At 37.5% G+C, this 70163-nt stretch overlaps 7 protein-coding genes across 10 annotated transcripts; 6 read left to right on the top strand and 1 right to left on the bottom strand.

Annotated features, from left to right (window-relative positions):
• Positions 1–13351: 13351 nt before the first annotated feature.
• Positions 13352–15739, top strand: LOC113769562 (G-type lectin S-receptor-like serine/threonine-protein kinase RKS1). The gene is made up of 5 exons (XM_027314043.1): positions 13352–14259; positions 14349–14559; positions 14663–14900; positions 15022–15172; positions 15257–15739. The coding sequence occupies exons 1-5, from the start codon at positions 13366–13368 to the stop codon at positions 15560–15562; spliced, it is 1800 nt and encodes a 599-aa protein (XP_027169844.1). The 5' UTR covers positions 13352–13365; the 3' UTR covers positions 15563–15739.
• Positions 15740–23646: 7907 nt separating this feature from the next.
• On the top strand, positions 23647–53855 carry LOC113769561 (G-type lectin S-receptor-like serine/threonine-protein kinase RKS1). Of its 2 annotated transcripts, none has more exons than XM_027314042.1 (5): positions 23647–24462; positions 24555–24765; positions 52764–53001; positions 53095–53245; positions 53325–53855. In XM_027314042.1, the coding sequence occupies exons 1-5, from the start codon at positions 23869–23871 to the stop codon at positions 53628–53630; spliced, it is 1500 nt and encodes a 499-aa protein (XP_027169843.1). In that variant the 5' UTR covers positions 23647–23868; the 3' UTR covers positions 53631–53855. The 2 variants fall into 2 exon arrangements, with proteins under 2 accessions (XP_027169843.1, XP_027169841.1); XM_027314040.1 differs by lacking the exons at positions 23647–24462; positions 24555–24765 and adding exons at positions 51196–52354; positions 52450–52660.
• LOC113769569 (receptor-like serine/threonine-protein kinase SD1-6) lies at positions 25103–25892 on the top strand. The gene is made up of 2 exons (XM_027314054.1): positions 25103–25377; positions 25462–25892. Exons 1-2 carry the CDS (start codon positions 25234–25236, stop codon positions 25765–25767), a joined length of 450 nt encoding a protein of 149 aa, XP_027169855.1. The 5' UTR covers positions 25103–25233; the 3' UTR covers positions 25768–25892.
• Positions 45715–49123, bottom strand: LOC113767814 (cysteine-rich receptor-like protein kinase 10). The gene is made up of 7 exons (XM_027312017.1): positions 48184–49123; positions 47521–47802; positions 47229–47386; positions 46781–46991; positions 46415–46652; positions 46157–46307; positions 45715–46026 (listed from the first exon to the last, which is right to left on the bottom strand). Exons 1-7 carry the CDS (start codon positions 49121–49123, stop codon positions 45715–45717), a joined length of 2292 nt encoding a protein of 763 aa, XP_027167818.1.
• A 5213-nt stretch (positions 53856–59068) lies between the features above and the next one.
• Positions 59069–61895, top strand: LOC113769558 (cysteine-rich receptor-like protein kinase 25). 2 transcript variants are annotated; one of them, XR_003468166.1, is made up of 6 exons: positions 59069–60235; positions 60320–60530; positions 60622–60859; positions 60968–61118; positions 61202–61603; positions 61687–61895. XR_003468166.1 is itself a non-coding variant. In XM_027314037.1 (5 exons), exons 1-5 carry the CDS (start codon positions 59201–59203, stop codon positions 61505–61507), a joined length of 1941 nt encoding a protein of 646 aa, XP_027169838.1. In that variant the 5' UTR covers positions 59069–59200; the 3' UTR covers positions 61508–61895. The 2 variants fall into 2 exon arrangements, 1 of the variants encoding a protein (XP_027169838.1); XM_027314037.1 differs by having other exon boundaries at positions 61202–61895.
• Positions 61896–66407: 4512 nt separating this feature from the next.
• On the top strand, positions 66408–68844 carry LOC113769563 (acidic endochitinase SE2-like). Of its 2 annotated transcripts, XM_027314044.1 has the most exons (4): positions 66408–67333; positions 67636–68030; positions 68122–68332; positions 68424–68844. In XM_027314044.1, the coding sequence occupies exons 1-4, from the start codon at positions 66460–66462 to the stop codon at positions 68660–68662; spliced, it is 1719 nt and encodes a 572-aa protein (XP_027169845.1). In that variant the 5' UTR covers positions 66408–66459; the 3' UTR covers positions 68663–68844. The 2 variants fall into 2 exon arrangements, with proteins under 2 accessions (XP_027169845.1, XP_027169846.1); XM_027314045.1 differs by lacking the exons at positions 68122–68332; positions 68424–68844 and having other exon boundaries at positions 67641–67710.
• On the top strand, positions 68795–69412 carry LOC113768953 (G-type lectin S-receptor-like serine/threonine-protein kinase At4g03230). The gene is made up of 2 exons (XM_027313451.1): positions 68795–68943; positions 69004–69412. The coding sequence occupies exons 1-2, from the start codon at positions 68795–68797 to the stop codon at positions 69410–69412; spliced, it is 558 nt and encodes a 185-aa protein (XP_027169252.1).
• Positions 69413–70163: the final 751 nt, after the last annotated feature.

Genomic DNA, 70163 nt, shown 5'->3' with positions numbered 1-70163 from the left:
GATGGAACAGGAAAACCCGGTCGATTAGATGCAGGAAGCTTCGTTTCTGAATCATTGTTAAGCATGGAACAACACCCGACATGGTTGGCCTGCCTACTGCATTTTCTTGCACACACAACAATCCAACTTGAACATCTCTTGTAATTTCCAGTTTGGAAACTGTTTCACCCAAACTACGATCTGCAACCTCTGTAACTCTTCCTTCTACCCAAAAATCCTACACCTGAAACAGAAGTAAGAAATGAAAAGCATGTGTTTTTGTACACGATCATTTCGGGAAATTGAACTAAAAATAGAAAATGATGTGTAATTTGAATAAGGTATCAGCTAGGGCTGTAATAATGTGAATACTTAAATATCCTTAAGTTCAAATGATCATCAGAGTCATAGAAAGAAGTATTCTTCTTTCCACTTATGATCTCCAGCATTCTCACCCCAAAGCTATAAACGTCAAGCTTGACAGAAAAGAATACCATTCATGGCATATTCGGAAGACATGTAACCACTGTTTTATCACCAAAATTTTTAGTCTTAGCAAAGTTAAAGAATTTGGAAATTTTCATATTCCTCATAAATTAAATAAACGAAATTGAATTCTTAGTTCTTACTATCTACCAATGACTTTATTTGTATTTGCGTGCAATTCAGTATCTCCAAAAATTCTAGCTGCTCCAAAATCAGAAAACTTGGTATTTAAATCGTTATCTAAAAATAAATTAATTGCTTGTCTTGAGATCTCTGTGGATAATTTTTAGCCTGGAACAACCCTTGAGCTATTCCATCAATAATTTTGTTTCTCAGTGTTAGTGTCAACCTAGCAAAGTATTTTTGCCGTTGGTGTTCAATCTTTACACATTTCACCACTCCATCACCAATTCCCCCTACCCCTACCATACTCCAGTTTGGTAGTTTCCACCGTGTGTTCAGGGTTGAGCCCTAGGATCTAACAGCATTATAGTAAGCATGAAGGGGCTAGATGAATTTTTTTTATATATACATATGTTTATAAAGCACTTACCTAAGTTTCAACTTATACCAATAGGATACACAAAAATGTCAATATAGTATTTATAATGGGATCCATAAATTTTCGACTTTTCCAATCTAATACTAATTCTTTTTCTCAAAATCTGACAATAACAAATTGTTAAGTAAATTAGCAATTGGAGTGCGCAAAACCATCTCAGTGAAAGAAGTTTACCACTCAGGCCTGAGCCTTTAGCTTCAATATGCATATCTCATGCCATGCCACATAGTATCATTCTTTGGCCTTTTTTATTTGGGGATAGAATGGAGGCCAGAGCCAAATTACAGATTTATATATCTGTGATGGGTATCATTGCAAAACGCAAAGTCCTAGTTTTGTTGTATTTTTTGTAATAAGTAATTTTCTTTCTCTAGTTTTTTTTTTTCTTTTTGTGGTCCATTGAACACAAACAGAATGACGCAATCCCCCATCATGTCCGTAGCTAAAGGAGATTTTACTGGATCAGTAGGATCAAGAAGTAACGTAATCTTGATTGCAAATTCAAGCTCATTTTTGTCAAAAAAAAAAAAAAAATCAACACAAAGTATTACTTTCTTGCCAATATCAACACAAAGTACAGTGCCAACTCCACTGAGAGTAGTTCCCTAATCGCCTATACCAAGTTGTAAAGGCTTCAAATCCTCACTCGTGAAAGTTTTCGGTCCCAAGTTGGTCAAGACACTTTTAAATAGATTCCACTAACTCAACACTCTAAAATTAAAAGAATTGTCACATAACGAAATTAGTGAATTTTACATGAAAGAATTTTTTACGTCCACAACTGGACTGCGAATGTCCACGACTAGAGGTGGCAATTTGAATTGAAATCCATTTATCTATCCATATAATCCATAATTAAATGGATTTGGATTATCCATTTATAGTATTGGTTTTAAATGATTGGCCAAAGTAAAACCATTAAATTAAATGAATTTATATGGATTATCCACAAAAATCATATATATCCATTTACTTAAAAACATGTTTCTATCTTGTACATTTAAGGAAATGCTTTCATAATGAAAGCTTCATCTGATGTTGAAAAACGAGAGGGACCACCCTTGCTGTTAGGCCAAGTGTTGTACTTAGTCTGACTGGCATGGCACTTGGCTTCCCTTAAGCAAGGTCTCGGATTCAAGTCTTGTGAATGGAGAGACAGGTGCTGGGAGAGCTTGCACCTCTTATGGGGTGCAACCTAGCTCAACTCCGGATTTGTCAGGGTCCAAAGTGGTTACTGCATACCGGGGGATCTGACCAAAAAAAAAAAAGTTACCAAAATATTTAAATGGATTATAAATGGATAATTGATTTTTATTTAATCCATTTATTAAATGAATCTAAATGAATTGAATAAATTTCATCCACCGTTCATTAAGTCAAAATCAATTATGAGTCATTTATCCATATTGCCACCTCTATCCACGACCAAGGATTTGAAGCCAGTTGTAAAGAGGACACAAGCCGTATGCCAACAAGCCCGGAGGTCCCCTGTCGAACTAGAAGGATGGTGTACTTTTCTTTCTGAACAAAAAATCATTTTTAATGGCCCAGTTTAGTAGCCAGCACATTGAACCAAGAAAGGCCTCCAATACAATCCAGGCATGTCAATTCTATTCCGGGCCACCGCTTCATCAAACTGATTTACTCGCCCACGCTTCTTAGGCAGTCCGCAATGGGCGACGGCTACAAAATTATATATTTTTTTAATTTGGAAGAAAATCAAAGATATTTTCTGTAAGTGCCTATCCTTTCAAGTTGTTTACTCAGCCAAAAAAAAAAAAAAAAAAATCGTCTGACTTATCCATTATTGCGGATGATCAATTTGAAGTTTGTCAGATTTCCCGATTGTTGCGGATGATCAATTTGACTGATGGGAGCTTTTTCCCCTTCCAGTAAACTTCGAAGACTTTGAAGTCAAAAAAGGGTATCCCTTTATCCACTTGAGATCCTTGGTGACATATTTTCTATGCCAATTCAATGCCACCACTAATATTGTACCAAGTGTCTTATTATTATTTGCACTTTAATTTTCTAATAATTCAAATTGATTTGGTTTAACACAAGTTTTCTCTACCCTTTAAACCTTTGAACAAAAATTAACCGATCGGTCTAATTCATATACCAATACTTTTGAGTTAACCACAGAAAATCCTAAACAAAATTGCCTCCAAACCCTAAACGAGATTCTACACTATATTAGAGTCAAGAACGGTTGCTAGAGCGAACATCAACAATTCTAGGTAATTTATCTGCACTATTTTGTGTTAATCACACCATTAATTTATGGGCCTCTGTTGCAACATCCCCAAGAGAGTTGCAGCATTCCACAAACAGAAAAGTACGTGGACCACAAACACAAGTACCAAGCAAATTGCTACAGAAAAAGTCCTATAAAACTTCTCATCATTTCCATCAAGGTTAGAAACTTCCGAGGGGCAAAGGGCGATGATGTATAATATCTTGGGCACTGGAATATAATCCAAAAGAGTCACTAAACGCTGACGTCTGCGAGTCCCCTCTGACATTTGCTTACCGCCACTCCATTTCCGAGAGAGAAGGGCAAAGGCCAAACGGAGGCCAAAGGGAAAGCAGTAAAAGCTTCTCCCTCTCTTTCTTCTTCATAGCGTCAGAAGAATTAGTGGAGGCCCACCAGTTTCAGATATTTCAGGTTCGATTATAACATTGAAGATTCAATTTTTATGTCAACTTGATAGAAACTTTGGATTGGCATTGGATTGTAAATTTATAACCTTTGGATCGCCGAAAGGGTCATCTGCAAGAAAATGGGCACATAAAAAAGTGGGGAAAATGGCAAAAAAGAATGAACAAGAACCTGGGAAGGAAATCAGCAATAGGAAAAGTTACAGAGGCCAGAGTTGGAACAAAGGAGAGCTCTGTAGACGGCGTTGTCGTGAGGAAGAACGTTTGGTGAATACTAGGACCAGTCCACAAGTAGAAGGGCAAAGCCAAAATTACATTGGAAAGGCAGAAATTAAGCCATTTTGCTATCGTAATCTTCTTCCTCCTTCTAGAACTCAGCCATGAAGTACATGAAATTGCCTCCAGTGGAGAGCTCGAAAGAGAAGGGCTTTGACGGTGAGACAATCGGCAGTGAAGATGATGCCACGTGGAATGGCGGAGCTGGTGGAGGAATCAAAAGGACGATGACGTGGCTCTGTTTGGATTGTAAATTATTTGAGATATTTTTACTGTAGCACTTTTTGTGATGTGATGTATGTGAGATAAAAAGGTAATTGAAAAAATAAAAAAGTGTGTTAAAAATTGTAATGATGATGTAAGCAAATAAATTTTGATAAATAATCCTCAATCCAAACAAACCCAATTGAAGTGTGGACCTCAGCGGAGTGGATTGGAGAGTTTGAAGGCAATCAATGATGAAAGTATTGGTATATGAATTAGACCGGTCGGTTAATTTTGATTCAAAGGTTTAAAGGGTAGAAAAAACTTGTGTTAAATCAAATCAATTTGAATTATTAGAAAATTAAAGTGCAAATAATAATAAGATACTTGACGCAATATTAGTGATGACATTGGATTGGCATAGAAAATATGTCACCGAGGATCCCAAGTGCCTTTTATGGTAGGAACGCATTGACTGTTCCTATTATAGGAGCACACGTGTGAAAAAACATTAATTATGGCCACCTGGGGAGAATAGTGGTAGTGAAAGTTGGACGCGCATGAATGAATGAGTAGGAGGAAACGGTTTGGACCAAAACATAAGAAGAATAAAAAGTTGAAAGTAGTGTGTAGATGGTAAAGGGATAAATACGAGGAAATCTATTATACTAGAAATTTATTAGTCCATATTTTCTAAAAGATTTCTAATAATATGACATGTATTCTTAAATTATTTTCCTCTTTCATCAATTCAGTTAATGCAATTTAATAGTTATTAGTTTGTTTAGTTCAAATGTTTAAATCACTATATTTTAGTTAGAAAAATATTTTGTTAAACTAACTTATCCAAAAACCTCTTTAAGTAAATATTTTATTTTAACATTTCCTTTAGACATAAAAATCCTAGTTAAACTAACTTATCAATAGCCTTTTCTAAGTAAAATTTATTATATTTACTACTTTCAACTTTTCCTTTAGTTGCAAATGACAAATAGCATATATATACTTTAATATGTGTCATTTCTCAAGGATTTTGAATTATTTTATCTTTTAATTAATTTCAATTAATGTCATCTAATGATTATAGTTTGTTTAATTTACATGTTTAAATCCCTATATTTTAGGTTGGAAATATTTTTGTTAAATTACCTTATAAAAAAACTTGTTTTTATTTTAATATTTCTTTTAGGCAGAAAAGGTTTGGTTTAACCAACTTATCAATAATTCTCTCCAAGTAAATTTTTTTACTTTAATGTTTTCCTTAGCTTCAAATGACAAATAGCATGTATTGTGATTTGTAAAATTTTTTGTATATTAGGATATTATAATTTTAAATAAATGGTTTGACAAACTGAAAAATATCAATGCATGACTGTTGTAAAAATGTAAAAACGTTACATTTTTCCCTCAATCCTGTTGTACAAATTAAGAATTTTACTTACTATCTTAACTTTATATATAGGTAATAGATGGAGGGTTTTTTTTATCAGTATCCTTCACACATCTCCAAAATCCCAATCTCTTTTTCCTAGAATTTTACATTTATTTTAATTCACACACATTGCCTCCACAATTTGGTACAATCAAACCATTTCAAATTCTTTTGTTTGTTACCGGTATGCAAATTAAATTTTCACGATTTCCAATTCCTCCCCATGTCTAGTTGACCCTTACTCAGAGTTGCAAATTTAAGTAAAACTTATCCAAATAACATTTGCAAAATTTTAGACTGATAACAAAAAATTTAATTACAATTCCCACGACTCTACAATAATTAACTAATAACACAAATTATTTACAATTTTAGTGTAGACCTCTTTAGAGAACTCCCAACTCCCCATCTTTTTTCTTATATATTTTTTAATTTATTTTTAATTAAATAAATAAATTTCAATCTTTGCATTACATACTTACCACGGATGCGGTCATAAGTTAGTTACATTTTCGAAATATTAACAACATTCAAAATACTAGCACAATTCGAAATTACATACTTCTCATATAGGCATTTATGAATGAGTAACATTTCTAAAAAAATTAACAAAACTTAACATATTAACACAATACCGGACGTATAAATGATTATTTGTAATAAGGAAATAATATTTGAAATCCTTCAAATTCGTAATAACAAAATGAAAACAACTTATCAAATATAAAAGATAAAGCAAACTATCAAATTCAAAAAAGAACTAACATTTGCTCTAGTCATTCTTTTAGGTAATTCCAACATAAACATGTATTATGACCTTTGGTAATTCTAACTTAAATATGTAACTAGTATTTAAACATTAAATTAAAATGTCCAATTTATAAACATACAATATTTATATTGTCTAAAGTTAAAAAATCATAAGAACAAATTTATGTATGAAAAGATAACACTTTAATTTTTTGGTTGGGCACTACCCAAAAACATACTATTAATTTGGCAAGAAAAAAATAAAAAATAACTTAGGAAATATCAAAATTAAAAAATAATATCAATTTCAAAAAAGAAATGAACAAATGATGGTAGTTTTTGCATTTCATGTTCTTTATTTATGATAGTTAAGGGTGGGGCAAAAATACCTGCAAACTTGAAAATCCGCCATATTCAATTTGATCCGATCTAAAAATTAGGATATCCGATTCATATTATCTGATCGAGTTAAAAGAGGATCGAGTACCAGCTTAGATATGGGGCGGGTTAGAATCACGTAATTAAAAACTCACGGATACCCGAGCCGCCCACATACATTTTTTATTATTTATATATATACTATAAAATAATAATTTTAGAGATAAATTTCATTCAACAAATTGCATTACAAATATGAAAGACTATAGTTTATTTACAAGATTCATTTGTAAAGGCCATGATCTTATAGTTTTTAGAAAAAATTTTAATTAATATGGAATATATATTTAAAAAAATGTGCTCCTTATTTCAAATTTTTATTGATTTTGAATTCTTTTAATTTTTTCCCTTTTTCTTGCATTCTCTTCACATATTTGTTTCTTGGTGGTAGACTTTTTTTGAGAAAAAATCTTTATTAAATCTTATATGAATATGTAAAATATAAAATTAAATTAGTATAAATTATTTTTAAAAAAAATTAAATGATAAGTGGGGTAGGACGAGTACCTGTTGATTTGATTCTATCTTAACGGGGTACCCGCTGATATGCAGGGTTGGTAAAGGTAAAAAAATAACTAACCCATAAGGTGCCAGTCAGGTAAGCCAAATTGTGCATAGGACAGGTACTCAACCCGTGCCCATCTCAAAGGCTAGTGTCTATCAATAATGTTAAAAAAAAGTTAATACAGGCATTGAAAATCTTCCTTTGGATTTTGCTGTGAACTATTTTGAAACAAGTATGTACTAGAATAAAGTAAAAAATACAACTACACAATGCTAAATATATATAATTTTTTATGGGTTTGGGCTCCCGTTAGAATATATTTCAGGTGTCATATTTTTAAAATATATATAATTAACTAGAAAAAGTAAATAAATACAAAGGATGATAGGTAAGATTAAATAAGAAAAATATATAAATATAAGGGAAAGTAATAATTGTTAATATGTGTATATATATGGTAGGTTAGCTGAATATTGAGTATATTAATGAGTGCTCATTGGACACCTATTAGAGAAACCCAATTTTTATTCTTTTCATGTACTATTTTAGATATTTCATAATTGAAATTCAGTGCTAATGATAAGGTTTTGTTTATAGTAAATAATTCAAATCAGTATTAAGTAGCTACTTTCATTAGTATTTATATTTTTTCCTTATTTTTCTCATTATTATTATATACAAGTACATATTGTTGCTTTGTTATTTTTGTTGACATAGTGTTGCTTTGTTATTTTTGCTTACTTGAGTCTTTCTTAAGGTTCATTTGGGATTACAGTGACTTCTCAAAAATACTTATATTAGTTGAGATTTTGAAAGGATATGTTGTGTGGTTGATAAAGAAAAGGGTATTGATGTGTGGGTATTTTGAGTATTTTGGTGTATCTTTGTTATGGATAGTGGTTGGATTTTTTTAAAATGTTTTACAAAGGGTTACTATATGTATGTGTCGCGCCCCATTTTTTCGCGATGGAAAAATAAATAAGAAGGTGTTTATAAAAGATATGATCTTATTTAAAAATAAGTGAAAAGGGACCTAGAATGGGACTTCAAAAAATGCGACAATTTGGGTCCAAAATTTAGTCTAAAAGGGTTTTTAAGAAAAAAATAGGAGTCGCCACTTGGTATTGAGTTTTGGTGTACCAAGTCACCCAAAAATATTTTTGACAAAAATAAAATAAAATAAAACCCCTTTTTGACAACTCCAGGTCTTTGAAAAAATAAAAGAAAATGGGTTCGGGAGTCACGGTTGAAGAAAGGGAAGATAAAGGTTCGATTAACTCAAACCTAAGGCACCCTTTCAACCTAGTCTAAGCTAGTTGCGAGATTTAGTCAAAATTTTCCTAATCTAACCTTTAATTTTATCATGTTTGGATGTTTCCTACATGGATGCTGATAGAGCAGTTATTTGGCACATTTTGCATTGTCATCTTGTCCTAATTTTGGCTATTCATGGTGCTAAGAAATGGAATTTCACTCATATTTGATATTTGTGTGAATTGTAGGTGATTAGCATTAAAAATGGTATCTTGAGGTAAATTTTCAGAAGACTTTTCATTTCAGGGCGTGGCCACGCCAGACAAGGCGGACGTTACCGAAAAGCCGGATCCCGGTCCACGTGAACCGCGAGGAGCACGGGATTAAAACTCCAAAAGGCTAGCTTTTGTTTCAGTCAATTGGGTCAGACGTGACTTGGCTCTTAGAGGCTTCAATTAAAAAAGAAAAGAAAGGGCCAGACGTCGGGGGAATGAGAATGAGGAAACTAGGTCCACATGGACCAGCTACACGGGATAAAAACTCCAATGAAGAGAAGAGCTCTGCTCCGTGTGGATTTCCCCTGCGGCACTATATAAGACAACAAAAAAGGGGACGCAGGGGGGAGGATAGATTAGCTTTGATTTTCTTTTCGAGAGGGGTCAGGCGATTGCAGACTTTTGTAGCTTTTCAGTTGCGACACTTTTACTCCTTGGCTTTTGTTTTGACTCTACGCAATTTACGTTAGCTTTTGTTCGTACACTTGCGGCTCCAAAGCAAAGACGAAGGCAGGGCCTTCTCTGTTGTTACTGCAATTAATTCCCCTTTCCCAATTCTTCGTCGAATAATTGAATGATTTCAATTAAATCACACGGGATTGACACGACGAGGAACGGCTAATTTTCTTCTCTACCCAAAGGTTGACGCGAGGGCGCGGTCCATAATATCTGTGAGATCTAATCGAATCTTAATTATTTCTTTCCAATTTATTGCTATTCGTGCGTTTCCTGAATTAATTGTTCATGGGTATTTTATTAATTGAATATCAACGCCCGGGTATTTGATTTAATTTAATAGCCTACTGCCACGTTAATTAAATAGAATCCGTAATTGTTCATTTAGTTAACACCTCGTGGCAACCACCATAATTGGCTTTATGATGGGGAAACGCAAGATCTAATTTAAATAAACCCTCTTAGCGTGTTTATTGGTTAGGGTTGGGTTCTTCTAGCTTTAATGCAATTGGGTAATTAAATTCCTACGGTCATACCTAGGGTTGTTATCTGGTTAGAGAAGCAGTCAATGGTCGTACCTTGACTGTCGAAAGAGTAAGGAAGAACTGGTTGTCAGAGCTTGTTGATAGCTATAACCAACCTAGTGATGAATGGATGGAATATCTTTGCATCGATGATCATTTAGTTGGACCGTGCCTGAGCAGTTGATCCTTTGGGTAGAATTTTGTTAATTGCTATTTTTAATAAATTGTACTTGTGGAGTTATCGTTTGAATTTTATTTATTTTATTTTATTTTAAGTTTCATCCTAATAATCATCCCCCATTTTATTGATTTGGAAAGAAATAATTTCCTACACGCTCCCTGTGGAATCGACCCTGCTTGCCATTGTACGCAAAATTAATATCTGTATAGACAAATCTGGTATATCGGATCAAGCAAACTCTTCGGGAACAGGGTGAATCAAGTAACCCATTGCACACCTAGGGTCCCTGCTCCAGTACTCGGATTTGTTCTATAATTAATTGTGGTGGTAATTAGGACTTTTTAGTATTTATTATTGCACAGGTTCGGCACCTGTCAGATGCAAATCTAAATTTATAAAAATATCGAAAGGGACAAAATATTCATTCAAGAGTTTAATTGAACCAATCGCATTAATTGCGAAGGCCAAAATAATTCCTTGAAAGTGTCACGAATATGCAAATGATGAAATTAAAAGAAAATAAAATAAAAGAAATTAAATTATATACATAGATATAAGTGATCCAAGAAAAAGGAAATGCAATATAAAGGGTACGGTAGGCAAAAACTCATGACATAATTTTCTTATACAGGGATTAATGGAATATTTAAACTAAAAAGTTATAATCTCCCATTTCTCATGTTTGAAAAATAATTCTCCTAATCATGCACAAGCAAATGAGCTAACTTATTATACGATGTCCTAAATAAAATGCAATTCTAAATGACATGATTAACATGTATAGAGGATAGGGGATAATATAATAGGAAATATCATGCAAATGGAAAAAATCCTAAAAATGAAAATATGCGTGAAAATGTAATGAACATCACACAAAAATGAGTCTAACGCAAGAATGATCCAAGAGTCTAGCATTGGACTAGCCCGTTTCTAAAAGTCCTTACTAGCGTTGGACTAGCAAGTAAACGGAGGGAGAAGCCACAACTAGCGTTGGACTAGTGTGGTGACGTCATGCATTTTTAATACATAATAAGACAAGTAGGCATAAATTAAAACAAATAAACACATAAGAGCACGTAGCGCGTAACATATAAGCATAATATCTAGATGCAAAAATCCTAAAGAAAGCGGGTAAGGCACGTAACACATAAGCCACATAATCACACAACCTATCTATTACATCGGGGGAGCGCCTAACTACAATCTAAAAGGGGAAATAAAATAAAACAAATCTAATTATCCTATCTATTACATTTTTGAGGTATTTAAATGCCTCTCAAATAATTATAAAATTAACTAAACAAACATAAGAAAATTTAAATGAACATTCAAATCAAATAAACAAAGCATATAAAAATATATAAACACATAGGAACACGTAGGAGCACATAAGAGCATGTAATTGATATTGAAATAATAATAATGGGGTACCTCCCTTTTGAAGTGGTGACTAAACGGAGTCAAATTACCCTATTTATACTCAATGTAGGTTCCTTGACCAAAATGTTTGATACAATTTCCACACCTTGAGCGAATCTCCCTGGCTCCCAAAGTTTCTTTCGTCTAGCCTTTTCTCTCCGTTGAGAACTTAAGGAAGGCCAAAATGGGGAGCTTTGTTCTTGTGTGTTTTCTAGTGTGAGTCAAAGAAAGGGCCGAGGGATGTATATTGAGAGGGAGGAAGAGTGGAGTGTTTTTGTGTGTGGTCTATTGAGAGAGAGCCGAGAGCCGAGAGTTGTCTGGGAGCTAGAGTGCCTTTTTTTTTTTTTTTCGTCTGAGAGACCAGAGAGTCAATATTGGGAGAGAAAAAAAAAAAGGAGCTTGTGTGTGTGTTTGGTCAAAATGATTATTTTTTACCAAATGACAAGAAAGTTGAGTGTAGGAATGGGTTAAGTGTATTTTGTGGGGAAAATGATGAAAATGTGTAAGTTTAGTAATAATTTGATTTTGACTTGATTTTTTTTTTTTGATTTTTTGATTTTCTTTTTGTTGTTGTTGTTTTTTTTTTTTTAAAACAAACCTGCAAAAATGAGAAAAATGCACATTAAAATGCTAGAAAATAAATAATTCATTAAATAGAAAATCTTGAGAAAATATTAAAAATTGACAGAAATTTGGTGTCTAGAGTATGTTTTGATCATTCAAAGACAACCTTAAGTTAATTAACCATCATATTGAATGAAACTCTAATTTGTGTAAAATGTAAATTATAATAATGGAACATGGGCAGTACAACTATGCAAAATCAGTCACTATTTGTTGCAATTCAATTAAATTTGATTTATTTTCAATATTCAAAATTTTATATTTTGGGTTTGACTTAAATATCTTTTAATTTGTATAAACAGCCATTCATTCCTATACATTTTTATTAATTCTTATTCTCTCTCCTTTGAAAATGGATGTAGTCCAAAGTAGTATGCATGTAATCATGGTGTTGTAAGTGCTCTCCAAATTTACTGATCTTAGCATTTAATACTTCGAATAGAAATTTAGTTCATCAAGTATTAGTTTGTTGCTTTTGAATTTCCTTTTAGTCATGAAACAATCACATATGTAATTGCACTTATTGTGTACAACACATCCTTCACTCATATGTTAACTTACCACTATTAATTAGACTAAATGTAATTCAACTACAGGATAATATTCAATTACAATTAAATATTAAGTTGTTATAAGTTAACCATTTTTAATGTGTTTAATTTGAATCCTTGTATTACAAATACTATAAAATTTTAAGTTGTCTTATTCACTTTTATACACTAGCATTTTAAGTTGTCTTATAAAATTTTCTGTTAAATAAAAAATAAAAAAATATGAAAAATACAAATCACCGTTGTAAATGAACCAAGAACGAAACTAGTACTGTTATAAAATCAAAATTGTTAGGGAGAATGAGTGTAAGTGAGACCTAGTGTAACATTTGAAAGATCACATTAGAATTTAGTAACATGGCAAGCCTTTCATAAAAGTGCTGCAAATACCAAAATGGGAGAAGTGAAGACAAAAGTTAATTAAATTCGAATGAAGAATTGCACGTACAGTTGCTGTAGTGTAGAATTTTTCTCAGGCCTGGCGAGTACTCCTTGCCAAGCGCGTGGTCTGTGCTTCTTAGTCCAAATGGTTTTGGACCACAATCAATTCAACCATGGCCAGTTCATGATGTGTCAATTTCTCGACTAGACACGGACAGCAGGCCTATGGTAGGAACGGTCAATGCGTAATTGGCTTGGTTTCTAACTACGGACAAACTCTGATTCGTTGTCAGCCTGTAGCAAATAGACTAGCATTGGAGCAAGGCGTTTCAACTCCTACTTAATGATTCGAATGTAGAGAAGGGAAAATCAAGAAGCATTAGTGATATGAGTGTTGCCCTATTGGAATGGCAAGAATGATCAGTACATCAAACAGCCATTTGGTAACATTTTCTTGTATTATTGCTTACTTTATTGCCATAACATGTACACTTTCTGGAGCTAAAGACACACTAGGAGTTAGTGAATCTCTAAAATTACAAAATGGAGAGATCTTGGAGTCCTCCAATCAGCGTTTTCGGTTCTTGAGTGACCATTCTTCTTCAATCTTGGTAATTCAGTTCGTGTATCTGAAGCATTCAGTCAATGTCTGGGCTGCCAATAGTTATCTGGCTGCACCATCCAGGCCTCGAATTTCAGCCATAACCATGAATGAAAGTGGAAGGCTAGAGGTTTATAGCCAGGGAAACCCACATGTTGCAGTATTCACTGTGAATGCTGAACAGAAAGTTATGATCAGCAAGACTAGAGCAACTCTGCTTGATAACGGGAACTTAGTCCTGAGATCAAGTTCTGGGCGTACCGTTTGGCAAAGCTTTGATTATCCTTCTCATCATACTCGGCTATCATCTGGAATGAAACTTGAGATTTCTCTGTTGAGCCAGAAAAGTACAGCAAGTATGCAGGCTGCTGCTTCTGGCCCTTCACTTCCTCTCGCTCCTGGTTCTCCTTCATTTCTTATTGGACCTCCCAGTGGAAGAAAGAAATCGAAGAGTTCAAGGGTAGTGTTATATGTTGTTAGTGCTTCTGTTGCCGCTTTTCTGACAGCTATACTATTTTGCAAACTGCGGTCGAGAATACTAAGATATCGTCGACAAAGCATGGGTTCAGAAACGCCAGAGCTTGATGACAAAGGGGATGATGAATCAATGTTCTTCAGTTTTACAAGCATAGATATTGCGACAGATCATTTCTCTGAGGAAAATAAACTCGGCCAAGGAGGATTTGGTCCTGTCTACAAGGTAACATAAATATGTCTCGAAACAATTTATTTTCAAGTCTAAAGACCCTATTTATTTGCTTAGTTTTAACGTAGATACATGGAATTCAGGGTAAGCTGGTTAATGGGCTAGCGATTGCTGTTAAAAGACTGAATAGAATGTCAGGACATGGAATTGAACAATTCAAGAATGAAGTCAAAGTGATCTCAAAGCTGCAGCATCGGAACCTTGTTAAACTTTTGGGCTATTGCATTGAAAAAGGAGAGCGTTTATTAGTATACGAGTACTTGCCCAATAACAGTCTAGGTTCAGTACTTTTTGGTAAGTTTCAGCACTCCATTTACCTTGATATGTTTTGGCTTATCTAATTTATGGTTACAACTATCAGAATACTCTAAAAATATTGGGTCTACTTTGTCTAAAGATGCAGCAAAGCGGGATACATTGGATTGGAAAAGACGGTTGAAAATTGTTGAAGGGGCAGCTCAAGGGCTTCTGTACCTCCACAAGTATTCCAGATTAAAAATCATCCATAGAGATCTGAAAACGAGCAATGTTTTATTGGACGCGGACCTGAATCCAAAAATTTCAGATTTCGGAACTGCCAGAATTTTTGGAGAGAATGAATTGCGCGGAAGTACAAAGAACATTGTAGGGACATAGTAAGTTGAAGGAATATCATCTTCTTTATCGTTTCAATGTATTGCTTCCTAGTAATATCCATTTTCTGATATCTTACCTAAGCTAATTGGGATAATTGATTTTTGCGAGGAAAAAAAAAAGTGGTTATATGCCTCCTGAATATGCCATGGACGGGATCTTCTCCGAGAAGTCTGATGTATTTAGCTTTGGAGTCATGATTCTTGAGATCATAAGCGGAAAGAAGAACACTTCTTTCTGTGATTCGGATCGTCACCTAAACTTAATCGGACACGTATGTAGCCTATACACTTCAGTTTCAGTTTGGTGCAGTTCCTTTACTCCAATCCTTTGAGAATGATCATTTGTCACATTTCAGGTGTGGGATTTATGGACAGAAGGAAGAATTTCAGAGATCATTGATTCTTGTTTGGATGAAAAGATTCCAAGGAGTGAAGCACTACAATATGTTCGTGTTGGCTTGTTATGTGTGCAAGAAAATGCAGCAGATAGACCAACAATGTTAGATGTGGCAGCTATGCTCCTCAATGGATCAATGGTACTTGACTCTCCTAAGCGACCAGCTTTTTCTGAAATTATAAGCCTCAACAAAGCCAAGTTACGTGAAAATCCAGAATTTTGTTCTGTGAACACCATCACAGTTTCAGATAAAGTGGGCCGATGATTCTTCCTTGACCAGGCGTATATTCTTGCTTTGTTACACAAGTTGGGAGTTGGGACAAATTTTATTCTTTGAGACAGAAGGTATAATTTTAGGAACCTCCCCAGAGGTTTTAATAATTATTGAAACCTTCCTTAAATCATATGATGATGTTTTTTTTTTTTAAATTATATGATGATGTAAGTATAAAAAATTTATTGAATATTCCATATTGCTTCCGTCTCATTTGTTACACAAATTATATAGTAAATATTTATAGGAAGAAAAGTACCTCTATTTAAGGGAGAAAAAATTGATGGAATTTGATGATTGGAAATAAAAATCAATTGTGAATATTCGAAGTTTAACACGAGGATTTAACAAGATTTAACAAGATGAGCATGTGATTGAGACTTGAAAGTTGCTTATTGTAAATAAAGATCACTAAATGAAGTGAGATTGTCAGGTGTTCAAGATTTTATAAAGGCTAATACAATTTTTTTTTGTAATATCAAAGGAGGTTAGTTTAATTTTTCAAATCTCAAGAGGTCTGGGTAAAAAGAAAATGATATTAGCATTTCTAAAAAAATCTCTAGCACTCCATCCTCCCTTTATAAAAGTATAAAGGGGGAATGGAGTGTTAGAAACTTTTTCAAGAGTGCCAATAACATCTCCAAAATAAAATTGTGAAAGATTGAGGAGAAGTTTTTGAAATTATCCCAAAATAGATTTAGAACAGGACAAAGGGAGGTACCTATATTTAATTTGTTACTAGACTCCTCTCTATTGCATTGGAGAGAATTTCTTTCCATTACATTTCAATAAAATTAATTTAAAAATTATTTTTAAAAATCAATACTATTCATAATATATTTAATTATTTGTGTTAGTTATACATAAAATCTCATATAAAATTGACCAAGTTTTGACATCTGATTAGTCATTGCAAATTTAGTCACAATTTTAACCTATTTTTCATTGCTTAAATATTCCATGTAAATTGAATATCAAAAATATATTTTTTCAAATATCATTTTTTAGTATGTTGATCAAGAGATCAAAAGAAAAGCAATGACACTATTTCATAAATGTATAATATTACTAGGGGGAAGTGCCTGCGCATCGCGCTGGTGTTTGATGCCTGTGGGGAAGGAGGTTTTTTTGTTGAACAAACAATAGTACATTGTGAGAAGAAATAAAATTGAGTATGAAAAGATAAACGATATAATCAATCAATTCATACAGCGTTATAATAAAACTGTGTCAAATTGAAGGTCGTTGATAATGCAGAAAGGCAGAGTAACACAGAAAGCTAACTTTATTCCAGAATCCCCACCGAGAGTTCTTTCTTGCTGTTGCTCCAAACCTATAAGATTATAACCAACCCAGACCAATTGGGGTTAGGCAACGCGAAAAATGCTATCTTGCAGCTAGGCAACGCGATAAGAGTCGCTAATTGTAGGTACTAAGAACACACCGACAAAATTAAGGGAGGAACTGAAAAATTGGGGAGGGCGGTGAAATCTATCCTCACGTTGAACCACCAGGAGTAGCTGGGACTGAAGAGCATTCTGAGCTGATTAGTATGAAGCCAGATAGAATTATCTCAATCCTAGAATGCGAACAGGGAGAAACTGATAATCAACCGTTTAGGCATTAAGATACCAACACGGTTCGGCAATTGAATTGGGTGTAATTAATGACGAAATAATAGGTAATTTCAAAGTTGAGCTCGGATGGAAGAGAAAACAATGAGGCAAATCGTTGTAGACAAAGGCAAAAAGGAAAAACTTAACTTCTGAAGCTGAAAAGGGATAAAATGACCAACATTTGTGGCTCATAAATGCAGATTATAAATGATAGAGAAATGGGTTCCTACCATTGATAGAGAAATCGTTCGCTCATTTCCTAAATCCGATTGCCATTCAAATGTTTCAGACAAATCAACATCTCAAACGATTATTTGCGGCTGAAAAACGGAATTATTGGTAGTTAAGGGATATTCCGGTAATTACACCAATACACAAGCATATATGGGTTGCACAAAATGCAAAAACGGTTGCACACTAATTACGCATTCCATCAATACCCAGATAGCTCATCAATGACAGCTTTAAATGTATTAAAATAGGGTCATTTCAGTAAACATACCCAAATACATGCTTCCTTAACTTGTACCTAAAGCTTTTAAACTAATACACAAAATTTCACATTCCCAGAAAGCCCCCACCTATGCGGTTGAAATCCAACCTATTCTTTGACCAAAACTCAATCTTATATAGTATAAGGATATAAATTTAAATGTAAATAAATGGAGAGACTAATGAAGAGGATTCAATGGAGATATACTTTACCCGTTAATTCGTATTGCGAGTGGTAAATGGCAATGCAGATAGAGAAAGGTCAGAAGCCGGCTGGCCTTTACCTTTCAGTTAGGGACCAGGGTAGCATCTGCGGATAATCATTCTCAATTCTTTTGCGTTGGATCTGAATTGGAATTATTGAAGTAAAAACCAAAATATCAAAGACCAAGACCTATTCTAACTACAGATTGTATTTCGAATACATCTGTTTGACAAAGGCAAAACATGTTACTACAAATATCCTGAGTGGGTCATTGCTTGTGTTTCCAATTCTTTACGCAACGAAGGACAACGAGTGGTAGGAAAAGGGATTAATGGTTAGCTGGAAGATGACAGTGTTCGGAAGACTTCGTCGAGACGAGAACTCACTAACACTTTTCACAATATTCGAATAAGAGGGTAACATCTTGACAAGAACTCACTCACACTTTTCCTACTCTAGCATAGACTAGAGTTGTTGTAGAGTAAATTAGTGACAACTAATAAAAGAAAATAACAGGGCAACATCGAGGTGCATCTTCATGTATCCGGATTCTATGCAGTCTAAAGTCTTTTTGTCAAGACAGGAACTCACTAACACTTGTCCACAATATTCGAATACCAGGACAACATCAAAGTGCTTCTTCACATATCTGGATTAGAACTTTTAACAGCCGAGATCGGCCCATTCGAGTTGGGACTTGTCGAACTCTTGGACAAATTTCGATCGTTTATAAAAGTTCTTTACGATTGAATCTATACCCACAGAGAATTCGAATCCCACATTCACATTGGAGAAGGGGTTGAGAAATTACATGATTACTTCGCTTGACAGTGTAAGGAGACAACTTTCTTGGTCGCAAATCGACTTCAGTACACACTTGACATGTAGTTTTGACTTGCAACCAGGGCAACTATTGGGAAAGAAAGGTTTCGACGTGAAAGTAGATAGGAAGAAATTGTTATATGAACGATTTTCAAAAGTAACCAAATAGCAATTCACGATCAACTATTAAAAGAAGATTCTTGAGAAAACTTAAGAGAATTTGGTAAAAATAAAAAATATATATATTTGATAATAATTGATAAAAGTTTCAATAACAATGCCCTTCTATGACCTGACACAATACAAGTCCTAAATCAATTAGAAAAAGAAACTACAACTAAAAATGGAAAACGAACTAAAAGCAATTATATGGCTGCCGTAAGAATCTGTGCACAGATCTAGCTGCATTGTCTGCAGATCCGAAAACATGGCCTTAGAAGTTTAGGATTTGGGAGTAGATCTGCGACGCAAATCCTGGAATGCAAACAGTATGATTATGCAAAATCATTCACTCTTAATTGCAATTGAATAAATTTAACCTTTTTCCAATATTCTAAACTTTATATTTTGAGTTTGAGTTGAATATCTAGATTTGTTTTTATATGTATTTTTATTGGATCAAATTATGTTATACACGATACTATCAAATGTTGACATCTAATACTTGAAATTGTCAGTAAACCTATCTTATGATCCCATAATACCTTCTTTACTTTGAGGGGTGGGAACATGCAAACTATAGTTGAAAATAAATGCAATATAGAAAATAATTAACACATTCTACTAAATTTTTTATATAGATCAATATGTTTTATAAATTTGGACAGAAAATAATATTTTCTTTAAAACATTTAGATTTTAATATTCATGTAGCAAAATAAAAATTTGTTATTGTTATGTGATTATAAGCCAGAATACTAGTTAGGTTGTAAAATGGAAGTTGGCGTACGGAGTGGAGTGTGTGGAGTTCCCATGCATAAAAACTTTGACGATTTTCATAACACGGTTGACAAAAGAATCAAATTGAGACAGACATGAAAGATTAGTGTACCGTTATGAAGTGTCTAAAATTAAAATTTAAGCTACAAGATGAAAATATATAGATAATTATAGGTGCTGTGGATATCTTGGCCTGTTCGGTCCTCCATTAGTCCGTTCACTCCCTATTAACAATAGACACCTCATCTCCGATGGGGATGGTATGCAATCTGACTAGGGGTGTTCACGAATCAGCTCGCGAGCAACTCGACTCGAGCTCGGTCAATATCGAGCTCGAACTAATTAAGTCGAACTCGAGCTCGAGCTTGAACTAAAAAACATTAAGCTCGTTGGCTCGCGAGCTCAATTATATATATATATATTTATTTTAATAGTAAAATTACACATATATCCCTAATATTTTATTATTTGTTAAAAAATTATTATTTTATTTATTTTTAAAATATAAATTTTTATTTTTTATTTTTTAAGCTCGAACTCGAGCTCGACATTTTGAGCTCATCGAGCTCAAGCTTCACAAAATTAACTAGAAGCTCGGGTCGATTAGGCCAAAACTCGGTTCGACTCGACTCGTTTGCACCCCTAAATCTGACTTGCATATTAAACTTCCAAATCATAACTAACTTAAGCATCAGAATAAGATTGGGCGACAAGGCCCCGGCTACTTAATTTTTGGCAAGTGAGTTTGTGCATTCCTGACTCAGATCATTTGACCGGAATTCACCTCGTCAGGTGCAAAACACAATCGTTCACTATATCCAGCAATAAGAAGGTGTTCAAGACAATAAGTATTAGCAATTCTCCTCCCTTGATTTTTCCTTTTTTTCGGAAATGTAACTGGGGACAAGTATGGTCTCTTCATGACAAGTTGTCGATGCATGTATAATAATAAAAATAAACCTAGTTGCCAATAAAAGTAGTTTCGGGTCAATTCTAGTACTGGAACAGGACTCTAGATGTACAATGGGTTACTAGATTCACCCTGATTTCGAAGAGTTTGCTAAATCTAATATACCATAATTTATTCATGAGAACTTGTTAATTTGTATATAGGGCAAGTAGGGTCGAATCCACAGGGACTTGGAGTAATTCGTTTCTACTAAAGTTTAAGTTAACAATGGGGGATTTTTTATAACAATGGCAATAAGTAAACGATTTGAATAAAAATAAAAATAAATAGCCAACAAAAGATTAAATGACAAATTACTAAAACCAAATTAACAATAGCTAAGCTCTAGTCAAGAAATAACTTCAGCAATGGTTCAACTAACTGATCATCGATGCAGAGATAATTCCAATTATTAACTAATAAATAAGTTATAATTGCCAAACAAGCGATGACAGTCAACTCCTCCTTACTGTTTCGATGACTGAGGTACGCCTGTCAGTCACTACTCTAATCAGGAAATAACCTTAGGTACGCCCGTAAGATTTAATTTTCCAATTGCCTTACGTATTAAAGGAGCCCTATTCTAACCAAATAATACACTACCAAGGTTATTTTATATTAGCCTACGTATTCTCCTGATACAAACCTAATCATGCCAGTTGTCACTATTTTAGAGTAATTAAACAATTACAGATTTAACGCTCTAATTGACATCGGGTTGGTAAATTAGTTCAACGTTTGGGTCCAAGATATTTAATTAATAAAACAACCATAAATATTACAAACAGAGAATATGCAAATGCCAGTAAATAAGAGCAATAAATAAAATTAATTCGATCTCATAATTTTTAGATAAATCAAAGTCTCCATTATTTCTTGACTAGAAAAAGAGATTTAGTTCATCTCTGCGAAGAAAATCCCATGCGAAATCGCAGAAGCAATTGTCGAAAACATTTGTTCTCTATACGATGAAGAAATCCGAACAATTAAGAATGAGAGGAAAAGTACAAAGTCAAAGGGAATGCTAATGTCTTTCTCCGTAGCCTCTGGCCAGTGCCTTACGGGAATAACAACAAAGTCAAGAACAACCTTCATCTGCTAAGTCTGTTGCATTTTTCTACCTTGCGGCCGGCCCTACTCCAAAAGCACTAGAATTAGAGTCCTAATCAAACTTTGACTTTTCTTTTCTATTGAGCCGCCACACAAAAATAAGCAAGTTTCTTTCTGTGCTAAAACTACTCCTGTTAATTCAAATCAAATAATCAACAAATGGAATAATTGTGGCTCCCACATTGCACTTTCAATTGCAATTGGCAGTTGGTGTCACATGTCTCTCTAGCACCTTCCGAACATGTTAAGTGCTGAGTTGACACGATCATGCCAAACAGCATTTATAGTGCAAAATTTGCACCTATTTATCCCATTTTACTCCAACTCTCTGCAATAAGCACAAATACCAATAATAAGTAGAATCTGACATTTAATCTATATTTGGTAAGATAATAGAGAAAGTTAATTATAAAATAACTAACAAAATTGTGACCTACCACTTCATCTCCTTTCCATGTGCACTAAATATAGCAAGTTTTGTGGTTCAGGGAAAGTTCCCTGCTGGGCAAGAGACTGCGGTGAAAAGCTTGAATATAATGTCATGGCATCGTATTGAACAATTTAAAACCGAAACTGATCTTTAAGATGCAACACTGAAACCTTGTTAAAACTTAAGGGGTATTGCATCCATGGCAAGGATCGGTTATTAGTCTACTTGTACCCGTCCAATGGTAGCTTGGATTCATTTCATATTTGGTGAGTTAACTACTATTTACGTGCTTTATCAAATATTCTTTTTTTTTTTTTTTTTGCTCTTTCAAACAAGATTAACACTGGAACTCCATTTACTTGACCTGACAGTCACAGATAAAATGTCTTATTACCTAAATTAGTTGTCTTCTTGCGAAGTGGTGTCAATGTTGGATCAGTCTTCTCTTAGTTCATGTTCACAACGAAATACCGGCCGGGGGAAGCGATAGACAGAAAATCCACACACATTAGTAACTTAGCCATGATATGTATAGCTCGCTTAATATGGCCATGAAACAGTGCCCACATGTCTCCTGAATATGCCATGAAGGGTATCATCTCTGTGAAGTCATGATCATTAAAGTGGAAAGAAGAACACTTCTTTCAGTGACACGGATGATCATTTAAACTTAGTAGGACACGTGAGTATATATCTTGACACGTTGCAGTTCTTGTTGATTGTATATTACAGTTTCTTAGAGCATATGAATTCCATTTATTTGCATTTTCTTGCTTCTTTTTACATTTCAGGTGTGGGATTTATGGAAAGACGGAAGGGTCTCGGACATTGCAGATCCCAGTTTAGGTGAGTCAATTCCCATGCATGCAATTTAAAGAAATGTTCAAGTCGGGCTGCTGTGATGAAATTTCAAGATATGTTCACGTGGGCTGCTGTGCTGAAATTTCAAGATATGTTCAAGTTGGGCTGCTGGGCGCGGGAGAAACTGCAGCGATATAACATTTTAAGTCATTGTATAGCAAGCATTGTAAATCATCAAATATGTATATAACAATATGTAAATCACCAACATAAGAGGAATTTTTATAGCAAGCATTGTAAATCATCAAATATGTACTATATAACAATGTAAATCACCAACATAAGAGGAATTTTTATATATTATTTCTATTATATATATATATATATCACGTATTCATGTCATCCAGTTCAATCACGATCAACCAAGTCAATATTCGGTTCAAATCTGAAAACATAACTCTAAAGTCAACAAATGAGCGCTTGGTTTCTAACTACCGACAAACTCTGACTCGTTTTCAGCCTATAGCAAATAGACTAGCATTGGAGGAAGGCTTTTCAACTCCTAGTTGATGAATCGAATGTAGAGAAGGGAAAATCAAGAAGCTTTAGCGATATGAGTGTTGCCCTCTTGGAATGGCAAGAATGATCAGTACATCAAACGGCCATTTGGCAACATTTTCTTGTTTTATTGCTTACTTTATTGCCATGATATGTACACTTTCTGGAGCTAAAGAAACACTAGGAGTTGGTGAATCTCTAAAATTACAAAATGGAGAGATCTTGGAGTCCTCCAATCAGCGTTTTCGGTTCCTGAGTGATCGTTCTTCTTCACTCTTGGTAATTCAGTTCGTGTATCTGAAGCATTCAGTCAATGTCTGGGCTGCCAATAGTTATCTGGCTGCACCATCCAGGCCTAGAATTTCAGCCATAACCATGAATGAAAGTGGAAGGCTAGAGGTTTATGGCCAGGGAAACCCACATGTTGCAGTATTCACTGTGAATGCTCAACAGAAAGTTATGATCAGCAAGACTAGTGCAACCCTGCTTGATAACGGGAACTTAGTCCTGAGATCAAGTTCTGGGCGTACCGTTTGGCAAAGCTTTGATTATCCTTCTCATCATACACGGCTATCATCTGGAATGAAACTTGAGATTTCTCTGTTGAGCCAGAAAAGTACAGCAAGTATGCAGGCTGCTGCTTCTGGCCCTTCACTTCCTCTCGCTCCTGGTTCTCCTTCACTTCTTGTTGGACCTCCCAGTGGAAGAAAGAAATCGAAGAGTTCAAGGGTAGTGTTATATGTTGTTAGTGCTTCTGTTGCCGCTTTTCTGACAGCTATAGTACTTTGCAAACTGCGGTCGAGAATACTAAGATATCGTCGAGAAAGCATGGGTTCAGAAACGCCAGAGCTTGATGACAAAGGGGATGATGAATCACTGTTCTTCAGTTTTACAAGCATAGATATTGCGACAGATCATTTCTCTGAGGAAAATAAACTCGGCCAAGGAGGATTTGGTCCTGTCTACAAGGTAACATAAATATATTGTCTCGAAACAATTTATTTTCAAGTCTAAAGACCCTATTTATTTGCTTAGTTTTAACGTAGATACATGGAATTCAGGGTAAGCTGGTTAATGGGCTAGCGATTGCAGTTAAAAGACTGAATAGAATGTCAGGACATGGAATTGAACAATTCAAGAATGAAGTCAAAGTGATCTCAAAGCTGCAGCATCGGAACCTTGTTAAACTTTTGGGCTATTGCATTGAAAAAGAAGAGCGTTTATTAGTATACGAGTACTTGCCCAATAACAGTCTAGGTTCAGTACTTTTTGGTAAGTTTCAGCACTCCATTTACCTTGATATGTTTTGGCTTATCTAATTTATGGTTACAACTATCAGAATACTCTAAAAATATTGGGTCTACTTTGTCTAAAGATGCAGCAAAGCGGGATATATTGGATTGGAAAAGACGGTTGAAAATTGTTGAAGGGGTAGCTCAAGGGCTTCTGTATCTCCACAAGTATTCCAGATTAAAAATCATCCATAGAGATCTGAAAACGAGCAATGTTTTATTGGACACGGACCTGAATCCCAAAATTTCAGATTTCGGAACTGCCAGAATTTTTGGAGAGCATGAATTGCGCGGAAGTACAAAGAACGTTGTAGGGACATAGTAAGTTGAAGGAATATCATCTTCTTTATCGTTTCAATGTATTGCTTCCTAGTAATATCCATTTTCTGATATCGTACCTAAGCTAATTGAGATAATTGATTTTTGCGAGGAAAAAAAAAGTGGTTATATGTCTCCTGAATATGCCATGGATGGGATTTTCTCCGAGAAGTCTGATGTATTTAGCTTTGGAGTCATGATTCTTGAGATCATAAGCGGAAAGAAGAACACTTCTTTCTGTGATTCGGATCGTCACCTAAACTTGGTCGGACATGTATGTAGCCTATACACTTCAGTTTCAGTTTGGTGCAGTTCCTTTGCTCCAATCCTTTGAGAATGATCATTTGTCACATTTCAGGTGTGGGATTTATGGACAGAAGGAAGAATTTCAGAGATCATTGATTCTTGTTTGGATGAAAGGATTCCAAGGAGTGAAGCACTACAATATGTTCGTGTTGGCTTGTTATGTGTGCAAGAAAACGCAGCAGATAGACCAACAATGTTAGATGTGGTATCTATGCTCCAGAATGGATCAATGGCTCTTGACTCTCCTAAGCGACCAGCTTTTTCTGAAATTATGAGCCTCAACAAAGCCAAGTTACGTGAAAATCCAGAAATTTGTTCTGTGAACAGCATCACAGTTTCAGATAAAGTGGGCCGATGATTCTTCCTTGACCAGGCGTATATTCTTGCTTTGTTACACAAGTTGGGAGTTGGGACAAATTTTAGTCTTTGAGACAGAAGGCATAATTTTAGGAACCTCCCCTGAGGTTTTAATAATTATTTAAACCTTCCTTAAATCATATGATGATTTTTTTTTTTTTATATGATGATGTAAGTATAAAAATTTATTGAATATTCCATATTGCTTCCATATCATTTGTTACACAAATTATATAGTAAATATTTATAGGAAGAAAAGTACCTCTATTTAAGGGAGAAAAAATTGATGGACTTTGATGATTAGATTATTGGAAATAAAAGTCAATTGTGAAGATTCGAAGTTTAACACGAGGATTTAACAAGATGAGCATGTGATTGGGACTTGAAAGTTGCTTATTGTAAATAAAGATCACTGAATGAAGTGAGATTGTCAGGTGTTCAAGATTTTATAAAGGCTAATTAATACAATTTTTTCTTTTGTAATGTCAACGGAGGTTAGTTTAAATTTTCAAATCTCAAGATATTAACTTATTTTTCACTATTTAAATATTCCATGTACATTGAATATCAAAATATATTTTTTTAAATGTCATTTTTTTAGTATGTTGATCAAGAGATCAAAAGAAAATCAATGACACTACTATTTCATAAATGTATAATATTATATATATTTAAATGTAAATAAATGGAGAGACTAATGAAGAGGACTCAACGGAGATATACTTTACCCGTTAATTCGTATTGCAAGTTATGAGTGGTCAGAAGCCGGCCTGCAGCTACCTTTCAGTTGGGGCCAGGGTAGCATCTGCGGATAATCATTCTCAATTCTTTTGCGCTGGATCTGAACTGGACTTATTGAAGTAAAAACCAAAATATCAAAGACCTATTCTAACTACAGATTGTATTTCGAATACATCTGTTTGACAAAGGCAAAACATGTTACTACAACTATCCTGGGTGGCTCATTGCTCGTGGTTCCAATTCTTTAAGCAACGAAGGACAACGAATGGTAGGAAAAGGGATGAACGGTTAGCTGGAAGATGCGCCAGTGTTCGGAAGACTTCGTCAAGACAAGAACTCACTAACACTTTTCACAATATTCGAATGACAGAGCAACATCTTGACAATAACAGGACAACATCTTGACAACGACTCACTAACAACTTTTCCTACTCTAGCATAGACTAGAGTTGTTGTCGAATAAATTAGTGACGATTAATAAAAGAAAATAACAGGGCAATGCATCTTCATGTATCCGGATTCCATGCATTCTAAAGTCTTTTTGTCAAGACAAGAACTCTCTAATACTTGTCCACAATATTCGAATACCAGGACAACATCAAAGTGCTTCTTCACATATCTGGATTAGAACTTTTAACAGCAGAGATCGGCCCATTCGAGTTGGGACTTGTCGAACTCTTGGACCAATTTCGATCATTTATAAAAGTTATCTACCATTGAATCTATACCCACAGAGAATTCGAATCCCACGTTCACATTGGAGATGGGGTCGAGAAATTACATGATTACTTCGCTTGACAGTGTAAGAAGACAACTTTCTTGGTCGCAAATCGACTTCAAAACACGCTTGACATGTAGTTTTGACCTGCAACCAGGGCAACTATTGGGCAAGAAAGGTTTCGACGTGAAAGTAGATAGGTGGGAACATGCAAACTATAGTTGAAAATAAATGTGATATAGAACATAATTAACACATTCTACTAAATTTTTTATATCTTTTTTAATATAGAATATGTTTTATAAAAATTTGGACAGAAAATAAAAAACTTTTTGTAGGAGTATAACCCACAGGAAAATAACAAATAAATTTCACACAATGAATTAATTAGGTAGCGAAGGATAAAGAAAAAAATGATGAGCAATAGCATTGTTTATGACGAAGCGAAGCAACGAAGAAGAGGCAAAGCTATATAAAGCTTTAGGAGGCAAACCAATATTTTCTTTTATAAGTCTCTCGGCTTCTTTGCCCACACATAGAGCAGACTAGTACTACATATATATATATATATATATATATATATATATATATATATATGAGCACTAAGTCTCCATATTGCTCAGGGATTTTGTCCGCACCACCTAATGAATCAAAGACCACATTAGAATTCGACATCAACCGTCCTAATTAGACTGGAACTCAACTACCCAAACATAGACTCGGACCATACGAATTCCAACCAACTACAATTAAGAAACTAACAAATAATAATCTTGATTTAACTCCTACATTGCCTCCCTTAAATCAAGATCTTCAAATTTCACCATGCCAAACATCTTCCTCAATTTCATGAACATCTCCAACTTGAGCGGATTTATCAAAATATCAGCTACTTGATCTTCATTTCTACAATAATCAATAACAATTTCTTGCTCTTGAACCAACACACGAATAAAATGATACTGGATGTCAATATGTTTGCTGTGCCCATGAAAAACTGAATTTTTTGTCAACTCAATAGCATACATGCTATCACAAAATATTTTGGTAGGATCATCTTACTTGTGTTGTAAGAAACTAAGCATTCTTCGCAACCAAAGTGCTTGAGTAGCACTACTTGTAGCCGCCATGTACTCCGCTTCTGCCGTGGACAAAGTAACCACTTGTTGTTTCTTTGAAGACCAAGAAAATACACTAGATCCCAAATAAAATGCATAACCAGAAAATGCTCCTCCTTTGTATTATGTCACTAGCCCAATCACTGTCAGTATATCCAACAAGGTTGCTACCATGTGAAGATGAGTAAAATATACCGTTAGACTGCGTACCTTGAACGTATCTCAAAATTCTCTTAGTAGCTTGTAAGTGAGATTAGCGTGGAAATTCCATGAATCTACTAATCAAACAAAATCCATAAGAGATGTCAAGTCTCGTAGAAGTTAAATATCTGAGACTCCCCACCAACCTCCTAAAATAAGAAGCATCAACAAAATTATCAGTACCATCTTTGGTTAATTTCAATTTTTCTTCAAAGAGGGCCATCATTGGTTTAACCACATCCATCTTAAACTTCTTCACAATATCACTTGCATACTTCTTTTATGAAATAAAAATTTCACCATCCAACTGACGAACCTCAATACCAAGAAAATAAGACATCAATCCCAAATCTGTCATCTCAAATTGACTAATCATGGCCTCCCTGAATTCAGAAATTAGTTTAGGATTGTTTCCTGTAAATATCAAGTCATCCACATACAAGCATACAGTAAGAACATCTTCTCTAGGGTTGAATTTGATGTACAAAGTATGCTTATATGGGCATCTCAGAATATCATGCTCAATAAAATAAGTATCAATGCGAGTATACCAAACTTTAGGAAATCGTTTCAACCCATACAATGCGTTTTTCAATCTATACACTTTATTTTTTTGACCCTTTTTAACATAACCAGCAGGCTGTTCAAAATATACCTTTTCTTCAAGAAAATCATTTAGAAATACAGATTTCACATCCATTTGATGAATTTTCCAACAATTAATTGCAGCAAGTGAAACAATCATAAGAACCATATCAAGTCTGGTAACTGGTGCAAAAATTTCAAAATAATCAATACCTGTCTTCTGCTTATAGTCTTTGATAACCAATCTCGCTTTGAAACGATTCACCTCTCCTGTTGGCTTGTACTTATATACCCACCTTACTCCAATTGGTTTCTTTTTAGGTGGGATAGTGATCAACTCCCGTGTATTTGTTTTTTAATGGCATGAATTTCTTCATCCATTGCACGAATCCAACGATCATCTTTGACAGTTTCTTCAAATGAGATAGGATCACAATCTGCAAAAAGAGCAAAATTCAAAATCTCTTCATCAATTAAATCGTCATCTCTACTAACAACATAATCACCAAATCAGGTAGACATGCAGCATTCTCTTTGTAGTCGACTGGATATCTCAATCTGCATAGTAGAAGTTAAGGGATTACGATGAAACTACACAACTTGCTCCACTGGTTGCTTAATAGAACTTGGTCCCATAACTAGAGAGATAGATGGATATTTTGGTGGCGTCGCAGGATCTATCCTGGACTAATCCCAAGCTCCATATTCATCAAAAGTCACATTTCTGTTAACAATCACCTTTCCTGTATTTGGATTGAATAACTTATAGCCCTTAGTCTTATGACTATAACCAATAAAAAATATGCTTCTCTACTTTATCATCCAATTTCTTTCTTAACTGATTTGGAACATGTGCATCTGTAAGATAGCCAAATACTTTGAAGTGAGATATATCTGATTTCCTATCAGTCCCAATTTCTTTTGGGGTCTTCCCAAAATTGCATCTAGTAGGACACCTGTTCAAAACATGAATAGCACAAGATACTGCTTTTGCCCAAAAGGATTTAGGAATTCTTTTGGAGTGCATCATAGATCTCACAATGTCCATCACAGTTCTATTCTTCCTTTCTGCCACACTATTTTGTTGAGATGTATATCTAGCTGTCAATTGATGTTTTATGCCACTTTTCGCCAAATAATTATCACAAACAAGATACTCAGTGCCTCTGCCAGTTTTCAATATTTTAATAAAGTAACCACTCTGCTTCTCTATATAATATTTGAACTTTTTAAATACATCACATGCATTAGATTTATTTCTTAAAATATATACCCATGTCTTCCTGCTGAAATCATCAATTAAGGTAATAAAATACTTACTACCACTATTGGAATGAACTTCAACTCAGCATAAATCTGAATGGATTAGTTCAAATGGTCGATTAGCCCCCAAGCCTTGCTTTTTGGAAAAGGATCCTTGTACTTCTTTCCCAAAATACAAGACTCACATTTCTTGTCAGGAAACTCAACAGAAGGCAATCCAATAACTAATTTCTTTCTTGCAAGAAATTTCAAACTCCCAAAATTCAAATGCCCAAAATGCATATGCCATAACCAAGAATCATCATAAGTCATGGAATTAAAGTAAGGTCAATCACCACAGTTAAGAGAAAGAGGCCACAAATGACTACGGTTTATTTTTACCTTGGCAATTAATCCAAATTTTTCATCACTTATGTGCCATCACCATATTTAAAATGCAGATCATAACCTTTCTCAGATAATTGTCCTAAACTCAACAAATTATGATATAAATTTGGCACATAGAAAGCATCAAAAATATAATTCGAAAACCCATCTTGTAAGATAATTCTAATTTTTCCTTTTCCAAGAACAAGCACTTTTTCATTATTTCCAAATCTCACAAATGCATGAAAAGATTCATCCAAGTCAGAAAACATCTCCTTTTTACCATACATATGATTACTACAACTAGAATCAACAAACCAATCATTCTTCATAAACTCTTCAGTTGCAGAACTAGAAAACAACAAAGTCTTCTATCTATCACCACTATTTTCAGCCACTTAAGCATGCACCTTTTTATTAGACCAACATTCATTCTGATAATGACAAATTTTACCACAATTATAACATTGGACATTAGATCTATCACCCCTTTGAAAATTATTTCTTTGATTCTGCTGTTGATTGTTTATTCGATCCCTATTAGAATTGTTTATGGGTTGGTAAGAATAATTACCTCTTCCATGACCATGAGAGTTACCTCTACATCCATGTCCTCTACCTTTGAAATTCTGGCCCCTTTGATTTGTGTCCATACGATTCATCTTCTTGTTTCCTTTTGAGTGATCCACCTTGGCTTGTAACACCTCTTTTACTGTATCTGATGGCTGCTGATTCAAGAACATCTCATATGTCAGCAATTCATTTTTCAATTCAGCAAGTGACAATTTGTTAAGGTCTTTTGTGACTTCAAGGACCATCTTTTTGGCGTGAAATTTGGCAGTTAGAGATCTCAGAACCTTTTCAATAACTCTAATCTCTTCCAAATTCTCACCATTGGACTCCATATCATTGAAAATTTCTTTAATTGTGCCAATAAAATCTTTAACTGACTCCGTGGATTTCATTTGGGCCAACTCAATTTGTCTCCTAAGTTCTTGCAATCTGATTTTTCTCATGTTAGTAGCACATCGACTTGAGTTCATCAAAATTGTCCAAGCCTCTTTCGCTGACTTTACATGTATAAATTTTTTGGCAACATGCAACTGGACTTGAGTGTTGAGATAATGCATTGTCTTGCAATTCAACTGCCTATTTCTCTCTAATTCTTTAACTGCATTGCTTGATAATTCCACACCTGCTACCAGTTCCGTATATTCTGTTTCGACAATATCCCAAATTCCAATAGCTTTGAAAAAATTCTCCATCATCATCTTTCAAACCTCAAAAACGTTTTTATCTTTGATTTTTTACCATCAAAGATAAAAACGTGACAATTGTGCAAATAATTTGGATCCATATCTCAATTTCTCAGGATCTCAAGCAAAGCTCTGATTCCACTTTATAGGAGTATAATCCACAGGAAAACAACAAATAAATTTCACACAATGAATTAATTAGGTAGCTAAGGATAAAGAAAAAAAAAACGATGAGCAATAGCACTGTTTATGATGAAGCGAAGCAATGAAGTAGAGGCAAAGCTATATAAAGCTTCAGGAGGCAAACCAATATTTTTTTTTATAAGTCTCTCGACTCCTTTGCCCACACACAGAGAGCAGACAAGTACTACATATATATATGGGCACTAAGTCTCCCTCAAGGATTTTGTCCGCACCACCTAATGAATCAAAGACCACATTGGAATTGGACATCAACCATCCTAGTTAGACTGGAACTCAACTAACCAAGCATAAACCCGGACCACACTAATTCCAACCAACTACAATTAAGAAACTAATAAATAATAATCTTGATTTAACTCCTACACTTTTAGATTTTAATTTGAGTTAAATACCAAAAACCCCCCTGTGATTTGACTAATGTTCACTTTACCTCCCTATGATTTGAAAACCTACAATTTGACTTCCCGTCGTTTCAACTAAAGTAAAAGTTTGACGGAAAACATCTAAACTAACGTCTGAAAGGAAAATATCAAAATTGCCCCTCTATAAGTCAAACCCTTGGAAGAATGTTTCGTGCATTTGAGAATGGGTAAAATACCAAAAACCCCCCTGTGGTTTGCCAAATGTACACTTTACCTCCCTATGGTTTAGAAACCTACAATTTAACTCCCTGTTGTTTCACCTAAAGTGAAAGTCTGACAGAAATACATTTATTGTAGATGTTTTCTGTTAGAATTTCACTTTAGTTGAAATGATAGGGAGTTAAATTGTAGGTTTCCAAATCATAGGGAGGTAAAGTGAACATTAATCAAACCACAAGGGAGTTTTTGGTATTTAACCCTTTTAATTTTCATGTAGCAAAATAAAATTTTGTTATTGTTATGTGATTATAAGTCAGAATACTAGTTAAGTTGTAAAGTAGAAGTTGGCGTACGGAACAGTAGTGTGTGGAGTTCTCATGCATAAAACTTGACGATTTTCACAACAAGGTTGACAAAAAGAATCAAAGTGAGATAGACATGAAAGTTTAGTATATTGTTATGAAGTGTATAAATTAAAATTTAAGCTACAAGATGAAAATAGGTAATAATAGGTGCTGTGGATACCTCAGCTTGCTCAGGTCCTCCATTAACCCGTTTACTCCCTATTGGTAACAGATACCTCGTCTCGGATATCCCCAAACGAGGTGATTAACGAGGTTACACTGAAGAGATGTCCTACCTCGTCTACCCCTTGTTGATGACTACCAACATCTCAGTTATTTACATGACTCATGACTAATGGAGTGATTTGATTACCAGCTACCCTACTGGTCATACCTACACTTGACACCGCCATCCTAAATTGCTTATTGATGGTAGGTAGAGGATAGACCTCCTCATTCCATCCCTAGGCACCAGCATTATAAGTACTCATCTAATACTTCCAAATGAGGTACACAATCTGATTTGCATATTAAACTTCCGAACCATAACTAACTCAAGCATCGGAGCGCGATTGGGGAACAAGGCCCGGCTACTTAATTTTTGGCAGGTGAGTTCGCGCGTTCCTGACTCAGATCATTTGACCAGAATTCACCTCGTCAGGTGCAACATACAATCGTTCTCTATATCCAGCATTAAGAAGGTGGTCAAGACAAGAAGTATTAGCAATTCTGCTCCCTTGATATTTCCATTTTTTCGGAAATGTAACTAGGGACAGGTATGGTCGCTTCATCTCCTTTCCGTGCGCACTAAATATAGCAAGTTTTGTGGTTCGGGGAAAGTTACCTGCTGCGCAAGAGATTGCGGTGAAAAGATTGAATATAATGTCATGGCATTGTATTGAACAATTCAAACCGAAATTGATCTTTAAGATGCAACACTGAAACCTTGTAAAATTCATGGGGTATTGCATCCATGGCAAGGATCGGTTATTAGTCTACGAGTACCATTGCAATGGTAGCTTGGATTCATTTCATATTTGGTGAGTTAACTAATATTTACGTACTTTGTCAAATATTCTTTTTTTTTTTTTGCTCTTTCAAACAAGATTAACACTGGAACTCCATTTATTCGACCTGACAGTCACAGATAAAATGTCTTATTAACTAAATTAGTTATTTTCTTGTGAAGTGGTGTCAATGTTGGATCAGTCTTCTCTTAGTTCATTGAAGAGGTGAATTCTGATCGGCTGGATTGAACCGATAGTATAAAGTGTCCCGGCTTGAAAGGTCACAGCGGCGAGATCACATGCTTAGTTTACAAGAGGGGCTGAATCCCCCGGTATAATTCCGAAACTTAAGTTAGCTCGGGATTAGATAAGTGGTATAATAATTGGGAGAATCAGTGTATGTTATTTTACCAGAAATTGATCATCCCCCTTCTCAGTAGAAGTGTTGAGTATTTATAGAGGATGGACAGGAAAGAGGGCCTGCTGGCACAGGTCCCTAAAGATTTGACATGAGCAGTGCATCAAGTTGATTTGATGGGCTCCTGCGAAAAGGCGCGCCAGAACAGTTGTCAGAGTCAGGCGGCGCATGTGTCAGAACAGCTTTGTCAGGTGCCAGAGGTGTCAGAGGTGTCAGAGGTCATTTCCCACCTTTCCGATGGTCAGGTCTTTAGACGTCACCTCGGCTCTAAGACAGAAAACTCTAGCCGAGGTAATAACCGGGTCAAAGTCACTTTGTCAAGAAGTTACCCGAGGTGACACTTCCAGAAGTACCACGTGGTGAGGCTCCGGATTATCAGAGCCGGAACAACCATCCTCACTAAGCCCCCCAAGCCTCGTGAAGGGCGAGATCGTTGCCTCCCGAGATCGTTGCTTCTCGAGGCTAGTAAGTGTGTAGAACACGGAACACCAGAACATGTCACGATCGCGTGGATGGGACTGGAAGAGAAGTGAAAGGACGGCTGTCAGCTTTAATGGCAGGTTCATGAATAGGCGCGACATTAACATGCAGGCAAACAGTTTTCTCATTAATGAGGAGAGAGAACGCTCCCTCGAGAATCCCAAAGGTACCGTCTCTTCATCTTTCCCCCGTTAGCCTATAAATAGGAATCCTTCTTTACCATTTCACTTTTTACCAAAAACCTAGAATCACCCCAGAGTTTCGCTTCTCTGTCTTTTCACTTCAACAATCTCTTAAACCGCATCTTCTGAGTAAGTCCATTTCTTTCTCTCTTTAGTAATGGCTAGGACAGCTCGTACCCACAAAGAGACAGTGAGACCCAACTTCACCGAGGCAGAGAGGCCCGACCCCTCCGAGGAGAGAACTGCCTCTGAACCGAGAGAAGAGGATGCCGGAGCGTCCCACCAGACCGGGTTACTCCAAGAGCAGGAAGAAGAGATAGAGGTTGAAGCTGAGATCCTTTATAACGACGACCTCGGCGACGAGATTCCCAGGGACGAGGGTGTGCAAGAGCCGGCCACCCCTCCGGATCTATCAATACTCAACTACGGCCAAATGCCTACATTTGGCAGCATCAAGAATCGAACTCTAGTAGCCGAGGTGGTTCGCCGGTATCCCTGGAGGAGGAATTACAGCCTCTATCCGTCTGGCCAGATCAATCAGCCGCATTACCACCAAGGGGTAGGGTGGCTATTTATGTGGATCAACTGGAGGCTGGACTCAGGATGCCCACCACGAGGTTCCTCCGAGACTGCCTGAGGTATTGGGGGGTGAGAATCACTCAACTCACCCCCAATGCCATTCGCGTTCTCGTCGGCTTTCAACTGCTCTGCCGACATTAGGAAATAGAGCCCACCCTCAACCTCTTCCGCCGGTGCTACTCGCTCAAAAATAGTGGGAGTGAGAAGGGTTGGTTTTACTTCGGTAACAAGATCCCGAAGTTGGTGGTGGATGTCCCCACTTCGATAAAGGAGTGGAAGGGAAACTTCATCTTCGTTCCAGCTGAGGATTTCCCTAGAGGGTTCTGGTGGAGGCCTCCCACCCCGGTCAAAGAGACCTCTCCGGGTAAACTGGAGGAGAGCAACTTCAAGAAACTGACGGGGTCGGGTCTCAGGATCAACTGTTGGGATTTTTTCGAGGCAGTTCTTGTTGACGGCGGACTCAGCCGAGCTCTGATCAACTCGGATCACCCCGTCTTCTTCTCCTCTAGGCTACAGAAATCTTATACTTTTCCATTCCCTACTTTGTTTGTTTTTCCTTGATTCTAACTAACTCTCCTTTCGTACTTTGCAGTGACGAGAGTTTCTGACTTGATAACCTCCGGAACGGCAGCCGAGGTGGCCAAAAGACCAAAGAAACGCAAGGATACTGCCGAGCCTTCCACCAGGCCGGCCAAAAAGACTGCCGCGACAATGGCGAGCCGCGCACCTCCCGTGGTGATTGTGGGGGAAGGCTCATGCACTTCGGCCACTCCAGGGGGCTCCCAAGCCTCAGCCATTCCGGTGGGGGTCTCCGTTCAGGGAGTAACCATAACTTCTCCACCCCGGGGCCAGGGTGTAACACTTTTTCCAAATCACCCCGTCACGGGGTTCTCGTTGTTCAATCTCCACCACGTGCCTGCTCAAGAGGCCAGGGAGGACAAGAGGCACTCCGGAGCACAGTGGTGCCCGGAGTGGAACATCAATGTCAACCACCGCTGCAAGAACCCCTTGGTCGCACAGGAGCTCCTCGTCCATTTAGTGCTGCCGCGAGACAACACTTATGCCAGGAAGTTCACCCCTGACGAGCTGATGCAGAGTGCCTCCGTTTTCTGGGCATCCACCACGGCCTTTTTCGCTGGGATGATTCAGCGTTATGGGAATATAATGGAGATGTACGAGCCGCCCTCCGAGCTTCAGAAGAAGATTGCTGAACTGGAAGAGAGACTAAAGGCCACCGAACTGGAGCGAGTTAAGGCCGAGGCTGCCAGAAACCGGGCCGAGGTGACGAAGAACTTTTTGATAACCGCCATCGGTGAAGAAAAAGAGAGAAGAACCCAGGAGGAGCAGTCATCCAAAAAAGCGATAGAGATGGCCGGGGTGTCAGCCTTGGAAGCCTTCTGCAAGTCAGAGTCTTTCAACCGCGACCTTGGCGAACTGACGCTGCCGAGCTTCATGTTTGGCTATACCACGGCGGTCAATGACGCGGCGCCCTTCCTCTCTTTTGAACAGCTGGAATCTCTCCAAGATGGGCCGAACTACAATGAGGATGCCAAAGAGCTGTGTGACCGCATGGCCGAAGGCATCCAAGCCGAAAGAGACCTAACCGAGATCTGCGCCGAGTTCAACAAGTGGCTTCAAGAGTTCGACTTAGATGGCGATGGCCTCGAAGGGGACAAGATCGGCGGAGAGGCTGAAGGACAGCAAGACGCCGGGGTTGGGGGAGAAACTATGGGTGAACAAGGCTCCGGGGCAGGGAATACTTAGAGACATTCCATTTTGTACCGGCCGAGGTCGTGGATGCTTAGGAGCATTTCGGATCTCGGTCTTCTTTTTGTACTTCAATATAACTTTATACTTTTACCTTTTTAATTGAGCTCGATTTTTCTTTTTTCTTTTTTACTGCTGCTTTGTCCCCTTATTTTTCACTTAGAGTAGAATAAAATAACACTAAGGGAGAAATAACAGATGAGTTTAACTAACAGAGTACATACCCTTTAGGGGTGATACAATCTGAGGTTCTCAGCGTGCCAAGTTTGAAGCACCCGAGAACCATCCCGATAAGCTAATTTACAATATCCGTTTTGGCTGGACTCGACAACACGGTAGGGTCCTTCCCACTTGGGGCTAAGTTTCCCCTGAGCTTCAGCTCGATTGACCGAATTCTTTCGGAGCACAAGGTCTCCCGGACTGAACCGTAGGTGTTTGATCCGGACGTTATAGTAGCCAGTTAGGATATTTTTATAAAGAGCAATTTTGGCCGCCGCCATGTCACGCTTCTGTTCGGCGAGGTCGAGGTCAACTCGTCGCTCTTCTTCGTTGACTTCGGCGGCATACGCTGCCATTCGTGGGTTCGGAGTGATGAACTCGGTTGGGAGACAAATTCGGACCCATACGTTAAAGAGAACGGGGTCTCTTGGGTGGATGACCTCGGGGTGGTCCGGTAGGACCACAACACGATAGGGAGTTCCGCCATCCAGGATGATCCGACTCGATGTAGCCTAGTTTTGAGGCTATGGAGGAGAGTGCGGTTGAAGTTTTCGGCCTGCCTATTGGCTTGAGGGTGTCCAACCGAGGTGAAATGCTGTTTGATCCCAAGATTTTCGCACCACGCCTTGAATGGATTATCAGCGAACTGCCTGCCGTTATCCGAGATGACCACCCGGGGCAGGCCGAAAAGACAGACTACGTTTTTCCAGAAAAATTTTTGAACTGCTGACCTAGTGATGGTTCTCAGAGGCTCGGTCTCGACCCATTTGATGAAGTAATCTACTGCCACCACTACGTAGGCATAATTCCCTGGGGCTCTAGGGAATGGGCCGATTATGTCAGTTTCCCATTGTTCGAACGGCCACGGCGAGGTGATGGGGATCATGAGGTTAGTTGGCTGGTGCTGTTCAAGGGCGTGGTGCTGGCAAAAAGGACAACTAAGGACCATGATCTGGCATCTACCCTCATGGTGGGCCAGAAATACCCAAACAACAAAGCCTTTTTGACGAGCATCCTGTAGCCGACGTGAGCCCCGCAAAGTTCCTCATGTATGTTCTGGAGGATCCGTTCGCCTTCTTCTGGTGTGATACACCGTAGCCACGGGTCGAGGTAGGATCTCTTGTACAAGAGATTTTGTCAGAGGGCGTATCGAGCTGCTTTATGCTGAAGTTTTCTCGATTCAGCTCGGTCATCAGGGAGCTCCCCCCGACTGAGAAATCGAATCAAGGGACCCATCCAGGTGTCTCCGGGATAGACGGGGTACACAACTTCTCCTAGATATCCCGACTCGGCTAAAACTTCCACAAGAACCGTCTTATTCAAATCAGAAAATGAAGTAGAAGCAAGCCGGGATAAGGCGTCGGCTCGCTTGTTTTGCGACCGCGGTATCCTTTGGATTTCAAAGGACTCAAATTGCGCGATCAATTGGTGGATCTTGGAGAGATAGCGATGCATGACCTCTTCTCTGACCTCATATTCACCCAGTATCTGGCACACGACGAGTTGGGAGTCACTGTAAACCAATATGTGCACAGCGCCGAGTTTGCGGGCTAGCTGGAGTCCGGCAATGACTGCCTCGTATTCGGCCTCATTGTTTAAGGCGGCAAAGTCAAACCTTAAGGCATATGAGCACTCCTCTCCCTGGGATCTTCAAGGAGCAAACCTGCCCCACTACCCTCATTGTTGGAAGAGCCGTCCACGTGCAGAATCCACCGCTGAGATCCAGTGGTGGCCGGGGTGGACTCAATCACTTCATCAAAAGTGAGTTCAGCCAGGAAGTCCGCGAGGGCTTAAGCTTTGATGACCGTTCGAGGTTCATAAGACAGGTCGTACTCCCCTAGTTCGATGGCCCATTTAGTAAGACGTCCGGAAGCCTCCGGGCGCGACAAAACTTGCATGAGGGGCTGGTCAGTTCTCAGGCAAATATGGTGAGTTAAAAAGTAGGGTTTAAGCCTGCGAGCTGTGTGGATTAAGGCCAGCACGAGCTTCTCCGCCTGGGTGTACCTGGTCTCCGGACCCCGAAGGACTCGGCTGACATAATAGATTGGCATCTGTACACCCTCCTCCCTTATCAGCACCACGCTCACGACGTCGACCGCGGCAGACAGGTACAAAATCAACTTGTCCCCTGGCCGAGGTGAGGTGAGCGTTGGGAGGCGGTGAAGGTACTCCTTGAATTGCTCAAAGGCCTGTTGACATTCTTCAGTCCAGGAGAAGCTGTCGGCCTTCTTGGGAACCTTGAAAAAAGGCAATGCCTTGGAAGCTGACTGCGACAGGAACCGGTTCAGGGTCGCCAACCGCCCTATGAGCCTCTGCACCTCACGGATAGATCGAGGTGGAGACATTTCCTGGATCGCTCTCACTTTATCTGGATTTGCTTCAATGCCTCGTCTTGAGACGAGGTAACCCAAAAATTTTCCCGAGATGACCCCAAAAACACATTTCTTGGGGTTTAACATCATTCGCGTCTTTCGGAGGACCTCAAGGACCTCTTTCAGGTCAGAAAGAAAAGTGGAGGTCGTCTGGCTCTTGAGAAGGATGTTATCCACGTAAGTTTCGACATTTCGGCCGATCTGTGATTTGAAAGCTTGGTTAACCAGGCGCTGATATGTGGCCCCGGTATTTTTTAGTCCGAAAGGCATGATGGTGTAGCAATATACGCCTTGGTCTGTATAGAAGGCCGTCTTCTCATGGTCTTCTTGACTCATCCCGATCTGGTGATACCCCATAAAGGCATCAAGAAAACAGAGAATCTCATAACCCATTGCCGAATCCACCAAGGTGTCGACTTTAGGCAATGGGTAGCAGTCCTTGGAGCAGGCTTTGTTGAGGTTGGTGAAGTCGACGGACATTCTCCAAGCCCCCCCATCCTTCTTGACCATGACCGGGTTGGACAATCAGGTCGGATATTGGACCTCCCGGATTATCTTTGCGAGTAGGAGTTTGTTTACTTCTTCACGTACAGCTCGACTGCGCTCAGGGCCGAGGTGCCTTCTTTTTTGTTTGACTGGGCGTGCCTAGGGGTCAACGTTCAACTCATGTACCATGAGGTGATGCGGGACTCCTTGGACCTCATTTGCGGCCCAAGCGAAGACGTCCCGGTACTCTCTGAGAAGATCCACAATATCTTTCTTAACAGGTGCCGACGCGGATCGTCTGATCCGGATTCGTGGGGTTCAGGGAGACCTCCTCCACCTCATCTCCGGCCTCCAGCCTCTGGGGCTTCTCAGCTCGCTGAGGGTTGATACAATTAATTGACAGGATGTTGGACCTCTTCTCGGACCTCGTGCCGGAGGTCGATGTGGAGGCTGCCTGCAAAGTGGCGAGGTAGCACTCTCTGGCAGCGCAGACATCGCTGCTTACCTCAGCAACACCCGCGGGGGTAGGAAACTTAAAACTCAGACGGTATGTGGAGTACACTGCTCGCAGAGCATTTAGCGTGGGTCGACCCAGGAGCAAGTTGTACGGAGAGTCGGCCTTAACTACTACGAAGTTGACAGAGATGGTTCGGCAACGGGGGTGATGCCCTACAGTCACCGTCAGAGTAACCATCCCTTCGGGATGCACGATGTGTCCCCCGAACCCTACCAGGGGGTCCTTACCGGGGTCATGTGTTCCCTGGTCAAGTTAAGGTTTTCAAACGTGTTGAGGTACATGACGTCCACCGAACTCCCTGGGTCAACGTAGACCTTCTTGACAATATAATTGTTGGTGAGTAGTTCAATCACCAAGGCTTCATGACTGCTCGAGGCAGTTGGGACAGGATCGCTGGGTCCGTAAGAGATCATTTCGGACAGGCGGGAGCTTGACTCGGCCTGATCCGGGTTAGCTTGCCTGTAGGTCCTCTTCCGAGAATTCTGGTTATCTCCTCCCGTCGGACCTCCGGTGATGGTATTGATGACTCCGGCCATGTTGGGTCCATACCCTAACCCATGACCTGAAGATCCATCTCGAGGAGGCTTTTTTGTCTCCCTAGGATCTTCTGAGGGCCTGCAGCTGCTTCTTGACGTCCGCCTTTCGTCTCAGCGTTGATCACCCCGGCTGTCAAGGTTCATTACGTTGATGACCTCCACCTCGGCGGATGAACTGCTTTAGGTGTCCCTTCCTGATGAGGTTTTCAATCTCCCTTTTGAGATCATGGCAGTCTTCAGTCTCATGCCCGATGTCTCGGTGGTACAGGCAGTAGAGGTTCGAGTTTCTCTTATCTCTGCTACCGTACATCTTCTGAGGTGCCCTTCCGAGATTGTTCTGTTCCATTACGGACAATACCCGGAATCGGGTGGTATTTAAAGGGGTTAACTCGGACTCGGGAATGGATGATTTCCCCTTAGATATCCTGTCAAACACGCTGCGGCGATCTCGGCCAGGATTTTGGAAGCCACTTCCTGTGCCGATTTCACTTCGGCCAGCGTCTTTTCCCCTTCGTGGATCAGTTCTCGGGCCTGAGCGGGAGGCCTGGACCTCTTTTTTCATACGGTTGAGATTTTCGGTTTGTATGCCCTTCTCGACCTTCAACCATAGTTCCTGGAGGGTGCGAGAATACTTCTTGTGGATCCCGATATTGAAAACCCCGGCAACGAGCCCGTGGGTTAAAGCAGCGATGGTAACCTGCTCATTGGGATCAGGTATCTGCACGCTTTCTTCGTAGAACCTCTGGACGTACGACCGAAGTGACTCTCCCGAGTTCTGTTGCATATTCAACAGATAAGCCGAGGTTCTGGTCGTAGGTCGGGAGGACACAAACCGGTGGAGAAATCTCTCCACTAATTCCCCCAGGGTTGAAATGCTCCTAGGTTCTAAACCCCAGAACCATTTTCGAGCTGTCCCCTGGAGGAATACTGGGAAAGCCCGGCATATAACGGGGTCAGGGATGCAATATACGCGGAAGGCCGAGATGAAGGCATGAATGTGGTCTTCAGGATCACCTCGGCCGTCGTAAGATTGTATCGAGGGGAGCTTGAAGTTGGGAGGAAGCCTCTCCTCGTTGATGTCATCCGTAAAGGGTGGAGCCCTCATGTAATCCACCCCAACTCTCCCCATGGGTCGAAGTTCCTCCTCAGGTCGTCGACCCAAGAGCCCTCTTGAAAATGCCTTGGTTAGGGAGGCGACCTTAGAGGTGGCCTTGGAGAATGCCCGCTTTGAAGCACTTCGGCTCAGGCGCCTCCCGTCAGATTCTTCTTCAGACGGACCTTCAGGAGATCCATCTGACTTCCTTTTAGAGGACTCGGCCTTCTGTTTGCCTTGTCTTTTAAGATACCTCCCTAACTCCTTGAAAATGTTAGGATTCTCGGTCACAAATTCGGCCATACGGGTTATGACTTCTTCGTTTGCGGGCTGAGTTCTCGAGGACTCCTGCCCTTCGGAAATATCTTCCTGCTGAGCCGCATTACTCTGCTCAGCCCCAATAGTTAGAGCTTTCCTGCTCCTAGAACGCGTGGGCTTCATTCTCTGATGTCTTCGCGTTCCCACAGACGGCGCCAATTGAAGAGGTGAATTCTGACCGGCTGGATTGAACCGATAGTGTCAAGTGTCCCGACTTGAAAGGTCACAGCGGTGAGGTCACCTGTTTAGTTTACAAGAGGGGTTGAATCTCCCGATATAACTCCGAAACTTAAGTTAGCTCGGGATTAGATAAGTGGTATAATAATTGGGAGAATCAGTGTATGTTGTTTTACCAGAAAATTGGTCATCCCCCTTCTCAGTAGAAGTGTTGAGTATTTATAAAGGATGGACAGGAAAGAGGGCCTGCTGGCACGGGTCCCTAAAGATTTGACATGGGCAGTGCATCAAGTTAATTTGATGGGCTCCTGCGAAAAGGCGCGCCGGAACAGTTGTCAGAGTCAGGCGGCGCATGTGTTAGAACAGCTTTGTCAGGTGTCAGAGGTCATTTCCCACCTCTCCGGTGGTCAGATCTTTAGACGTCACCTCGACTCTAAGACAGAAGACCCTAGCCGAGGTGATAACCGGGTCAAAGTCACTTTGTCAAGAAGTTACCCGAGGTGACACTTCCAGAAGTACCACATGGTGAGGCTCCGGATTATCAGAGCCGGAACAACCATCCTCTTCCTTACAATGTAATACCAGCCGGGGGAAGTGATAGACAGAAAATCCACACACATTAGTAACTTAGCTATGATATGTATAGCTCGCTTAATGTGGCCATGAAACAGTGCCCACATGTCTCCTGAATATGCCATGAAGGGTATCATCTCTGTGAAGTCATGATCATTTAAGTGGAAAGAAGAACACTTCTTTCAGTGACACGGATGATCATTTAAACTTAGTAGGACACGTGAGTATATATCTTGACACGTTGAAGTTCTTGTTGATTGTATATTACAGTTTCTTAGAGCATATGAATTCCATTTATTTACATTTTCTTGCTTCTTCTTACATTTCAGGTGTGGGATTTATGGAAAGATGGAAGGGTCTCGGACATTGCAGATCCCAGTTTAGGTGAGTCAATTTCCATGCATGAAATTTCAAGAAATGTTCAAGTTGGGCTGCTGTGCGCGGAAGAAAAAGCAGCCGACAGACCATGTCTGATGTGGTTTCCATGCTTGACAATGAATCACTAGCCGATCTTCCGTTTCTAAATCGACCAGTATTTTCTGCCGCAAACAGATACCGAAACAATAACAAGTTTTGTTCAAAATCTGGAATGCTCCAATAATACACTGACAATTTCAGATTTGGAAGCTCGATAATTAATATATTTCATATAAGTAATTAAATTTGTATTCTTCTCTAAAATTGGACATTTGCTTGTTCTTTCCCCAAAACTTTAGCACATAGCAGTAGACAAGAAAAAGCTACACCAGCTTTGCCTCACTTGTACCTAGAATACACACGTAATTGACATCTAAAAGCCGATGTTTCCCCTAGTGTATTTTTGACCATACTCGTAAGGCTGCATAGTTAACAGTTCTTGAAGGACAGAACTGGGTTCATGGTTTTCGAATAAAATGAATGATTCAAGTATTTTCATTGTTTTAATTGGTATTTTTCTTAATTGAGACATAATCTGCTTACCATGATCTCTACCATGATTTTCCTTGACACACCCTAGGACTGCAAACGCACTCAGTCAATGCTTGACTCAAGTCAACACCAAGCTCAAGTAGCTGGAGCGAGCATCAAGTTTGAATCCAAAAATATTTAGACTTGTGCCTAATAATATATATACCTGTTTATTCATTTTTAAAAATTTATTAGAATAAAATTTCTATTTTATCCACTTAAAATATTTTGATTATTTTTTATTTTAGTTTGAACTCAATCAAACTCGTACTTGACTTGACAAGCTCGAAATTGACTTCGAGCATGAGGTCAAGTTTTACATGAGGAGTTCAATTTAGTTGGAGCCTAGTAAAATTAAGTAGTACTAGACTTGATCAAGTCATGACCCAACTCGACTTAGCTTGTTTGCAATCCTAATACTCCAACTCCCATTTCAAATCGAATGTGAGAATGAACGAGGGAATTGAATGTGATATGTATATAAGTTGTAGGCTGCTGGGTTGCTAATTATTTGACTTGAGCATTTAGAGACCATGACTCACACTCAAAAGTTGTGGGATCAGTGCAGGAAATGGGATTCATCAATTGAAAATTTTATTTGTTTTTTCAAAACCAAATTGAAATTCTGAGTTGCAGCATGCCTGTGCAGAATTTTCAACAAAAAGTTAAAGACGATAGATATAGAAAATGAATCTTCTAAAAGTTAAAGACGATAGATATAGAAAATGAATCTTCTAATCAAGAGCGAATGGTACAATGGTAATAAGATCAAATACCATTTGATGTGCATGGAAACCACATTTGACAAGTAGTTCATCGATTTTTTGCAGAGAATGAATCGCAGGCACATACTAGTTCCTTTGCAGTTGTCCACAAAAACAACTATTACAACATTTAATTCATCGACCTTCTACGTCAGAAATGGTGACCTTGCTGATGGAACAAGGTTCTTGATTTTGGACTGGGTTGTCATTGATCAACCGGCTTGTAATGCAGGAAAAACCTGGTCGATTAGGAACAGGAAGACCCGTTACCGAATCATTGTTAAGCATGGAAAGTACATCCGACATGGTTGGTCTGTCTACAGCATTTTCTTGCACACACAACAATCCAACTTGAACATATCTTGTAATTTCTTGTTTGGAGAATGTTTCACCGAAACTACGATCTGCAGCCTCTGTTACTCTTCCTTCTACCCACAAATCCCACACCTGAAACAGAAGCAACGAATGAAAAGCATGCGTTTTTGTACAAGATCATTTCGGGAAGTCGAAACAAAAAAAAAATGATGCGTAATTAGAATAATCTATCAGCTAGAGCTGTAATAAGGTGAGTACTTACATATCCTATTAAGTTCAAATGATCATCAGAGTCATAGAAAGAAGTGTTCTTCTTTCCACTTATGATCTCCAGCATCATCACCCCAAAACTATAAACGTCAGATTTGACAGAGAAAATGCCATTCATGGCATATTCAGGAGACATGTAACCGCTGTTTCGTCAACAAAATCCGTTAGTCTTAGCAAGGATACTATAAATTTGGAAGTGGGAACATTGTTATGTAGATGAAACAAACAAATTTGAATTCTTAGTTCTTACTATGTACCAACAACCTTCTTTGTATTTGCACGCGATTCATTATCTCCAAAAATTCTTGCGGTTCCAAAATCAGAAATCTTGGGATTTAAATCATTGTCCAACAATACATTGCTTGTTTTGAGATCTCTGTGGATAATTTTTAGCCTGGAATACTTGTGGAGATAGAGTAGCCCTTGAGCTATCCCATCAATAATATGTGAACGCCTTTTCCAATCTAATACTATTCCTTTTTCAGAATCTGATAACAAAAATTGTTGAGTAAATTATCAATTGGATGGCATCTAAACCATCTCAATGAAAGAATTTTACCACTCAGGCTGAAGCCTTGACCTGAAAATATCCAGGTAGTTAGCTCTTTAGACTTACCAAAAACAATTGAATCCAAACTTTTATTGGGCAGGTACTCGTATATTAGTATGCGCTCCTCTCTGTGGATGCAATAGCCAAGAAGTCGTACAAGATTTCGATGTTGCAGCTTTGAGATCACTGTAACTTCATTCTTGAATTGCTCCATCCCAAATCCCGACATATGTTTCAGTCTTTTTACTGCAATTTCTTGCCCATCGTGCAGCTTTCCCTGAACCACACAACTTAGCATGTAAAGCATATTAATGGCCCGATTGAATTGCCAGAAGGAAATTCACGCGGGTGAATAAACTTGCTAATTTATTACTTGCTCTGAGGCTGTTAATAGAGGACTTCACATTGTTGGAGACGTTCAAACTTCAAAGACATTTATTTTTAACTTTTGGAAATGCAATTAGGCGTTTATTTTGAACTTATGTTAGATTCTTAGAGATGAATAATCGTTTACCTTATAGACAGGGCCAAATCCTCCTTGACCAAGCAAATTTTCATCTGCAAAATGATTTGTTGCGATTTCTATGATCGTAAAACCAAAGAAAGGCAATTCATCATCTACCCTTTTATCACGAAGCGCTAGCCTTTTTGCACTGTTGAATTCTCTTAAACCTGATCATAGATCAAAAATCAAATAACGCTCAGATCATTTCGGACTTTTATATTGTTTTAGCATATAATTGAAATGAAACTTACGATGTGCAGTAAGTTAAACAACTAGGAGCTCTAATGCTAACGATAATTACCTCTGCTGTCACCATTTTTGCATTGCAGGCAGCAAAATAAGTAAAGCAATATAAGAGCCCCCAGAAATGTTACCAGGACACCAATAGATAACTTGACTTTCCATTTCTTTGACTTCTTTATCGCGGAAGGCATAGGATAAACTACAGATGGAGGACTAGGAGCAAGAGCAGGAGATGCCAGAGGAGCAAGCCCAGGTGAAGGATAAACTACAGATGGAGGACTAGGAGCAAGAGCAGGAGATGCCAGAGGAGCAAGCCCAGGTGAAGGGGTAGAATTTAATTCTGCAATGGACAAATCGCACGATTAGTATATTATCAACTTAGTATTATTCCTTTTAGCATCAATAAAAGAAACTAGTCCTTGACATTAACACACAAGCCGAACATGTCCCTGATTTTTTCTTTTTCTGGATATTTAGAAAGTTAATCATCAACATCCCGAGATGATGTGAGCTATTTGGTTTTAGAAACTTCCTCTGCTCTAAAATATGTAAGAATGCATATTACAAGGTTCAGAAACGAACAAGGGGAAAAAAAATTATTACTAACAAGTATCAAATTTTTGACCCCTTAAATAAAAAAGTAAAAGCCTCCGCATCCTTTTTAACCATACCAGATTATTGAACTGGATATAGAGGAAAGTAAAGAACATCTTCCTGGTACCTTTCCCAGCCAAATCGAAACTATCACGGACAAAACTTCTCTGTGTGCCAGAATAAAGCAGCTGCCCTTTCCGACTCCTAGTAGTTTTACAGCCCCAACCTCCTTGGTTGTACGTAATATAAGAATAAGCATAGCACGAACAATTTGTCCTGCATTTTAATTTGCAGCCAGCAAGAGTCTGGTCACTATATGTGTATCCATCCCACACATCTAATTCAGCCAATATTTCTCTAAAGCCATCTCCACCACCACAAGGATTGGTGCAGCCCAAGGATTGTTCTTTACTTTTGTTCTCATCAATCTCATCGCAAACAGCCATTGACCGATTAGCCCCAAAATCTCCAGATATAACAGTTATATTCCCGGTTGTGCTAAACCACAATAAGGCATAGGGATCAGTACTACTATTCCATGTGAAAAAGCTCTCGTTCGCATCAGAAAAATAACTAAAAGTAACACCAAATCTAGCAAAGAAGTCAAGGAAGCTAAATTTAAGGCCATCCCATATCCCACTTCGCCAATAAACCACCCCATCCTGCATGACGATCAGTTCTTTTGTGCTACTGTGATCAACGGCTAATGTGGAATTCGGTTCATCAAATGTTGACAGGGAAGTCAGAATGCTTTGCCTCGGAATTCTCATGTTCGAGTCGAAAATCCCAATTCTCATGCCTTGCAGCCATGTATTAGAAGGATAATCAAAACTTTGCCAAACAGTAATCCCCCCCGGTGCTCTCAAAACAAGGTTGCCGTTGTCGAGAAGAGCTGCGGTGGTGCTGTTGATCATGGCAGATTGTTCACCATTTACAACGAAGAGCAAATTATTAAAGGAGTCATCTACGCCTAGCCTTCCATCTGCATTCATGATCAAATATGCAGGCTGTTTTCGAGCTGGTGTTTGGTAGTTGTTGGCAGCCCAGATGTTGAATGGTTGATTCATGTATACGTATTGGATGGCCAGGAAATATGTCCAGTTCGCGGGACTGATGATGGTGAGGCGAAAGCGCTGGTTGGAGGACTCCAAGAAGTCTCCATAATACAGAACAAAGGACTCGTTTACTCCTAGTGTATTTTTAACCTGAGAAGCAGAAATACATGACAGGTAATAAGCGATGAAACAGAAAGTGATTGCAAAATTGCTGCAATGTCTAACCAATCTTGACATCTTCATTGGAATCGGTATCCTTACGAGGGAACTTAAACTTCATTGCCCAATGTCCTAAATCTTGTCGCAGTTAATTAAAGTAAAACTACTACTCTGAAGCGGAGGTGGCTTAGATTCTTTCCAGTTTCCTTGCTCACAATGGTAAAAGAAACATTAGGTTTGGTCAGAGTCAGAATGAGTAGATACAATAAACCACCTATATTTTAATTCTGCCGACAGTTCACTCTAGAAGAAAGGTGGTCTTGATTAATATGCATAATCAATTATCAGTGTCCTACAGAGCAATTCAAAAGTAAATAATGTATCCAAATTTCTTCGTCTACTTGAACAGTTGGAGCGCATGATGCCTTTCCCAAATATTAGTAGCTAGTCCTGAACAGCCACTTACATTTTCTTATTTAGCTACACGCAATTAACAGCTGAAGAAAATGCTACTCCAGGTCTCTTTTTCCTTTCTGACCATATAAGCCCTTTTTAAGTTAAAAAATTCTATGCAAAGACAAAACAGACAGTCTGGATAATTTCTTAAAGTAAACCATGATCTTCCCCGCCATTTGCACCTTGATGATTGGGATAAAGTGGTGTAAAAGTTTGAATATTGACAGCGGACTATGGACTACAATGTGAATATATATATATATATGTCATGCACTTGACCTTTTTACCTTCTTTCTTTTTCTTTTTTTTTTTTTTTGGATCGATAGAATGGAGACCAGAGTAAAATTACAGATTGATATATCTGTTCTGCATATCATTGCAAAGTCGCAGTTTTTTGTTTGGTAATATATATTTTTCGTTCTCTAGCTTCCCTTTTTTTTTTTTTTCCGGGTGGCCAAAATGAGACATAAAGGCCACTAAACACTAATTAAAGATGATTCAAGCCCCATCAAGTCCACAGCTAAAAGAGATTCAGAGATTTAACTGGATCATTATCATCAACAAGTAATGTAACCCTAAATGTAAATTCGAGATCATTTTTTTCAAAAGATCAACACAAATATTACTTTCTTGTGACTAACAACGCAACATAGTTAACACAAGTTAACTTAGTTGATAAGAACGTAATATTTCCACACAAAAGGTCGTATATTTGAATGTTACTACCAATGTAAAAACTGTGTTATAGATGATTTGTAAGAACTTCGATTAGCGATTTGTGATTTTGAAAGCATATATTGACTCATAGTAGTGATGAAAATCAAATTCATCCAAACTTTTTATTATAAACAAAAAAAAAAGACACAAAATACAATGCCAACTCCAATAGAATAGTTCTCTAGCCTTCTTACTATGCCATTGTGGTGGTGATTAAATTCGAACCATCCAAACTTTTTATTACCAAAAACAAAACGACACAAAATACGATAACTCCAATGAAGGAGTTCTCTAACCTTCTTTCAATGGCAAGTTTTTAGAGCATGTGATCAGAAAACATGAGAGAAATACATTTTGTCGGTCAAAAGTACACAAAAAGCATTCTGGATTGGATGAATACCAACCTCAGAGTTGGATTTAACTTCAATGTGTCGAAAAACCCAACTCCCAAGCTAGAGAAAGGCTTTGCCAGAGAGCCCAGAGTTCCCCAATCAAAATAGCCCAGTTTATTAGGCAAGAAACTGATCCAAAACCAAGGCCCCCAATACAATTCAGGAAGGTTGATTCTATTCTGGGCCCCCGCCTGATCAAACTTAAGTTACGAACTCCGCTTCTCGAGCAAGTTCGCAATGGGCGACGGCCACATCACATTTTTACATTTAAAATTTGGTGGAAAATCAAAGATAAAGCCTATCCTTTTGTCTGGTTTCTCCATTATTGCGGACGATCATTGACTGATGATGGAAGCTTTTTACTTCTACTAAACTTCGATCTCAAGGGGAAACAACGAGGTAATTGGCTTGGTTCCTGCCTTTGAACAAACTCTGACTCCTCCTTCAGCCAATCGAAAATAGAAAAGTGCAAGTTGCCTTAGTTTCAGGTTCGTCTTGTTTCTTTACACCAAAAGCAAGACTTTTCAACTGCTAGTTGATGATTCGAATGTAGAGAAAGGAAAATGAAGAAGCTTTAGTGATGTGAGTATTGCCCTGTTGGAAATTTGGAATAGTAAGAATGGTCAGTACATCAAACAATCACTTGGTAACATTTTTTTGTATTATTGCTTGCTTTATTGCCAAAATATGTGCAGTTTCTGGAGCTAAGGATACGCTACGAATTAGTGAATCTCTGAAATTACACAATGGTGAGATCTTGGAGTCCTCTAACAAGCGTTATCGATTCTTGAGCGACCATTCTTCTTCATTCTTGGTAATTCAATTCGTGTATTTGAATCATTCAGTCAATATCTGGGCTGCCAATGATTATCTGGATGCATCATCCAGACCTCGAATTTCAACTATATCGATGAATGAAAGCGGGCGGCTAGAGGTGTATGGCCATGGTAATTCGGATGTTGCAGTATTCACTGTGAATTCTAAACAGAAAGTTATGATCAGCAAGACTAGAGCAACTCTGCTTGATAATGGGAACTTAGTTCTGACATCAAGATCTGGGCGTACTGTTTGGCAAAGCTTTGATTATCCTGCTGATGATACATGGCTATCATCTGGAATGAAACTTGGGATTTCTCTGTTGAGCCAGAGAAGTACAACCTGCTGCCTGCAGCGTGCTGCTTCTGGCCCTTCACTTGCTCCTTCCCCTGGTTCTCCTTCATTTCCTGTTGGCCCTTCCGGTGGAAGAAAGGAATCGAAGAATTCAAGGGTGAAGTTTTATGTTATTGGTGCTTGTGCGGGCGCTTTTCTGGCAGCTCTTGGATTGCTTTACTGGCGTTGTAAACTCCGAAAGAGAATATTAGGTTATCGCCGGGAACACCCGGGTTCAGAAACGCCAGAGCCTAATGATAAAGGGGATGATGAATCACTTTTCTTCAGTTTTACAAGCGTAGATATTGCGACAAACCATTTCTCTGAGGAATGTAAACTTGGCCAAGGAGGATTTGGTCCTGTCTACAAGGTAAGCTAAATATGTCTCGAAACAATTTACTTTTACTTTTAAGTTTAAAGACCCTATTTATTTGCTTAGTTCTAACGTAGATACATGGAATTCAGGGTAAGCTGGTTAATGGGCTAGAGATTGCGGTTAAAAGACTGAATAGAATGTCAGGACATGGAATTGAACAATTCAAGAATGAAGTCAAAGTGATCTCAAAGCTGCAGCATCGGAACCTTGTTAAACTTTTGGGCTATTGCATTGAAAGAGAAGAGCGTTTATTAATATACGAGTACTTGCCGAACAACAGTCTAGATTCGGTACTTTTTGGTAAGTTTCAGCGATCCATTTACCTTCATTTGGTTTTGCTTGTCTAAATTATTTTGACAACTATCAGAATGCCATAAAAGTATTGGGTCTACTTTGTCTAAAGATGCAGCAAAGCGGGATACATTGGATTGGAAAAGAAGGTTGAAAATCATTGAAGGGGTAGCTCAAGGGCTTTTGTATCTCCACAAGTATTCTAGATTAAAAATCATCCATAGAGATCTGAAAACGAGCAATGTTTTATTGGATGCGGACCTGAATCCCAAAATTTCAGATTTTGGAACTGCCAGAATTTTTGGAGAGAATGAAATGCGCGGAAGCACAAAGAACATTGTAGGAACATAGTAAATTGAAGGAATATTTTTCTGATTGTTGTACAGCATTGAGTAATATCCATTTTTTGATGAGGTATTATTGTTTTTGTTGCTTGAAAAAAGTGGGTATATGTCTCCTGAATATGCCATGGATGGGATTTTCTCAGAGAAGTCTGATGTATTTAGCTTTGGAGTCATGATTCTTGAGATCATAAGTGGAAAGAAGAACACTTCCTTCTATGATTCGGATCGTCACCTAAACTTAATAGGACATGTAAGTTATCTATGCATTGTTTTAGTTGTATACATTTCCTTCTATCCACTAATTTGGGAATGATCATTTGTCATTTCAGGTGTGGGATCTATGGACAGAAGGAAGAATTTTAGAAATCACAGATTCTTGTTTGGATGAAACGATCTCAACAAGGGAAGCACTACAATATGTTCACGTTGGTTTATTGTGTGTGCAAGAAAATGCAGCAGATAGGCCAACAATGTCAGATGTGGTATCTATGCTCCTCAAGGAATCAATGGTTCTTGCCACTCCTAAGCGACCAGCTTTTGCTGAAATTATGACTCTTAACAATACCGAGTTACCTCAAAATCCAGAATCTTCTTCTGTGAACTCGGTCACAATTTCAGATGTACAGGGCCGATGATTACTCCTCGGCCAGGCTTATGTTTGCTTGCTTCGTTTCAGCTAGTTTGGGGTTAGGACAAATTTTAGTCTTTAAGATAGGAATAGGACAGGACAAGGAGAGGCACCCCTTATGAGTGGTGATTGCAGATAGAGAAAGGTGTGGTAATCATTCCCAATTCTTTTGTGGATTCGTTTTGGATTTGAATTTGATGACTAATTATTCAAGTAATCAAACATTGTTTTATTTAGAAGTAATTTGACAACCAACTCGTTTAGGTGAGTTGACTGCCACAGAAGCTTGAAGTACCAACCAAAATTTGTATCAAAGCAAGGTTAATTTAGAAATTTTCATATTCCTTCATAGATGAAAAAAACGAAATGCTGAATTATTATTCCTTGCCATGTACCATCGATTTTCCTTGTATCTGCACACGATTCATTGTCTCCAAAAATTCTAGCAATCCTGAAATCAGAAATCTTGGGATTTAAATCATTATCCAGATTTCATTCTTGGGATGCAATAGCCAAGAAGTCTTGCCAGATTTCGATGTTGAAGCTTTGCGATCAGTGTAACTTACATTCTTGAATTGCTCCATCCCATATCCGGACACATGGTTCAATCTTTTTACTGCAATTTCTTGCCCATTCTGCAACTTTCACTGAACCACAGAACTTAGTATGTAAAGCATATGACTGGCCTGATTGAAATTCTAGAAGGAAATTCATGCCAGTGAACAAACTTGCTGGTTCATTTATTTGTTGTAAGGCCCTTAATATTACATAGGACTTCACATTGTTGGAGATGTTCAAAGACAGTATTAACTTCGGGAAAGGCAAATTGGCGTTTGTTTTGAACGTATGTTAGATTCTTAGAGATGGTAATCTCTTGGCCAAGTATGTTTTCATCTGCAAAATGATTCATGGCGACTTCTGTGCTGCTGGAACCTAGAAAAGGCAATTCATCATCGACCCTTTTATAACGAAGCACTAGCCTTTTTGCACTGTCGAATTTTCTTAAGCCTGATCATAGATCAAATATCAAATAACTCTCGGATCATCTTGGACTTCTATATGATTTTAGCATGTAAAACTTATGATGTACGGTCAATTTAACAAATAGGAGCACTGATGCCATCAATAATTACTCGTCATTTTTGCATGGTCAGTCAGTTTGGATTGCTATTTTTTAGAGTTTTTTTGTAGAAAAATGTACTGTAACGATTTGATGCATGTGAAGTAAAAATATAATTTGAAAATGTGTTCATAAAAAATGAAAAAAAAATTTTGGAAAAAAATGACAATCCAAGCAAGCAAGCAAGCAAATTTAAGAGCCCCACAAATGTTTGCAGAAGAATGACAATCCAAATAAGCAAATATGAGAGCCCGCGGAATGATAATAGGACACCAGTAATAGATGACTTTCCATTTCTTTCACTGCTTCCTGGCGGAAGGCATGGGATAAACTACAGAGACAGGCTTAGGAGTAAGATCAGGAGATGCCAGAGGAACATACGTAGGTGAAGGGGTTGAATTTAGTGCTGACAGCTACTTGTTAGAAATGTTCTATATTTATGGTCTTTTGACTAGTTTAAACCACCAGCCTTGCTAATCCATGAGACTAGGGAAGGGTCCATACAAGAATGGCACTTAATAACATCACATGCACTTTTTTTGAGAGGTTAATTCGGCGCAACGGATCTTCTGTCCCACACCCTGTGCCATTCTCTGTCTCACTTTTTATTATATTGCTATTTCTCCTTCACAAACATCATGTTTTAGTTCTTTTTTGTTTCCTTAAGATCCAATAACTATTAATTTAGTAATACACAAAATTTAACAAACTCAAAAAATCAAAATGCATAAAAAAAATGAGATTTTTTATGAATTTTCTGCTGCATTTTTTAATTTTCTATTATATATTACTTTTTTGAAGCTGTTGTATTTATTTTTTACTGAATTTGTAGTTATTGGATTTTAAGGAAATAAAAAAGAATTAAAACATGATGTTTATGAAGGAGAAATAGCAATATAATAAAAAATGGGACAGAGAATGGCACAGAATGTGGGACAGAAGATTCGTTGCGTTAATTCAGTCTATAAAATCAACAAGATTCTAGCGGACATGGATCGAGGGAGGAAATGGAAGTCTGGAACCCTGTCCTTTAAGCAGACAAAGTATTTTAAACAAAATATATTTTAAACAAAATATTTATATTTATATATAAATATATATATTTATTTCAATTGATATAATATATATATAATACACATAATTGAAATATACATATTAATATATATTAATATACATATTATAAAACAAAGTTGAAATAAGTATATTTATAAATTTATATAAATATATATATTTACATAAATATGTATATAAATATATTTTAAACAAAATATTTATATTTATATATATTTATATATTTATTTTTTGTATATATTTTTTTATTAATTTTATTTTTTGTATATATTTTTTATTAATTTTATTTTTTTGAAATAAATATATTTATAAAATTATATAAATATATGTAAATAAATATATTTATATTTACATATATATATGTAAATATATATATAAATATATTTTAAACAAACTATATTTTTTTATATATAATATTTATATATTAATATATATTAATATATTTTTTGTATATTTGGAGTTGTTTTTGATATATTGTTTGGATATAGTGTTTTTGGAGTTTTTTTTGTTTGTATATTACTGTAGTTTTGTAAATGAAAAAATTATTTTCAAAAAATGCTGAATCCAAACAGACCCGACACTATTGTAGATATCCCTGAAAAAATTGCAAGCTAATTAAGGGAAGACATATAAATGTGTAGGAATTAATCACCAGTAGAGGAATAATGCAAAGTCTTTCTTGCTCTCCTCCTGTAACCCCACTAGGCGCAGCAGTAGTTATAGCAACTAACTGCGCAACAACGCAATGTATTGCAAGTTTTCATCTACCACAGGTCTGGCTCCTTTTTTTTTTTTTTGACCGCCTGTCTCCCTGCCGTGTTGACTGGGCACGGTAGCGGACAGGCGGCTGACCATTTTAAAAAAAAAAAAAAATTGTGCCGGAATGATTTAAAAAATTTATTTTGCTGCCGTGCTGATGGTATAGTTTGAGAAATACCCTTGTCAGAGCTACATTTGACGGATTGTTTTTCTTTTAACGTATATTTTGAGAAATTAGCCAGCCTTTGGGCTGGTGGCCACCACTTAGTTGGTGGGGTGGGAGGCAAGGTTTGTCACATTTAAGTGGCTTGTTTCAAAAAAATCTAGACGGGTGTGCTGTGCACCCGTGTGATCCGGTGGTGGTTCAGTCCCCTCTGAATTATTCCTGGGCCTCCTTAGGTCCGCCCCCTCCCCCTTAGTGTAGGATAGATTAGATTTATCGTCTCTAAAAAAAAAGACTAGTTTGAATATCTTTGATTTTCTAGTATCTTGTTAATATTTATTTAGGAAATGTTTGTGTTTTGTTTGTTATTGTATCTTTATAAGAGGGGAATTGATGAATGAAAAATGATGAACTAATTTTTTGCAACACTTAAAGTTTGCAACACTAATTACAAGTGTTGTTTCTTAGTTTACACCTTAAATTTTGACTATAACACCATTTGCATTTTTCTTTTTGACCATATAATAGTTTGTAGTTAGAAATTCTATGGAAGGGCAAAATGTCAATATTTTAAGAATTGGACCAGATCGACCGGTTCGATTGGTCGCAAACTGGTCATGATACTGTTCCGATTTTATGACAAACTCAAAAAGTTAAAAAAAAAAAAAGTCAAAACCAATCAAATTTAGCGAATCAGAATCAATCGGTTACAACGGTCAAGTCTGGTTTATGAATTTTGACTTGGGACATGGGCTTTTCTTTTATAGGCCGCTAAATTTTTTTTTGGTTCTATCAAAACCTAACAACCACAACTAATTGTGTGCTACTACAATTAAGTTGGTTGATGGGCCGTTTTTTCTCAAATTAAAAGAAAATTCTTTAATTGGCCAAACTTCAAAACAAAATGACTAATTCAACTAAAAACTAAAGAAACTCTCAATTCTCTTCTTTTTTAAGAATCTTCAACTCTAGGAGTCGCTCTACAAGCTCCACTCATCTTCTCTTTTCTTTTTTCTTTTTTCCCTCTTCCCTTCTGTCTTTTCTTTTACATTATTAATGGTGAAGATGATCATGAAATTGAACTCGGTAGATAAAGGAGCAAACTTGTTTTCCCTTTCCTCTTCTATATTTTGTTTTCATACTCCTGAATTTTTTTTTACTTTTTTTTTGGAGTTAATTTTACAAATCCTATCAGATTTGTTTTTGAGTTGGGAAAGTTAAACTCTTCTATGTTGAATTTAAAATATTGGATAGATTTGTTCATAATTTTGTTGATTCTTTGTTTTTTTTTTATGAAGTACTCTTTCTTTTATTTGGTAGATGAATTAGAAGGTACTAAATTAGTGAATTTTCTCTGGAAGATATTACAAAAATTAGGATTTTTGTGTTAATTTTAGATATTCCTGCTTATTTGTTATTCTTTATTTTTAAAAATAAAAAATCAATGAATTAGAGTTGAATCGATTGAACCTTATCCAACCATTTTACCAGTAAACATGCTAATAGTCACTCCACGAGTTACTAGATTCAACCTAATTCATAAATCTCATCAATCTTATCAACTGGTCATCAAGAGTAATAACTTTTTAAACGGTGATTGGAACAAATTCTAAATTGAAACTTGGACTGATTCAACAACTTTTGAGCAATTCAGTGATGCAGACACGGGGTATGATAGTACCGTTGCAATCTCCTAGATTTTTTCCCCAGTTTTCTCTCTGAAAATACGTGTCATTCAAAGATGGCTATTACTTAAGGGACCGACCCACACAAAAACAGTTGGAAGTCCTGCCCAGGCCTCAGCTCCTGTTGGAGGGCCCGCTTCTCCAGCAGTCCCCTTTGGGCGATGACCACCTGCCTTTTTTTTTTTTTTTTTTTTTATAATCGAAACATTTCTTACTATATTGATGTCAAAAATTGTACGATTACATATAAAGACTCGAGATAATCTTAAAGTCAGTGTACATGATACTGAATTAAAAAATTACGATTTCCTCGTCTAGTGTGATGCTTAGAGCAAAAGAGCTGATTTTAGAACTTATATAATTCTTACTACTACTAACTAAATAAAAGAAGAACATTAGACACAATCCCACCACCTAGCGACATGCTTCTGTTAGTCTTTTTTTTTTTTTGGGGTATAAACTATAAAATGAAAGAGGGTAGTATGATTTTCTGGGAGTGCCTGTCGTTTTCAGTTGCTTAATAAAGCAAAAGGCTTTGTCTGATTTCTCCATTATGTACAGATACTCATCACCCGCTAAAAGCTTTTCCTTCTAGTGAACTTCTAAGTTCTATCTTACAGCTTGGACTCAACTGTCGACGAACTCTGACTCATTCTTCAGCCAATAGAAGAAATATAATATGATAGTATTAAATTGCTTGAAATGCTCAAGTTTCATGTTCTTTGTTTCTTAATCCAAAAGCTAGACTTCAGCTCCTAGCTGTTTATCTGAATATATAAATGGGAGTATTGGGAATTGGGATAGCAAAAATGATCAGTTCATCAAACAGGAATTTGGTAACTTTTTCTTGTATAATCGCTTACTTTGTTGCCAAAAACTATTCTGTTTCTGGGGCTAAAGATACGCTAGGAGTTAGTGAATCATTGAAATTGCACAATGGAGAGATCTTGGAGTCCTCTAATAAACGTTATCGGTTCTTGAGCGACCATTCTTCTTCATTCTTGGTAATTCAGTTCGTGTATTTGAATCATTCAATCAATGTCTGGGCTGCCAATAGTTATCTGGCTGCACCAGCCAGGCCTCGAATTTCAGCCATAACCATGAATGAAAGCGGAAGGCTAGAGGTTTATGGCCGCGGAAATTCAGATGCTGCAGTATTCACTGTGAATGCTGAACAGAAAGTTATGATTGGCAAGACTAGAGCAACTCTGCTTGATAACGGGAACTTAGTTCTGAGATCAAGATCTGGGCATACTGTTTGGCAAAGCTTTGATTATCCTGCTGATGATACATGGCTATCATCTGGAATGAAACTTGGGATTTCTCTGTTGAGCCAGAGAAGTACAACCTGCTGCCTGCAGCGTGCTGCTTCTGGCCCTTCACTTGCTCCTTCCCCTGGTTCTCCTTCATTTCCTGTTGGCCCTTCACTTGCTCCCGCCTCTGGCTCTCCTTCATTTCCTGTTGGCCCTTCACCTGCTCCCGCCCCTGGCTCTCCTTCATTTCCTGTTTCTCCTTCATTACCTGCCGGCCCTCCCAGTGGAAAAAAGAAATCGAAGAATTTAAGGGTGAAGTTATATGTTGTTGGTGCTGCCGTAGTGACTTTTCTAGGAGCTCTTGCATTACTTTTCTGGTGTTGCAAATTGAGAAATAGAAAAGGTAACCTTAGAAAATTCATGGGTCCAGAAAGGCCAGATCTTGATGACAAAGGGGACGATGAATCACTGTTCTTCAGTTTTACAAGCATAGAAATTGCCACAGATCATTTTTCTGAGGAAAACAAACTTGGTCAAGGAGGATTTGGTCCAGTCTACAAGGTAAGCTAATTAAACATTTCTTGAAACAATTAAGTCCAAAAAGCCTATTTATTTGCTTAATTTTAATGTTAATACATGGTTCAGGGTAAACTGGTTAACGGGCTAGAGATTGCAGTTAAAAGATTGAATAGAATGTCAGGACATGGAATTGAACAATTCAAGAATGAAGTCAAAGTGATCTCAAAGCTGCAACATCGAAACCTTGTTAGACTTTTGGGCTCTTGCATTGAGAAAGAAGAGCGTTTATTGGTATACGAGTACTTGCCGAATAACAGTCTGGATTCAGTACTTTTTGGTATGCGTCAGAACTCTATTTACCTTCTTTTGTTCTTGCTTATGTAAGTTATATGCTTACAGCTATCAGAATACTCTAAAAATGCTTACAGATGCAGCAAAGCGGAATATATTGGATTGGAAAAGAAGGTTGAAAATCATTGAAGGAGCAGCTCAGGGGCTTTTGTACCTCCACAAGTATTCTAGATTAAAAATCATTCATAGAGATCTGAAAACGAGCAACGTTTTACTGGACGCGGACCTGAATCCCAAAATTTCAGATTTTGGGACTGCCAGAATATTTGGAGAGAATGAGATGCGCGGAAGTACAATGAACATTGTTGGGACATAGTAAGTTGAAGGAATATCTTCTTGTTTGTTATTTTGCTCCGAGTAATATCCAATCTCTGATCTCATGCTTAAGCTAATTGAGATGATTACTTTTTGCGAGAAAACAAGTGGTTATATGTCTCCTGAATACGCCATGGACGGGGTTTACTCCGAGAAGTCTGATGTATTTAGCTTCGGAATCATGATTCTTGAGATCATAAGTGGAAAGAAGAATACTTCTTTCTACGATTCGGATCGTCACCTGAACTTAATAGGACATGTAAGTTACCTGTACAATGCAGTTTTACTGGTGTCATTTCCTTCAGTCCAGTAATTTGGGAATGATCATTTGTCACATTCCAGGTCTGGGATCTATGGACAGAAGGAAGAATTTCAGAAATCACAGATTCTTGTTTGGATGAAACGATCTCAACAAGGGAAGCACAAAAATATGTTCACGTTGGTTTATTGTGTGTGCAAGAAAAAGCAGCAGATAGACCAACAATGTCAGATGTGGTATCTATGCTCCTCAAGGAATCAATGGTTCTCGCCACTCCTAAGCGACCAGCTTTTGCTGAAATTATGACTCTTAACAATACCAAGTTACCTCAAAATCCAGAATTTTGTTCTTTGAACGAGGTCACAATTTCAGATGTGCAGGGTAGATGATTATTTCTTGGCCAGGCTTCTATTTTCTTGCAGGGTAGAGAAAGGTGGGAAGCCGGCTGTATCCTCAAGTTAGGGGTGGCCACTGGAGATAATCAGGTCTCAATTCTTTTGTGGATTCGTTTGGCATTTGAGTTTGATGACTAATTATTCAAGTAATCGAACATTATTTTATTGATCAGGAGATGCCAAAGGAGCATACTTAGGTGAAGGGGTTGAATTTAGTTCTGCAAGTTAGGTTGTTAGCCACTTGTTCGAATTGTTCTATATTGTTGGTCTTTTGACTAGTTTAACTATCTTTGATTTTCTAGTATCTTGTTAAGATTATTTAGGAAATATTTGTGTTTTGTTTGTTATTGTATCTTTATAGAAGGGGAGATGATGAATGAAAAATGATGAACTATTTTTTTGCAACATTTACAGGTTGCAACGCTAATTACAAGTGTTGTGTCTTAGTTTACACCTTAAATTCTAATTATTACACATTTTACATTTTCTTTTTGACCATACAACAAATTTGGCTAAAAATTCTATGGAAGGGCAAAACATCAAAATTTTAAGAAGTGGACCAGGTCGGTCAATTCGATCAATTGAATAGCTAACTAGCCAAGATACTGGTCCAATTCTAAAAAAACCCCGAAAAGTATCAAAACCAATCAAAATTGGTGAATCGGAATAAATCGATTAAACAGGTCAAGAACCACCAGCCTTTGGGTTGGTGGTCACCACCAAAGTATTAAAGTTTGGTGGGATGGAAGGTCAAGGGTTCAAACTTTACTTTCTACCAATTGCCACACTAAGTGGCTCTTCTTAAAAAAATCCAGACAGGTGTGTGCCCCGTCTATACAACAGTTATCGTCTCGAAAAAAAAAGATTAAACATGTCAAATCCGGTTTTTGAATTTTGATCTGGGACTTGGACTTTTCTTTTATAGGCTACTCAATTTTTTGAGTTTTGGGCTCTATCAAAGCCTAACAATTGCAACTAATAGTTTGCTACTACAATTAAGTTGGTTGATGGGCCATTTTTCTTGAATAAAAAAAAATTCCTTAGTTGGCCAAACTTCAAAACAAAAACTAATTCAACTAAAAACTATTAGAAATCTCTCAATTCTCGTCTCTTTTAAGAATCTTCACCTCTAGGACCGCTATACAAGCTCCACTCATCTTCTTTTTTTTCCCCCTCTTTTCTTCCCTCTCTTCTTTTACATTATTAATGGTGAAGATGATCATGAAGTTGAACTCGGTAGATAAAGGAGAAAACTTGTTTTTCCTTTCCTCTTCTATCTTTTGTTCTCATACTCATGATTTTTTCTACTTTTTTTGGAGTTAATTTTACAAATTCTATCAGATTTGTTTTTGAGTTAGGAAAGTTAAACTCTTCTTTGTTTAGGTTAAAATGTTGGATAGATTTGTTCATAATTTTGTTGATTCTTAATTTTTTTTATGAAGTACTTTTTCTTTTATTTGGTTGATGAATTAAAAGATACTAAATCAGTAAATCTTCTCTAAAAGATATTTAAAATTTAGGATCTTTGTGTTGATTATACATATTTCTGCTTATTTGCTATTATTTATTTTTGAAAATAAAAATAATTAAAAAATTTAATGGATCGAAGTTGAACCGATTGAACCTTGACCCGACCACTTCACTAGTTCAACCACGGGTCTAAGTTTCGAAACATTGCAAAACATACTAGTAATCACCTCACGAGCTACTAGATTCAACCTAATTTGTAAATCTCATCAATCTTACCAACTAGTTAAGACAATTTTTTAAACCATGATTGGAAGAAATTCTAAATTGAATCTTGGACTGATTCAATAACTTTTGAGCAATTTCGGTGATGTAGATGTGGGATATGATCATGGTTCAAAGTCTCAGTCATGACCGATATGTCAAAACCGACATGAAACGGTCTGAACCGCGACTTTGAACCATGGGTATGATAGTATCATTGCAATCTCCTAGATTTTTTTCTCCAGTTTTCTTCCTGAAAATACATGTCATTCTTTGTGGATATTACTCAAGGGACCGACCCACACGCAAACACTTGATGTGCTACCCAGGCTTCAGCTCCTGTTGCAGGGCCCGCTTCTCCAGCGGTCCCCCGTTGGGCGATGCCCACCAGCTACATGCTTCTGTTCGTCTTTTTTATTTTTTGGGGCATGAAATGAAAGAGGGTAGTATAATTTCCTGGGAGTGCCTGTCGTTTTCAGTTGCTTAATAAAGCAAAAAGCTTTGTCTGATTTCTCCATTATATACCAATAATCAAAAGCTTTTTCTTCTAGTGAACTTGTATGTTACGGCTTGACTCAACTGTCAACAAACTCTGACTCATTCTTCAGCCAACCAATAGAAACATAATATCAGAGTATTAAATTGCTTGAAATGCTCTAGTTTCATGTTCTTTGTTTCTTAATCCAAAAGTTAGACTTCAGCTCCTAGTTGTCTATCTGAATATATAAATGGGAGTATTGGGATGGCAAGAATGATCAGTTCATCAAACAGGAATTTGGTAACATTTTCTTGTATAATCGCTTACTTTGTTGCCAAAAACTATTCTGTTTAGGGGGCTAAAGATAGACTAGGAGTTAATGCATCAATGAATGAATGGTGGGAATTGGGATGGATGGTTGGCAAGCAGATGATGGTGTTCGAAAGTCTTCGTCAAGACAAGGAGTAACACGTTTCTAAGGGTACCTTTTACCACAATATTTGAATAACAGGGCAGCATCAAAGTGCATCTTCACATTGGAACATTGGAGGTGGGGTTGGGAAATTACGCAATTACTTTGCTTGATGATGCTGGGAGACAACTGTTTAGGTTGCAAATCAAGTTCAGTGAAACTTGGCAATGCAGCTTTGAATTGGGATGAGGACAGCTAACAGGAAAGAAAGGTGTTCTTTCCATCAAACCAGAAGAATACAGTTTTGAGTTGGCATCAAGACTGCGAACAAGAAAGAAAGAAGTTCCTTCCCTCTATTAAGAAGTTTTCCAAGCATGGGGGATTATGCCATGGGTATGGGTTCGAAATTGTTCTGAGAAATGGTGGAAAATAAAGGCCTAATTTTCAAGTTTTTGTTTATCCTTAGCATGTGGGGAATTTATGAGACGGAGACATTTAGAAATCTACAGTGAACCGCAACCAACCTCCATTGTCTTTCATTTCTTTGCAAAACGTTGATTATTAGCATAATATAAACTAAGAAACTATCTAATGAACAAAATTAAGCAATTCATAATTGTACAAAATGTTTATTGTGTATAAGCAATTAAAAGTTTATTATGTATTTTATAGTTATAAAAACTCTGAAGATGGAAGATTATCATATTTAAATTAAATTGTTGGTCTAATATTGACTAAAAATCATATTATAAAAAAAATTAAGCAATTGGTAGTTGTAAAAAATATTTATTATATACAAAGTAATTAAAAATTTATTGAACTATGAAGATGGAAGATTATCATATCTAAACTAAATTGTTGCATATGTTACTTGGATTGTGACAATAAGGAGAGGAAATTTGCTATGTTATATCAAACCAGTGTACACAACAAAACCTAAGCAAAATACATACTAAAACATTATGATTTGAGTACAACAAATTTGTAGCAATTTTAGTAGTTGTAATCCTTTTCTGTTATATTTTTTTATAATTATCCATAATTTTTTTTGAAGTTTTCTTAGTCAATATGAGAAAATATAGTGAATTTAATCATCAATTTAACCTTTTATTTTCTCATTAACTATTTATAACCTTTTGTCTTCTTATTAATCATCATTTTTTTTTTGAAACAATATGTATGTAAAATATAGTTAGCTTTAAATATCATGCATAAGAATGTAATAATTGAAGATAATTTTAACACATACAATAATTGGAGATGAAGAAAATGATTTGTGACTATAGTTGTAAATGGGCAGTTTTTAATTTTAATTACCAATATTTTTGAGATGCAATTTATTGAAACTTTTAATTTTTCCTATTAATGTCATGATTGAAATGCAATAACTCTAATTAAAAGACATGAGGGTAATTCAAGTATAATAAAAACTAAGAAGAAATTATGCTTACAGTTACACTCCCTATTGCCAAAACACATCATCCTTTTTATATAGTAATGAATGATAATGATAATGATTAGTCATTAAGTTATGAGACTGTTTTTGTACAAACCATATGGGTCCAAATTGCTTCATTTCTGAAACATATGGAACTAAATTTATTTTGCGTAACATAAGGGATCATTTTAGTCTACCCTCCACTACATAGATTCCGCATAGAAATATAGACACTAAGCGTACAAGGCACGAAGATGAACAATTTTGTTGCCTAAAAGTTGCATCACACAATGAATCAAAGTCATCCACATTTCAATTAAATTTATATAAATTATCAACTATATGTGGCAATTGCTCTGGCAACCGTGCAGAAAGTATCTCCAAGAACACCTACACCTTCAAAATTTTCTCTCCAAGTGTCTTGGAGAAAAAAGATTGAAAACTATTTTCAAAACTATCTCACGAAAAAAAATCATTAAAATTTGAAAAGCTGAAGAAAGAATGGTCAACGTCCCACAAAATTTCTGCCGCTTACTTGAGTCATGAATCTGATTTAGGTTCTAAGACTCCCAATCCGCAGGCAAGGAAATAGGAATCAAGACCCGCGTGAACAGAGGCGACGCAGGACTCGGGAGCAATGATACGCGTGGCAGTTAGGTGCACTTGTTTGTACTCTCGACCGAGTCTCCTAAAGCTTTTTTTTTTTAGTCTAAGAGTGCATCAACGACATTTCTACAGCTCTAATCTGTCTTCTAGCTCTAGTTTTCCTGCTTAAACCGTATAAAGGGATAGATCTTTTGGGGCAACGTAGTCAAGCAAGAGAGAAATTCACAAAACCAAGTAGTTGTACTATATAGAATTATAGATGCGGGTGACCGATCGACAAGATGGCGGGTTTAACGTGGTTACCATTCTTAGCATCATCACTGTTGATGATGGTATCCCTATTCCAGTCCTCACAAGCTGCAGGAGTTGCCGTCTACTGGGGTCAAAACGGCGATGAAGGAAGCTTGGCTGACACATGCGCTAGTGGAAACTATCAGTTCGTGAACCTGGCATTTCTGACAACCTTTGGCGGTGGAAGCACACCAGTATTGAACTTAGCTGGCCATTGCGACCCTGGCGCAGGCAACTGCACCTCCTTAAGTGTTGAAATAAATGATTGCCAGAACCAAAACATCAAAGTGCTGCTTTCCCTTGGAGGTGGGGCTGGAAACCACCGCCTTACTTCCGCCGACGATGCAAGGCAAGTCGCCAATTACCTTTGGAATACATTCTTGGGCGGTCAATCACGTTTCCGCCCGCTTGGACATGCTGTTTTAGACGGTATAGACTTTGTTATTTCAAGCGGGACAGGCCTGTATTGGGACACTCTGGCCAGGGCGCTCTCTGGATTCAGCTCGCAGAAAAAGGTGTACTTATCTGCGGCTCCACAGTGCCCGTTCCCTGATGCTGATCTAAGCACGGCTATCAGCACTGGCCTTTTCGATTATGTCTGGATACAATTTTACGGCAATGGGCCATGTCAGTATTCGACTAATGCTGATAACCTGATAGCGGCATGGAACCAATGGACCTCAGTTCATTCCAATCAGATCTTCCTAGGAGTACCAGCAGGTCCAGAGGCTGCGGACGGAGGGTATATTCCACCGGATGTGCTCATTTCTCAGGTTCTACCATCCATCAAGTCCTCTCCCAAGTACGCAGGGGTCATGATCTGGAACAAATATTATGACAGCGGATATAGTTCAGCTATCAAAGGTAGTATCTAATTTAGTAGCATTTCTTCAGAATAAAATCTCAGAGACTTATCGTAATGCAATAAATAAAACTGCATTGTGAGGTAAGTTTTGACAATGATTTAGATATATAGACTTTGGATTATATACAAGGTTAGTATAAAGATTTTTTACCCTAATAGATATAGTCATATAGACATATGTCACACGGCAAAAAGTAAATTTAAAATTTGAACGTTGATATGTGTCATTCAACTAAACCTGTGCATTTGTGCTTGCAAAACAATGTTTACACTGACAGTACATAAAAATTTTTACACTAAGAGCAGGTTGCTGCTTCTAGCCCTTCGATTGCTCCCGCCTCTGGCTCTCCTTCATTTTCTGTTGGCCCTTCACGTGCTCCCGCCACTAGTACTCCTTCATCACCCGCCGGCCCTCGTAGTGGAAGAAAGAAATCGAAGAATTTAAGGGTGAAGTTATATGTTGTTGGTGCTGCCATAGCAACTTCTCTAGCAGCTCTTGCATTACTTTTCTGGTGTTGCAAATTGCGAAAGAGAAAAGGTAACCATCGAAACTTCATGGGTTCAGAAATGCCAGAGCAGGATGACAATGAAGATGATGAATCACTGTTCTTCAGTTTTACAAGCATAGAAATTGCCACAGATCATTTTTGTGAGGAAAACAAACTTGGTCAAGGAGGATTTGGTCCAGTCTACAAGGTAAACTAAATAAACATTTCTTGAAGCAATTTACTTTTAAGTCCAAAAAGCCTATTTATTTGCTTAATTTTAATGTTAATACATGGTTCAGGGTAAACTGGTTAACGGGCTAGAGATTGCAGTTAAAAGATTGAATAGAATGTCAGGACATGGAATTGAACAATTCAAGAATGAAGTCAAAGTGATCTCAAAGCTGCAACATCGAAACCTTGTTAGACTTTTGGGCTCCTGCATTGAGAAAGAAGAGCGTTTATTGGTATACGAGTACTTGCCGAATAACAGTCTGGATTCAGTACTTTTTGGTATGCGTCAGAACTCTATTTACCTTCATTTGTTCTTGCTTATGTAAGTTGTATGCTTACAGCTATCAGAATACTCTAAAAATGCTTACAGATGCAGCAAAGCGGAATATATTGGATTGGAAAAGAAGGTTGAAAATCATTGAAGGAGCAGCTCAGGGGCTTTTGTACCTCCACAAGTATTCTAGATTAAAAATCATTCATAGAGATCTGAAAACGAGCAACGTTTTACTGGACGCGGACCTGAATCCCAAAATTTCAGATTTCGGGACTGCCAGAATATTTGGAGAGAATGAGATGCGCGGAAGTACAATGAACATTGTTGGGACATAGTAAGTTGAAGGAATATCTTCTTGTTTGTTATTTTGCTCCGAGTAATATCCAATCTCTGATCTCATGCTTAAGCTAATTGAGATGATTACTTTTTGCGAGAAAACAAGTGGTTATATGTCTCCTGAATACGCCATGGACGGGGTTTACTCTGAAAAGTCTGATGTATTTAGCTTCGGAATCATGATTCTTGAGATCATAAGTGGAAAGAAGAACACTTCTTTCTACGATTCGGATCGTCACCTGAACTTAATAGGACATGTAAGTTACCTGTACAATGCAGTGTTACTTGTGTCATTTCCTTCAGTCCAGTAATTTGGGAATGATCATTTGTCACATTCCAGGTCTGGGATCTATGGACGGAAGGAAGAGTTTCAGAAATATACAGATTCTTGTTTGGATGAAACGGTCTCAACAAGTGAAGCACTAAAATATGTTCACGTTGGTTTATTGTGTGTGCAAGAAAAGGCAGGAGACAGACCAACAATGTCGGACGTGGTATCCATGCTCCTCAAGGAATCAATGGTTCTTGCCACTCCTAAGCGGCCGGCTTTTGCTGAAATTATGACTCTTAACAATACCAAGTTACCTGAATATCCAGAATTTTGTTCTTTGAACGAGGTCACAATTTCAGATGTGCAGGGTAGAGAAAGGTGGGAAGCCGGCTGTATCCTCAAGTTAGGGGTAACCACCGGAGATAATCAGGTCTCAATTCTTTTGTGGATTCGTTTTGGATTTGAGTTTGATGACTAATTATTCAAGTAACCAAACATTATTTTATTGATCAGGAGATGCCAAAGGAGCATACGTAGGTGAAGGGGTTGAATTTAGTTCTGTAAGTTAGGTTGTTAGCTACTTGTTAGAATTGTTCTATATTTTTGGTCTTTTGACTAGTTTAACTATCTTTGATTTTCTAGTATCTTGTTAAGATTATTTAGGAAGTATTTGTGTTTTGATTGTAACTTTATCAAAGGGGAGATGATGAATGAAAAATGAACTATTTTTTTTTTGCAACACTTACAGGTTGCAACGCTAATTACAAGTGTTGTTTTTTAGTTTACACTTTAAATTCTAATTATTACACATTTTGCATTTTCTTTTTGACCATATAACAGTTTTAGTTAAAAGTTCTATGGAAGGGCAAAACATTAATATTTTAAGAATCGGACTAGGTCGGCCAGTTCAATCAATTGAATCACGAACTGATACCGGTCCAATTCTATGAAAAACACCAAAAAGTTAAAAAAAATCAGTCAAAATTAATCAAAATTGGTGAACTGGAATAAATCGCATAAACAGGTCAAGTCCAGTTTCTGAATTTTGACTTCGGCCTTGGACTATTCTTTTATAGGCTACTCAATTTTTTGAGCTTTTGGGCTCTATCAAAGCCTAACATCTACAACTAATTGTTTGCTACTACTATTAAGTTGGATGATGGGCCATCTTTTCTCGAATTAAAGAAAATACCTTAGTTGGTCAAACTTCAAAACAAAATGACTAATTC

Source organism: Coffea eugenioides, chromosome 4, assembly GCF_003713205.1.
Source record: "Coffea eugenioides isolate CCC68of chromosome 4, Ceug_1.0, whole genome shotgun sequence".
Taxonomy (NCBI): Eukaryota; Viridiplantae; Streptophyta; class Magnoliopsida; order Gentianales; family Rubiaceae; genus Coffea; species Coffea eugenioides.
Note: the sequence above shows the minus strand (reverse complement) of the source record. Positions and strands in the feature narration are given on the sequence as shown.

Excerpts from the sequence above, each read along its gene's own strand:
- LOC113769562 (XM_027314043.1), top strand. The coding sequence starts at position 13,366 with ATGGCAAGAATGATCAGTACATCAAACAGCCATTTGGTAACATTTTCT. Across the intron at positions 14,260-14,348 it reads GATTTGGTCCTGTCTACAAG|GGTAAGCTGGTTAATGGGCT; the intron begins GTAACATAAATA and ends CATGGAATTCAG. Across the intron at positions 15,173-15,256 it reads ACCTAAACTTAATCGGACAC|GTGTGGGATTTATGGACAGA; the intron begins GTATGTAGCCTA and ends GTCACATTTCAG.
- LOC113769569 (XM_027314054.1), top strand. The coding sequence starts at position 25,234 with ATGTCTCCTGAATATGCCATGGATGGGATTTTCTCCGAGAAGTCTGAT. Across the intron at positions 25,378-25,461 it reads ACCTAAACTTGGTCGGACAT|GTGTGGGATTTATGGACAGA; the intron begins GTATGTAGCCTA and ends GTCACATTTCAG.
- LOC113767814 (XM_027312017.1), bottom strand. The coding sequence starts at position 49,123 with ATGAATCAACCATTCAACATCTGGGCTGCCAACAACTACCAAACACCA. Across the intron at positions 47,387-47,520 it reads CAAAAATGGTGACAGCAGAG|GTTTAAGAGAATTCAACAGT; the intron begins GTAATTATCGTT and ends ATCTATGATCAG. Across the intron at positions 46,308-46,414 it reads AAGAAGGTTGTTGGTACATA|CGGTTACATGTCTCCTGAAT; the intron begins GTAAGAACTAAG and ends TTGACGAAACAG.
- LOC113769561 (XM_027314040.1), top strand. The coding sequence starts at position 51,455 with ATGGTCAGTACATCAAACAATCACTTGGTAACATTTTTTTGTATTATT. Across the intron at positions 52,661-52,763 it reads TCTAGATTCGGTACTTTTTG|ATGCAGCAAAGCGGGATACA; the intron begins GTAAGTTTCAGC and ends CTTTGTCTAAAG. Across the intron at positions 53,002-53,094 it reads AAGAACATTGTAGGAACATA|TGGGTATATGTCTCCTGAAT; the intron begins GTAAATTGAAGG and ends GCTTGAAAAAAG.
- LOC113769558 (XM_027314037.1), top strand. The coding sequence starts at position 59,201 with ATGGGAGTATTGGGAATTGGGATAGCAAAAATGATCAGTTCATCAAAC. Across the intron at positions 60,531-60,621 it reads TCTGGATTCAGTACTTTTTG|ATGCAGCAAAGCGGAATATA; the intron begins GTATGCGTCAGA and ends AAATGCTTACAG. Across the intron at positions 60,860-60,967 it reads ATGAACATTGTTGGGACATA|TGGTTATATGTCTCCTGAAT; the intron begins GTAAGTTGAAGG and ends CGAGAAAACAAG.
- LOC113769563 (XM_027314044.1), top strand. The coding sequence starts at position 66,460 with ATGGCGGGTTTAACGTGGTTACCATTCTTAGCATCATCACTGTTGATG. Across the intron at positions 68,031-68,121 it reads GATTTGGTCCAGTCTACAAG|GGTAAACTGGTTAACGGGCT; the intron begins GTAAACTAAATA and ends TACATGGTTCAG. Across the intron at positions 68,333-68,423 it reads TCTGGATTCAGTACTTTTTG|ATGCAGCAAAGCGGAATATA; the intron begins GTATGCGTCAGA and ends AAATGCTTACAG.
- LOC113768953 (XM_027313451.1), top strand. The coding sequence starts at position 68,795 with ATGGACGGGGTTTACTCTGAAAAGTCTGATGTATTTAGCTTCGGAATC. Across the intron at positions 68,944-69,003 it reads AGTTACCTGTACAATGCAGT|GTCTGGGATCTATGGACGGA; the intron begins GTTACTTGTGTC and ends GTCACATTCCAG.